Source organism: Caretta caretta, chromosome 7 (genome assembly GCF_965140235.1).
Source record: "Caretta caretta isolate rCarCar2 chromosome 7, rCarCar1.hap1, whole genome shotgun sequence".
NCBI lineage: Eukaryota > Metazoa > Chordata > Testudines > Cheloniidae > Caretta > Caretta caretta.
In genome coordinates, this window is record NC_134212.1 from 39723405 (window position 1) to 39795493 (window position 72089).

A 72089-nucleotide genomic window follows, 5' to 3' on the forward strand; every position below is an offset into this window, starting at 1 on the left:
CCTAAAGTCAATTATATGCCTTAAGAAAATATTTTTTGTTCATACCCCTCTATACTTGCAGGCTTTTTTAACCCATAACTTGAGAGTGAGTTCAAAAGGACTTCTAGATGCCTTTTTACTTTCTTTCTTTCCCATTTAGTATGTGCAAAGATATTTAAAGTGAACGGAGGCGGTCTAGACAACAGAAGCGTTATGTCCCTAAGGTGCAACTATGAATTTCAAATCTGATAGTTGGAGACATCAGAAAACTACTTTGTAGCTTAGTTGGACAGAGCTGTGCAAAATCTTTTTGCATCAAAAATAGTTTTGTAGACTTTAACCTCCAGTATGTTATAAGCCATTAAATTTCACCCACATGGCCGTTTACTCAGACCAGGAATGGAAGAGGACTGTTGCCCATCAGAGCCTCTTTACGGGGGAGGTAGGCTGGGTGTGGAAAGATTGCCTTGTTTGGTTTCCAGTTACCAACTTAGGCTTGTACACCCAGGGTGGGTAGAAGACTTTGTTTTCTTGTTATACTGTGGAACGGGGGAGGAGTAAGAGCCTGCCAAGCACTGAGACAGCTGGGAAACAGAAGCAGAACCATTGCCACACTGCACTGTGTGTGTGGGAGGGTGTGTGACCAAAGGCATAAAGATAATGGGGATAAAAGAAAGGTCCCATGTACTCCTTCTGCTCCCATTTCCCCACTGGGGAAAAGAAGAAAAATAGAGGAGCAGGTTCACATCTCCCCTGACATCTTTCCACCCCCTTGAACACCTACCAAATTTACATCACCCTTTTCAATTTTGCATGTTCTAAGATTGGTAGTGTCTCTTCTATTAACAGCCTTAGACTGAGATTCAGTCTGCAGTCTTACTCTGAATCTATCCACGATAGACCAGATGAGATACGCCTCAGTTCCCACCACAAGATAGGAATGGGTATGCTACCAAGCATACCTCATAGATACACACCATACCATTGCAGGCATTGTGACAGGGAATCAGACACAGAGCATTGGCAAGAATGGCAGATGTCTCCTTAGGTTAGATGATCTTTACTGGCCTTCACCTAGACAGTAGTGGCACACTGATCAATCTCGTCCTGACAGAAATCCCTCCCCTACTACAGTTCAGAGAAAATCTCAGTTGGTGGATCCAGGACTTTCAGATCCAGTTTCCTGTCTGGGGTCTAGAGGCCATTCCCTGACATGCTTTTGGAGGGGTAATACTTGGAGCCAAGGGAGCAACAGCAAACAGATCTGGATCAGGATGAGCAGTCCTCTCCTGATGACACTCTGGGAGTTGCCTCTGCATTACCCCCACATCAGAGCATGTACTTCAGTTCCATGACCTGGTAGATAGAATGACATAGAATTTAAAAATATCTTCTTTCAGTGGAAAAGACCTCCCACCAGGTTTTTAATATTTTGGGCTCTCTTGAAAACAGGAACAACCTATCTCTCTTGGAAGGGGTGCTACAAAGAGTTTGAACACTCCTGCTTCCAGCCCATCTATGGCAAACAAAACTGACCCTGCATGAACTGCATTCTGAAGGATTTTCATTCTTCCCTGCCCACCTGGCTGATAACTGGTGGCAATGGCAGTCCAGAGGTCAAAAGGAGGTGAGATACTTTCCACTCCATGAGAAAGAGAGGGCAGGAAGTTTTTTTTTCTCCTCAGCATCTTTGGTAATCAAAGATCCTAATGCCCAATCTGCAATGTCCAGGTATCAATACCATCTGTGGGGAATGGCATTAGTTGCTAAAATGATGCCTGATGAGCAAAAGAAATTAGCCAAGGCCTTGATAGCAGGAGGACAGTTAGTGGCAAACACGAGCTAAGAGCATCCTTTGATTCCGCTGATATTGCTTCAAGAGCAGTAATGTGATGTCTCAATGTTGTGACTGATATCTGGCACAGATAATTGAGTCTTCCACCAGAAACTAGAACAAGCATGGAAGACCTGCCTTTTGAGGGTGATGGCATGTAGTGTGAGAACTGACAAGTCCTGGAAAAAATGAGAGACCGGGTTAACAGCTAGATCCTTAAGGGTCAACCGACTATCAAGAAGAAAGCCTTCATGAAACACTTCTCGCTAGAGCTAGCATCTTGGTTGGATGCTCAGTTTGGAAGAGCAGTACTCCAGTTGCTATTTAATAGGACTCTGTGTCGCACTTTCCTCAGTTAATGGTAGTGCTTATCAAAGTACCCCATGAGTAGGAATGTGCGGAGGCCACTCAAAGAGGAAAGGAAGGATACACTTCTGTAACTGTAGATCCGTAAGGAACTTGAAAATTCACACTCCCAGTCACATTCCCCTCTGCTTTGGAGTCCTAATTACAAACTCTGACCTGAGAGTGTGGTGGAAGGAAGTACGTCAGCCAGAGCACCATGCCACTTTTATGGCCTCATCCTCAGATGTTCCGGAACAGTGAGGAGGAGAAGCAGGAGGGCACATGATAGTGCTCAAACAGGCAACATAAGAAATGTTGCACCATCAGAACTGCACCATTGGCATATGCCATGAGTGTGAATATGTAGAGTCCATCTCTAAGAATTCTGGTTACAGATGAGTAACCTTCATTTTTCCTGTTTATAAGCTGCAGCTACACAAGGAAAGTATACTAGTCTAGCTATCCTAGCAAACCTTTTCTAGTATAGACTAGCCCTTAGTTCCATAGACAGGACACACCTGAGTGGAACAGTATAGCATCAGGATGATCCTACAGCAAAAAGCTCTTGTCAACACTTTAATTAAACCCTCTTCCTACATGCTCCCTCCTTTGCTGTGAGTAAATTGTTCCAAAGGAAAGCTTGGTTCCTAGGCTTCTGACTTGAGAATTATTGCTCTCAGTAAAAGTTGAGCAAGGGTACTTCAATTTAGTTTTGTTTTGTTTTGAGAAGAGATTTCCGCCCCCCCATCCCTTTACCCTTCCTCCTCCTCACACATGCTTGTTTTTGATACAGGCATTGCGTCTTAGGAAGAGAAAGGTGGCTGGATCTTAATATTTAAACGTGACAGACACTAGTCTGTCTTTTTGGACAACTGCTCTTAGGAAAGATGATGTTTCATACAATCAAAAAATGTTCATTTTAGGCATTTCCCACAAGCTCTCCATGGATGTAGGTTTCAGTGCTAAAATATTAATTTCACTAGAAATCTGCCATGACCCCCACTTCTCTCCCCAAATGAATGAAATTTCTAACATTCTATTTAGTACCAGGGAAGATGGCTATCAATTATAACTGCAGCCTCTTTGGAGGCTTTTTTCTCATTCATTTATTAATATTTCCTGTTAGTTCTAACAGCACATTCTGAAGGAAGTGTGTGTGTGTTACAAGCACAGGGAAGAAAATATCTGATGGATTTCTTTAGTCCAAACATTTATAAACTTATTTCTGAAGATGATTCAAGACTTGTCAGTGCATATGTTAGTTTACAGTTTGGGATGATACCGTTTGGAGGCAAAAGTTATCATCCAAATAGCTTAGGGTCTATATTTAGACATATTAGTCTCCGTTTCTCATAGACTGACAGTTTTCCTTGGTTTTTTATCTTTGTTCTGTGAGCTGGAAAAATAATTCAGCTACCCAGACGAACTGACAGAGGAGTAGCTTCAGAGGACAGAACCACTCTCTTACAAGTATGGAATACTCAAAAATATTGGCAAATTCATTAAGCTCTTGAAAGGAAACAAACAGCTGTAGAAATTGTTAAACCTTTTGATGTGGTTTTATGCAAGTTTTAGTGATGTTTGCAGGATTTATCAAATTGTACTAGTTTTGTTTAAGGTCTACTTATAAAAACCAATGGTTTTAATATGCTATAGTGACATAAAAACCGAGCTAGACAATAGAAAGCCAGTGATTGATAAAGGGGATCCTTACTGGAGCTGAGACAAATTTGGTTTTAGCGTCATTCCACTGTGTAAGGTGGAATTGGTGGCACTCTCACCGACTCCGCTGTGGTTGGAGGACAAACAGCATAAAAGTATCAGATTGTGGTAAGGCTCGGGCAATGTCAGTCTCCCAGGCAGTACGCCCACCCCTTTGCAGAGGACCAACACAAGGCCTCAAAACAGGGCTTAAGAGGGATTTCAAGTGGAGCATAGGCCTTTCAAAATAAGTTCAAGAAAGTACCTGATTTTTTCTCATTTGCTTCCACAGCTCCTCTTGGGAGGTGTTTGCTGCTTACCCACACCCATTACACACCTAATATTTCTTTCCATGAGGCTCATGCTGTCCTGACCCCATGAAGCTCCCTGTTTAACAACGAGAAACTTGTTTTATTGCTGCTACCTCCGCACCCAATTCTGAGGAAGCACCAGGTGTATCCTTCGATGTCACATATTCCTGGGACTGTCTCTGGGTAGAAGGCTGAAGAGAATTCAGAAATATTTTCTGGGAACAGCTCTTTTCCTTTGTCCCTTAGGAAGCTTCAGACTCTCTGGTGGCTCCATGGGGTGCCACAAGACATCCTTTCTACCCGAGCACTGTTATACGGCTACTCTAGGCAGTTGCCATTATAGCTTGCTGCATCCAACTTTTCTTTAGACATAATGGTAGCTGAGTCTTTCAGACTGTGCAACCAGATTAGACCTTGCTTTCAGAACTGGGATGTAGAATCTCACCCACATTGAGTTGGAGGCTGGTTTTGGCGTTTTCAGCAAAATGCCCACCTACATGCTTCTGAGAATCTGCTTTGTTGTCCATTCTTTATCCAAGTAACTGAAGGCACTCATTTCCTTTTTTGTAAAGTTCCTTAAGAACAAAGTTTAGGCGGCATTTGTATAATAAAGCAAATTCTAAAAATAGTGATCTCTAAAGTAAGAAAAAACAAGATTATTAATAAATTAATGCATACAATTTGACTAGAAGCAGTAATGTTTGCTACATGAAACAAACCTGACACAGTGATGTTGCACTCCATATGTTTTATGGAAATATGCTTATGAGTGTGAATATAATGTACCTGGAATATGCTTTATGTAAAAGGTCTCATGTAAGGTGTCATAAAAAGGGTTATAAACTACTGAATATTTTCATCCTATTTGTATGCACGTATCATTCTTGTATCTGAAGCTAGAAATATGAAGTATAACTCTGAGGTCCTATTGTAATTATGCAAAGTGTGGGCCATTAATGGTGGTTTAGAATCTTGATGGCTCCCATTGACTAGGACAATTGGTTGTAAATGGTTTATTTACCTGCAAGCCTTCCTGTGTACATGTGGGCCAACCCAGGAAGAATGGAGACAAGGGGTCTTACAGTGACATGATACTGGAATCCATCTTAAATCTGATACTTTTCCATTGAGGAGGAGGTGGTGGGGATCCAGAGAGATAAGATTCCCTCCTTGTACCAAATCTATAAAAGGGGGTGGAGCAGGACAAAAGAGGGGGCCAGTCATGAGAGAATCCTTGCTTACCACCTGAGATGTCTGCTGGAACTAACAAGGACTTTACCAGGAGAAAGGATTGGGCCCAGACTAGGAAGGAGTATAGTCTGTGAAAGAAGCTTATTGGAACAACTCTGAGGGTGAGATATTGCCTGTAATCAATTTCTTAATGTATTAGGCTTAAACTTGCATGTTTTTGCTTTATTTTGCTTGGTGACTTACTTTGGTCTGTCTGTTATTACTTGAAACCACTTAAATCCTACTTTTTATACTTAATAAAATCACTTCTGTTTGTTAATAAACCCAGAGTAAGTGATTAATACCTGGGGGAGCAAACAGCTGTGCTATCAGTGCTTCTATTAGTGTTTATAGAAGGCGGACAATTTATGAATTTACTCTGTATAAAGCTTATACAAATAGATTTATTTGGGGTTTGGATCCCATTGGGAGCTGGGTGTCTGGGTGCTGGAGCTGGGTGGTCTGCCGAGCTGTTTTCAGTCTGCAGCTTTGGGGGCATGGACCAGACCCTGGGTCTGTGTTGCAGCAGGCTAGCATGTCTGGCTCAACAAGACAGGGTTCTGGAGTCCCAAGCTGGCAGGGAAAATGGGCTCCGGGGTAATTTCAGCACATCAGGTGACAGTCCCAAGGGGGTCTCTGTGACTGAACCCATCGTGCATGTACTCTTTACCCTTTCACTCACAGACACACACCCTGTATGTTACTGTGATGAACTGGGAAAATTTTTAGAAATAAGATATACACCAGAGGTGGGCAAACTACAGCCTGCAGGCCACATCCAGCCCATGGGACCCTCCTGCCCGGCCCCTGAGCTCCTGGCCTGGGAGGCTAGCCCCCAGCCCCTCCCCTGCTGTTCCCCCTCCCCCACAGCCTCAGCTCGCTCCACTGCCAACACAACGCTCTGGGTGGCAGGGCTGCGAGCTCCTGGGGCAGCGCAGCTGCAAAGCCCAGCCTGACCTCATGCTCTGTGCTGCACGGCGGCGTAGCTGGCTCAGCCATGCAGTGCGGCTGTAGCGCTGCCAGTCACCCGTGTGCCAGGCAGTGTGGTCAGGGGGCAGGGAGCGGCGGGGTGTGGGTTTGATAGAGGGCAGGGGAGTTCGGGCAGGTGGTCGGGGGTGGGGGTGTGGATAGCGGTCGGGGTGGTCAGAAGGCAGGGAACAGGGGAGGGTTGACTGGGGGCAGGGGTCCCGGGGACAGTCAGGGGACGGGGGAGCGGGGTTGGATGGGGCTGTTGGGGGCAGTCAGGGGTGGGGTTTCCGGGGGAAGTCACAGGAAGGGGGGCTGGATGGGGTAGGGGTCCCGGGGGGGAGGAGGAGAGGGGCTGGGCTAAACTTAGCTGTCCGCTTCCTGGCTGAGTGACTCAGAATATCCTCCTAAGCTCTCATCCCACATATGTGACAAACTCAAATCAAGGGACACAAAACATTACAGGAAGCAATACAGAACAAGTGGAACCTACTCTGGCTCCCACTGAAGTCAATGGGGGTTTTCCATTTTATTTCAGTGAGTAGTGGGGTCCTTACATTTCATCGATGAAGTTAATTGTTACACTTGGCAGTAGAACACACATAACAGGAACTGGGGAGCTACATTTTCCTGAACAATATCTAGTTTTCCTATTAGATTGAGCTACTTACTGAGTCTTGTAATTTATCTATATGTGTACTGGACCCTGATTTGAAAAATGGGGCACTCACTCCTAATATCCATTAAGTACGTACTATTAAAATGCAGCACATTGCAGCACAATATGCTGATCTCCAATCTGATCCAATCTCCAACAGCAGACTTATAAACTTGCTCGTCACTGCTTCCTCCTGGTTTTCATTGGCTTTCTGAAGTGTGCTGATCCTGTCTCTCTCTCAACTTTTCCTTAAATGCAAATCCAACAATGTCTGGTAGAGACCAGTGTGGCAACAGATGGCCACTACTCCCTGATTTGTGGGAGAAATTTGCTTATCTGTACAAAGATTTAGTTAGTAAAGACACACTGGGAAATTCTTAGAATTTTGTCTACCATTAAATTGTATGGCATGGCTAGCAAGGAGGAACCTAGGAAAAGCCAGCCTGGGTCAGACAAGTGACTATCTAGTCCAGCCTCCTGTCTGACAGTGGCTAGTACCAGATGCTTCAGAGGAAGATATAAGGAACTCCATAATGGACAATTATGGAATAACCTGCTTGTGACATTGCAGCCCATATTAATCATAGTAATATTATTACATGATTATGGCATAAATACGATGCATTTTGTACAAGATAAGTCATGTGAGGTGTCATTGGAAAAGTTATGATTTGCTGAATATGATTATCCTATTTGTATTCATGTATCGTTTTTGTATCTGAAGTTATGAATATTGACTAGGGATCTGTATTTCATATGGGCTTACTCTGGACAACACCCACAGCTAGCCTGTTAGGTACAACAATGAAGAAGCCAGACGGGGCTGGTGACCCATCAGCAAAGACAATGGTCTGTGGAATAGCTTAACCTTCCTGTAGGCATTTTGGCTAGCCTGTAAGCAATGGCTGCTATGACACTACAAGGGCATGTGTCCAGATCACCTGTCTCTGGACTCTATCTTGGATACCAATGTTTTTTCCACAAACTGCGTTGGAGACAGAGTTACCACCATATGCTAAAGTTTTATATAAGGAAGGGAGTGATATCATCTGGTGTTCTTCACTCCCCACATAAGAGGATTCCTGGAAACACCTGAGGAAGAAAGACTGAACTTGGGGAAGTGCTGGACTGAGACTAAAGAGATTTTTAGCCTGTGTTTGAAAACGTGGGAAACCCAAGCTCCAAAGCAAATACAGTTTGTGCCTTAAGAATCTGCAAGCTTGCTTGTACCATCACTCAGGGTGATAGACTGGATATGAATTAGCAGTTTATCTAGTACAGTGGTTCTCAAACTATTTATCATTGTGGGCCACATATGAGAGTGGGCCCAGGCTCTCCTGCCAACCCCTAAAAAGAGTCAGTGATGGAAGTCTATCCCTTGGGGGAAGATTCTGAAGTTATGAGGATCCAAACCACAAGACTCCAACCCAACGGGAAGCCCTGAATCCCTCGCTGAATTCTCAAGACTTGCCCATTATCAGACTCTTTATATGCACCCTGCTAGGGGTGGACTTGAAAGTGTGACCTGTCCAGAGGGCTGAGCCACTGAAAGGACAGATCCATGACAGAGAAGACCTTTAACAATTAAGTGGAATGCCTCAAAGGAAGACAACCTGCCACCCCCCACCTGACCACTGGGTGGCACTGGCGGGGAGTCGTCGTCTTTCATATGGCAACTGGGTGGCGAGTGTTCCCTTTCACAAGGTCAAAAAGGTATTAGATGTAAATCCCATGAAGCAATTAATGCCAAGGAACTAGAGTCCATTAACGAGTAATGAATTAAAAAAATGGATACATGTCTAGTTTATTCTTCCAGCTAAAAATGTGTTTACTAAGCTGAACAAGAATTTTAAACATACAGGTACAACTGAGCAGTCACATCCATACCCCATATCTAGTCTCAAGATATACTTGCACTCTCAACTGTATGCTTTCCATTTAAAGAGAGTCTACGGCTTCACACAGTATATGAATCAACTAAGTCTGTATTTCAGCACTGGAAGTCTCACTCATTTCCAATAAGTTATTAAAGAAAATAATTTAAAACATCCAGCTTGGATTTAATTTGAGTGCTAGATTTGCCATTGTTTAAAATCGAATGCAATAACCATTAATATTCATTGATTACTGCAGGTATAGGTTGAGCCATCTTGGTGGGGCAAATCCCAGCCCTTCTCTTTCTGGGAGCAATGTGGCATATGAGGCAGGAAGGTGGCAGGGATATCATACAATAGCTGAATGCAACAACCTCCATGAAAAAGAAAATGAGTTGGGGAGGAAAAAACTTTTCTTCATAGGTGGGGGGAGCTTAAGACTCCCTGGAGTTGTGCCATCCGTCTGATTATCTGGGGAGTTAGGTGGCCTTCAGATTGAGGGCACGTGTATCTTTAATTCTTTCCAGCTTCTATTCAGTAATGGGAGATCTCACTCCCCTTATTGGGACATTAGGGAAGCAGTTACACCAATTTCATTGCTCCCCAGGTTATCTGGAAAACATGGTAGTTTCAAACACTACCTCTGAGGGACTGAGCATGACACTCTGGCCCCAGAGCAGCTACATGGTGGTGGCAGCTGCTGCGGGAAACTTCAGCCCCAAAAGATTTCATTTCTCTTCAGTGTTGTAGCACCTGACTGATCCAGAAGGCTTCACACCCAGTGCTTAATTTGTAATGGATGAGGCACCAGGGCTCAAGCAATTTTTTTTTACTTTTGTAACTGCTGCAGCAATTCCAGAGGTGCCAGGGCTATGAACTGCCATGCCTAGAGTTGCCAGGGCTCAGCCCTGGCACAAATTAAGGACTGTTCACACCATGGAGGAAAGTCACATGGGTCAGGATTTGTGCCATTATGCTTATTACTGAGCCATATGCTTATGGGAAAGAAACAGAATTTGCCATTATCTGCCTTGGCTTCCATTCTTTTCAGGAAGCAGGCTGTACCCATGGCATCTGAAGGGAAAACATTGTCCTTTAGTTGTGAGTAGTCCATCCTGTTTCTTTTGACCAAACACTGGGGCACAGCTCCCTTGATGTGAATTCTTAGTGGATGGGATGCAGACAACTCCCAGAAGTTAGCAGTGGGGGATATAGGGCTCTTCACTTCTAATTTGAAGATGGCCTAAATCAATAACAACCAGAAATTGTCACTATTTGTTAAAAGGCCTCTCTCTAAAACAAACGAGGGTCTCAGTCCAGTTGCTAGTAGACAGGTGAGCACATCACAAAATCACCTCCACTGCTGGGATTATGTTCTTCTGCCAGGGATAGCCTCTTCTCCTCATCTCCTCTCAGTGCTCATACCTCCTTGTTGCCCTCAGCTTCATGGGCCTTCTCAAGACACTCAGAAGTTGCACCTGCAAGCCCAATTCATAGTCTTTCTTTAGATTGTAAGAAACTACCGTTCACATTATTCCTCCACACATCTTTGGAGACAGTTGTCTGCTCTTCAGGATGCAGATGAGTGAATGCAAGATGCATTGTCAAGTCAGGAATTAATTGGGAGGAGGGGGATGCCACTTAAGTTGATTAGTGCACCATTAGATCCACTGGGGTGGGAGGGATTGTGAGATGTAATGCTATAACTAGAATGTGTGTGAAAGGGATAGTGAAAGATTTCTTCAAAATTCCCTGCTACTTGAAGTCAGCTTCTGAGGAGTGATTTTTTAAATGGACTTTAGTCGTGGGGTTGTAATAAGACATCATAGGCTGGTTATTACAGTCTGTCTTATGGCAGAGTAATGTATCGTGGTGGAAGCAGCCTCATGTAGTATTTACCTTTCTGAGCAGGCTTCTTCACCTAAATTATGGTTTGAAACTCCAAAGCCTTGATTTTTCTGCATACCGCACCTTTATACTTCTAAGCACATTGCCCATTTGGAGAGACAGCAGCTGCTTTTTTCTTCATTTTCTTCTCAGAGTTGAGCCTGTGGTGGAAAAGATGTCACTGTGCTGTCTCAGGGAGTCTTTACATTTGTTCTATTTTTCTTCTTATTTTTCTTCATCCAAAATGAAAGTAATTTTAGACTGAAAGTATGTCTGTGTTTCTGCATACAGAACATTGCTGCTGCATTATCACATATCATTTCAGTCAACAAAGATTGTTGTTCATACTCATAACTTTTAACTGAGACATTTTTGGCTTTACAACCGCTTAAGTAAACTCCATTAATTATGAGTACTTGAAACTAGATCCAAAGTAAAATGTCTCTGATCTTAGTTTTAACTCCAATCAGAAGTACTCACACAATTCTAGTCCTGATTCCCAGTCCATTGAAAAAGCCTTTATATGCTCTCCTTAATTAAACCAGGTTCAAACTTTTAAAAGAATTACTGTGGCATTTTCTCAGATAATCTTTAATGTGCAAAAAAGAGACAACTGGTTCAGGGAAATAAAAATTTTCCCAACAGTGATAATTAGGAAAGAAAAATGTAGTAGGTGCTACAGCTAAGAAATGTTGTTGATCATTCAGCAGTACGCTCTCATTGAGTCCATACTGACTGCTAGGGGCCACTGAGCTGCTGGAGGGACCATTTGTCAGATGGACCCTGACCACTGGTTTCCATTAACCTTACTGCTCTGAAGCGCTCTTCTTACCCAGACACTGCAGTGGCATGTCAGGCAAGCTTTGAGATCATATGCTGTTTATGTGGCAAGCCTTAAAACTGATGTAGCTGGCCAGGAAGCAGCTTTTCCTGAACCAGTTCTGTAGCTTTTCCCACCAATGGCGTTTCCTCCTGCCTTTGTTGGGCCCTCTTTTGTCTGCCTGCATCCTGCTAGTATTCAGAGGCAACTGAGTTTAATGGGTTTTACTATAAAAACTCTTTGTCCAACATCCCTTATTTTAAAAGGGACAAACAAAGCAGATCTATTGAGTCTTTGCTTTACAGTAACAATCTGAACATTTAGGGCTGTTTTTGGAGTCAAATGATGTAAGTTTTGTTCAGGATTGTTTTAAAGTTGTTAGCTTGTTTCTTACACCATTAAAGACACAACCTATAGAACTACGGTTGCACAAGCATTTCTATTTTCAGATGTAATATTCAGTTACTATTAACTCCCTGACTGACATTTGGAAGGTTTTTTCCCAATCCAGGAGTGAATGTTCTCATAAAGTTTGAGACAAAATGGTTCAGCCTTTCATTACAACAAAAAAGGAAAAATTCATCTTAATAAATTTTTTGGTTTTGATTTTTGAACAGCGTTAGCACCTCAGTGGCAGATAGTTGAAATTTGATAAGCATATAGTTCTTAAGTCTCAGCTCTGTCTCTGAAAGTTAGTTTCAGTTTGTCCATGTTAGTGATTTGTTGTACTTCATGCATGCATGCATCCTGGATTTTGTAATGGAATTTCTTACCAGTCTGCTAAAGTCCTTTGTTCCAGTACATGTGTGTAGCTATTTAAAGGCGAGAAATTAGATATATGTCAACACTTACAAGTTTTGCTTCTCAGATGACATTTGGGAGACACTGGCTTTTGTGGGTCAGGAAAGAAGGCCTTTGGTTCCAATTCATTCCATATTTAGAAGGCTATATCCTCTGATGGTGAGCCTTCCAGAACATGAAGTGCAGGCCTTGGGCCCATGGCAGTCTGCCTACTTCCAGGCTGATATCCACCCCACCCTGAGCAATGCTAGCTAGCCTGAAAAGTAATGCATGAGGTCCTCCCTGCCCTTCTCTATCCCTCCTCTTATTTATAGGATACTGGCTTACTTCCAGTCTCACTGTGTTTCAGTTTTTTGTGTGTGGTGGGATGGCTCCTCATGATCTGGATTCTCAGCCATGCGAGAGTGCACTAGGCTCACAAACAGTGGCTACTCATTGACAGGGTTTCCTCTTGGAACCACCTGCAACCTCTGTGTTTTGGAAATCAGAACTTGCTATGGGATCAGTTGATGGTTTAGATTTTTAAGAGCTTTAGTAAAGCCCTTCTCCTCATCCGACAACCAGTGTAACTTCCAGTGGTAGATTCCTAAATCAGGTTTACAAAAAACAAAAACCAGCAACCTGCAGGAGTCTTTCGATGCCTGCCTCGTTCTGGATCAATTAGCTCCTAGTAAATGGTAAAGTAAAAGAAAGAGGCCAGAGGCAAGAGAAGCATTTCTTATCTCCATAGAGGAGCCACTGGATCCATCTGCCTCTGAATACTAGCAGGATGCAGGCAGACAAAAGTGGGCCCAACAAAGGCAGGAGGAAAGGCCATTGGTGGGAAAAGCTACAGAACTGGTTCAGGAAAAGCTGCTTCCTGGCCAGCTACATCAGTTTTAAGGCTTGCCACATAAACAGCATATGATCTCAAAGCTTGCCTGACATGCCACTGAAGTGTCTGGGTAAGAAGAGCACTTCAGAGCAGTAAGGTTAATGGAAACCAGTGGTCAGGGTCTATCTGACAGATGGTCCCTCCAGCAGCTCAGTAGCCCCTACCAGTCAGTACTGACTCAATGAGAACATATTGTTGAATGATCAATAACATTTTTTGGCTATAGCACCTAAATTTTACCTGGAGGTTTCTCACCCCACTTCCCCCCATGCTGTTTGGAAAGACACTGAAAAGCATGGGTGCTGATCAACATTTCAGAAACTTCCCAATGCACAGAATAATCTACTACAGACTTCATGTACTCTATGGGTCCAGACCTGTATAAGCTACAAACCAAAGCTGAATTAATTGAACTATTGTTAGGTGACTGGGAAGATAGGACTGAACAGACCACCCATTGGGCATGGATAGAATTAACCATCTGAAAAAGATGAGACATAATTCATACAGTTTTATCCTAGAGAATTTGGCTTTCACATGAGTTATATTGTAGAGAGCAACATTTATAATGTATAGCAGGCGCAGACCAGGGATGAGGTGAGCTATTGGTTTGGAATAAAAATATGCCTACAACTCCAGTATTTTACTCCTTTTAACTTATGTTCTATTCTGTTAGAGAATGGGTGTGTGGGCCCTGCTCTCCCTGGATGGTGCCTCATTGTAGTTATCACATGGATTTTTTTTTTTAGAAAACTTCAAAATCATGATTTGAATTTCTCATGAAGTGATGATTCAACAAAGGAATGAAAGAAACATGAGTCGATGCAGATATAAATAAAACAGCCTTTGTGTTAAATGTTTTTCTGGGCGCAAGATTTTGTGAAATGACTAATTCATATCTTAAAGTATCTGAGAACAAATAGAAGTCCTGTAACCAAATAAGTATATAGAAACTGAAAAAAATAAGTGTGTGTGGGGGGGAAGGATTAAAAAAACAGAAAGATGAGAAGAAATGAGTAAAAAATCTGAAGGGTCCAAATGCAATTGTAATTTTAGGGAAATTTTTTTCGAAGAACCTAAGCAATTTATAAAAAGAAAAGGAGGACTTGTGACACCTTAGAGACTAACAAATTTATTTGAGCATAAGCTTTCATGAGCTACAGCTCACTTCATCGGATGCATTCGGTGGAAAATACAGTGGGGAGATTTATATACATAGAGAACATGAAACAATGGGTGTTACCATACACATTGTAACGAGAAAAAAGCTAATGCGGTCTTGGGATGCATCAGGCGAGATATTTCCAGTAGAGATAAGGAGACGTTATACAAGGCACTGGTGAGACCTCATGTGTGTGCAGTTCTGTAATACTGTGTGCAGTTCTGGTCTCCCATGTTTGAGAAGGATGAATTCAAACTGGAACAGGTACAGAGAAGGGCTAGTAGGATGATCCGAGGAATGGAAAACTTGTCTTATGAAAGGAGACTCAAGGAGCTTGGCTTGTTTAGAAGGCTGAGGAGAGATATGATTGCTCTCTATAAATATATCAGAGGGATAAATACTGGAGAGGGAGAGGAATTATTTAAGCTCAGTATCAATGTGGACACAAGAAAAAATGGATATAAACTGATCATCGGGAAGATTAGACTTGAAATTAGATGAAGGTTTCTAACCATCAGAGGAGTGAAGTTCTGGAATAGCCTTCCAAGGTAAGCAGTGGGGGCAAAAGACCTATCTGGCTTCAAGATTAAACTCGATAAGTTTATGGCGGAGACGGTATGATGGGATAACATGATTTTGGCAATTAATTGATCTTTAACTATTCATGGTAAATAGGCCCAATGGCCTGTGATAGATGTTAGATGGGGTGGGATCTGAGTTACTACAGAGAATTCTTTCCTGGGTATCTGGCTGGTGAATCTTGCCCACATGCTCAGGGTTCAGCTGTATTGCCATATTTGGGGTCAGGAAGGAATTTTCCTCCCGGGCAGATTGGCAGAGGCCCTGGGGGTTTTTCGCCTTCCTCTGTAACATGGGGCATGGGTCACCTTGAAGTCTTTTTAAACCATGATTTGAGGACTTCAATAGCTCAGACATAGGTGAGAGGTTTATTGCAGGAGTTCGTGGGTGAGATTCTGTGGCCTGCATTGTAAATATAAACACATAGCAACCATATAAGGAAAGTCATTTTTAAATCACTACCTAGCATAAGTGCAACAGGCCAACTCTTCAGGCATTTTGCTTTTCATTATCTTTTTCTTTTTCTTAGTTTCAACTGGTTCATCCATATCTTTGTCATCAAATTCATCTATTTTATCCTTCTTCCTCTCCATCTGATGAATATTGAGTCAACTCTTCATCTGCCATTTTCTTCTCTAATCTTAAATTGTGGTATACAGTCATCAGCTTCCCACCATTGGTCTGTTTCTGGTTTTTGAATGAATGGTTCCCCAAATTGTCCAATTTCATTCCACACATGCAGTGATACATGGAAGTGTTAAAAGAATTTCTGACACTGCAGCTAGAATACAAGGAGGACACAACCCTTTCCACTGTGACAGCTGCTGGGATTGCACTCCACTTTATTATTATTTTTTTGACTAAACAGGCTGCTTCTTGCTTTATAATTTGCTGCCTCTTTCAGAATTGTTTGTATATCATTTAAAATTTGCAACAGTCATTATGAGGTCACAAGCTGCATCAAATTAATCTTCAGAAAGGTCTTGGTCCGGGAAGTATGGCTCAGGAAATTAGGCAGCATTATGATTTTTCTGTGATATTTTATTATGTTTCTCTTCAGCTTTTGTAAGTGGGCTGCATTCAGTATTTTTAATATTCAGGAACTCATTTGTGACATCAGATGATGTCGAACTATCATTTTCCATGTTCTGAATGGACTAAGGTATGGTTCAAACAGTGAAATTAATTTTGCGTTTCACACCCAAAAGACATCATCAAGAATGTCAGTACTGATTATATGGGTGCAACACCTGGCCACCCCTTCTTCAACAGCAGCTGCTTGAAGGGCTTTCTTGCATATTTGAGGATCTTTGAGACGTTTAATAGAAGATGATGCTTAAGACTTACTCAGTATGGATAAAACTGAGTGCTATACTGTCACTGAAAAATGGCTGCTGGTAGGATTTTTGACTCTATGAAATGGTGTGTTGCTGGCAAAAATACCTCTAGCAAATGTTTGGTCAAGTTTTTCTGGTCATGGGACACATTATCCAAAAACCTCATAATACCAATTTGTTGAACATCTGAAGACTTTCCAGACATTATCTGGCTAGTTCATTGACTGGCTTGACAAGCCTCTGCTGGCTTTGTTGGTATAAAATGGCTGTTGCACACCCCTGATATTGAGAGAGAGAACCTGCCTCCAATGTTGTTTATAAGACAAAGCAGAATCTCGGGGTAACCGGAGGTGGTGCATGGTGTCCCCCCCCCCCCCTTTTTTTTTTTAATTCCACTGGGGTCATTCCAGTGTGGTCACTGACCAGAAACCTCAATATGGGGAAAAAATTAGACAATGAGGAGGGTAATTTAAAGAAAGCTTTTATTTTTAATTTAAGAAGAAAGAAGCAGTGTAACTTTTAGGCTTAGACTTCATAAATCAGGGTGACAACAAAGATTGAGCCAAAGATGTGTCAGCAGCAGTGAGACAAAAATAGAGCTAAGCACCATCTCTGCCACTGATCCAGGCTAATGGTGAAATGAAGCACAGAGAAGAAATCTCTAAATACTGCAGAGCTGAAATAATTCAGCCTCGTAACTCCATAGTGCACCCTGCCTAGATCAAGGAAAATGAGACTCCTAACTATAAACCAGGATTTCTTTTCATTTTAGCAGCAAGGATTAGGAAAGCTCTGATAGGAAGGTTTTATCAAAGGTAAATTGAGGGTAGATAAAAGAACAACCCATAGACGCAGAAGTAACTGAACCCATTTCAACACTAGTTTATCTCTGCACAAAGTTAATTATGTACAGTACATCTACATTGCAAATTCAGGTGTGATTAAGCTCATACTACCACGTCTTCATTAGTATTGTCACCTCTGCTAGCTAGATTAAAGCTAGCGTGGTGTATACCTATCTGTGCTACAAACATACTTTGTGGTGTAGCGAAGAGGCTAGTGAAGTGTCAGGGACTATCACACAATACAGTGTGTATCTGCTTTGGAAAAGCAAACCTGGTATTTATAATTTAATGTCCTCTCCATAAATAATAAGAGGTTCCATTGCCATTTTTACAGAGATGTTCATGTGGGTCAGTACTCTCTTACTTCACAATGGAAGCATACATGAGCAATGGATGAAATAGCTGGAAAAATAACAGTACTGGAAGTTCTCACTATTAATATCTTTTGTAAGAAGGAACAGTGTGTTCACAATTGAAGTGTATTCTGAGGATCCGGAAACAATAGAACTGGATAAATAATTCACAGCAAACAATTTCACTTCCGTACTGTCACTTTTTCTGCTTGCATTTCTACAAAATTCCAATTTCTGGCAATTTATGTGCCAAATCTCTTCATTGTACTTAGTCTAGTTGTTGTGAATATTCCAAATTTAAACTCTTGCTTTAGTTGTGATATTGTTTCTTTTGCTTGTCTGGATCAGTGCACAATCATATCTGTTACAAATACCAAAGTTAGCTTTTGGCATAAAGTCTCTTGGGCTCTGCCCTGCTCGGCTTCTAAGTCCTGTCAGTGTATGATAATGGTTTGCTCAGATGTAAAAGTCCTACTTTGCACTGAGTTCATGATGAGTCAGTTGTACAACTGGTGAGAGGGCTTACTCTCATGTCATTATTTCCTTTATTTCTTGGCATGTAATGCAGAAAGAAAGTGGTTAGTCACACTGAATTGTCACCCCAAATCTCTGCTTAGTAGTGAAAAGTTAATAAAATTGAGTTTTCTTTTTATTATGATAAGAGATGATCCATGGACAAAATAACACACTATGGCCAACTCCTGATTTTATCAGGATTCTGGTGATATTTAGTGGCTTTCCTGGAATCAAATGATTGCATGAGAATCTCAACTTTTTGTCCTTAAAGTAAGAGTCTAACCCTCTTGGTTGCAGAGAAAATAGTGAAAAGGCGAACTCGTAAGGGGGTCAGTGTAGCCCAGTGGTTAGAGGACCAGCCTAGCACTCCAGACTCAGACTTGCATTCTATTTCCAGCAGCTCACTTCACTGTTCTGTGACTCCATTTCCCCATCTATAAAATGATGTTACAGATGCCTCATTTATAGAGCGATTTAAGATCTACTGATGAAGAGCAAGCTGTTATTGAAGGCTTAAAACAGCAGTTGAATAAAAAACCTAAAATTTGTTGTTTCTAACGGCTCATGGTTTTACAGGGCCTGACTCCTGTTTTTTGAGTGCTTGGGTCTGGCAATACGGTTGACATTCCTCAAACTTGTCTCACCCAAGTAATAATGATTAGAACTGTGCAAATGCAGTAAAAAATATTCAGTGGATTTTTAAAAAATTGATTCTCTTTGACTGGATACGTGCCTCTCATGTCTGCAGAGTACTGAAAATCTGCAGATATCCACAGATCATGTTTGCAGATCACAGATCGGATACAGGTACAAATTTTGTATCCACACCAGGTTCTACATATCTGGTCTTCGCAGATTCTAGTGAATGAGGTTGTTGGCTGGAATGTCCTTTGAAACAGCAATTTTTTTAAATCAAGTATTGTAGAAAGTGAATTTTAAATTCATAAAGCACTTCCTCTAAAAACTTGATTCTGAGAGTTGTGTTTAGGAAACAGAAACACATGTGATCTATATGTCCAATCAAATCAGCTCAGATTTTCAATATCAAATACTGCCATTAAACTGCTCACCAGTAAGCTAAAGATCAAGAATTATTTGCTGCAATTATTCAATGAGTAATTTCAAATAATAACTAAATGAGAATAAGTGTCTCATTCATTGAAAACTTGCATAGTCCAAAAGGTGAGATTCATCTAATCCATTTGAAATTAATTACAGAATTTTCTCTGCGCTAATAAAAATACTTAGCACTTTTATACTCCCTTACCTGTTAAAATTCTGTACTCCCATTATATAATGAATCTAAATGAAGTCTAAATTATAATCTTTTCAATATCTCTGCAACAAGCCAAGAAGAAATTCTGGGTTGACTGGGTTTGATCGAGGCCATAAAATTTAATGAGGGAGGGAAGGAAGATGTCTTTCATAATGGGATTAGAGAGGCTTTTAAAATACACATTTTTGGCAGAGCAGTTCATGCAGACCATTCTCAGTTGCTCTAGGTAAAATCATGAATGGCAAGAGGTGATCTTCCTAATCTAGGATTTGCACATTTTAAAAAAAATCTGGAAATACTTGAGTCCACTCAGCTATTGGCTGCAGGTATAATATGGTTGCACATGTGGTTCTACTTGTCTATTTCTTATCTTTTTCCTTTTTGGATATTCCCTTGATATGCTTGACTTTCGGTTCCCTCTATGTTGTTGTTGCTATTTATTTATAAACATTACAAAGAAATAAATCTCACAGGCCTTCAGAGAGAACAGTCACACAGATTTTTCTCTTTCATGAAAATATAATCTTGCATTAAGAAGAATAAAATTGGGTTGTGGCTTCTATTGTTTCTATCTATTTCACTAAATAAAGGGGTTTAATTTCTCCTTGCCCGTGGGCCTGAAAGAAGGGTGCTTAGGAAACCCAATTGTCTTTATGGAGGGCTATAGATCAAAGACTTGCTGAAAGGCAGCCGCCATTAATATATTCTAGCATAACCTTACCTAGCTCTGAGAGGTTAATGCTGCTGTATGACAAATCTGTTACAGTCAAGCAAGTTGGGGTTGATCAAGCTGCACTGTGCATGAAGACAGCATTGCTGAATAGATGGCAAAATCTACACCAACCCACAAATGAAGGAAGGTTTCTCTGTGCAGGGAATAGAATATATATGAGCTGCTCTTATGTCAAGCACATGGAATCTGGGAAATAAAAGTGGCTAAAGCTAAGACACAAAGGGTAGGATTAACAAAGGTGCCACTGGCATTCACAGAACCCCTGCTCAGCTTCCTCCTAACCCTGCAGTCATCTTAAGTCCATAGGCACCTAAGTTTCAGTGGGCTGGGTCTGTGGTCAACCAAGTGAGCCCTGACACTGCTCAGCAGCTGGGCATTTAACTTGTACCTAAGCCCCAGCAGGATTTGCACCCACCTATCCTGATTTCAGGGTCTGGTCAGATAGATGTGCTTAGAGCACCCCTAATCCCCCACAAATCATGGCAGTGGTGCCCTTAGAACCAGTGGCTAAAGGTCAGAGCATGCACCCAGGATGTAGGAGATCCACGTTCAAATCCCTCCTGCCTGCTGTGAAGCAGGGATTTGAACTTTAATCTCCCACCTTATAGGTGAGTGGCCCAACCATGGCCTATGAGGTATTCTGGGGCAGTCTCGCCTGGTGAAGCTCTTCCACAGTATGTCAATATTGATTGGGCTATAGAGAGAATGACTCTGTAGCCCATTGGTTAGGGTATTCAGCTGGATAATAGGAGACCCATGTTCTAGTCCCTCTGCTCTAATGACTGTTTATGTATACAGAGTGGTAAACCTTCAACAGGTGGGACCTGCTTCAGAGTACCTCTCAGCCCAGGGATTAGGGAACTCACCATGGGAGATGCATGTGCCTGCTCCACTCAGCCCAGGTAAGTGCACTAACTAGTGGGTTAAAAGTTATAAAGGGGGTGGCACCACTTTCTCCCCCAGTTTATCACAGCGTGCTGGCTTTCATGAATCCCATTCTAAGGAGCCTCTCTCTCCCTAGGCATTATATAAGAAGCCTGTGTCCCTAACGCAGGATAATGACTTCCACTCAGTGGCAGAGCACCAAAAGTTAAGTGTTGCAACACTTAGCATGACAGCACCTTAGTCTTCCTTGTGATTCCCACCCAAAGGTGTTTGGAGCTCCCGCTCCCAGACAAGTCAATGGGAGCTAAGGAACAAACTCCCATTCCTGCCTTTGAAAATCTGCCTCTAAATACTTATATATTTCATGGTACAATATTTAATATTGTGGTGGAGCGATTGCTGACCCATAGTTAAGCCTGTGTTATGTTACATCTGGATTCTAAGACTTCCATTTGCATATTCATTCTGTTAATATTGCTGTATCATTGCTTTTTACACATGTAAATGTGGTGGAAAATTAACCACGCGTTGTGTTTGGATCAGAACAGGCTAAAGGCCCCCTTTATTGATTACAAGCGCAGGGAGGTAACAGCTTGAAGTAGCTGCCCCCCGATGCAAGGCACACACAGCTTTTTAAAGCTTAAAACTACAGACAAATTACACATACTTCCGTATTAATTATCTTATTTGGAATACATTGCAAAATTAACACTGGTCAAAAGCAAAAACAAGCGTCTCCTCCACTAGGCCCCTTCTTAATGACAGCTTTCAGAGTAGCAGCTGTGTTAGTCTGTATTTGCAAAAAGAAAAGGAGTACTTGTGGCACCTTACAGACTAACAAATTTATTTGAGCATAAGCTTTCGTGAGCTACAGCCAATGAAGTAAGCTGTAGCTCACGAAAGCTTATGCTCAAATAAATTTGTTAGTCTCTAAGGTGCCACAAGTCCTCCTTTTCTTTAGGCCCCTTCTGTTATTCACTGTCTGTTCTTTTGCAGTCAGCGACCTTTCTAACACAACTGTTGCGGTTATATATTTCATAAGCTTGACTATTGCAAATTTGTTCTGCCTGGGGACTTTTCCCTGCCCCTTCATGCCCCTTGTGCACCGAAAACCATTGTTCCGTTTTGGGGTCTTTCTTCTGTGACTTCTCCTACCCCTTGACACACATAAGCAAGCAGGAACTCATTTTACAGCCTGCAGGTAAGCTTGACCAAAGTCAGGGCCTTGACCGGAGTTTTATGTCCTGTTGATTTTCCCTCACACTTCCCCCCTTTGAGGCCTTTTTGGCCTCACTTTGTTTTATCATACCTCCATTGTCATTAATTTCCTCTTTCTTCCTCACATACTACCTGCATTTCCTCATCTTCTTTTCCTCCGACCTGCATTTCCTCAAACACATTCATTGCTGCCTCTTGCCTCCTGTTATCATAGAGTTTATTGACAATCATTAGTGCCACTTGTTCCTTTACATTGAGCTTAACAGGTCTAGGACCAGGCAGGCAATGATAAACACATCTACTACAACAGCAATAACATAACCCCATACCAAAAAATAATAAAAACAACAACATTTCTATGGCAATAAAACGGTGGGGTTGAGATTGCTGAATAGTCTTAGTCACAAAACACAAAGCATCATACTTAGTACATAAGGTAGACTCCCTATAGGCTGTATGAAAGGCATTCTTTTCAACTTGATATATATTTTGGAGCATGTGAATCTGTCCCTGTAGGTCAGAAATTTTCTGAACCTCTGGTAGAATTGAAAGCAAATTTTGGAATTGGTCAGGCACTAGGGTAGTCCAACTGAAGGGTATGTTGCCGGCACCCAATGCCGAGAGGCAAGACAACAGTAGGGGCTCGTTACCCGGTGTGTTTCACTCAATAATCACAATGGGGTGGAGAAGCAGAAAAGTTTATTTGCAGCTGCAAACAAGGTACAGGGAGAATAGAATCTCAAATCCTGCACACCAGAGCAGGTCATTACACACACTTTTATATTTCTTAATGCTACTGCACTACACATCAGCCAATTAAAACTTTGCACAAATAGTCTGCCTTCCTTATATGGGTTACAACAATGTTTATTTCCTGCAATCTCTAACAAGCATTCCTAGCAACTTAAACAACCAGCACATTCTGTCTGGCCTTGTAACTATCTCCTATTATCTTTAACTTGGCGTCAGCAAACCTTACACTATAAGGCATTATCTGCGGCTGCAACATTGTTTTAAGAGCAAAAGAGCTTACTCAAACCAGCCAGGCCTGAATTCTATTAAGGGGGGTTAAGAAGAAGCCCTTAGGCCTTCAGCAGGGAGACCTCCTCGACTCTTATGGCCTTCCATCCCCTCGACTTAACTAGTGGCAATGCCCTGCGGTCTCCAACAGGTATTTGAGGTTGAAGGGCCGACTGCAAAATTCTCTCTGCAGGCCAACATATGATATGGCTTCCTGTAGCAGTGGTAAGATTAAAATGTATATTTTGCAAGATGGTGGCCTTAACAAGCACACAGCTGTCATTAGCTTGGAAAAGTAGGTATCCTGTCAGGGTAGTTGCTTGTCCCATACCCTCCCAACAAGCGCCGTCTTAAACTGTGACAACTTTTCCTGGCTTCAGTTTATGTACACACGGAAGCTGTGGGGTTCTAGCTGCCAGAGTGTCCATTGATTTCCTATTCCTATCCAGATAGCGGGCATTATTTCAGGAACACTGACTATAAATTGGTTAGGCATACCAGGTGGTTTAATTTCCCAAATGTCTGGGTGAATTTCCCAATTCCACATGCATCCTCCCCACGGACCCAGCAGGATTCGGTATGTGGAAGCCCACATCCCTCCAACCAGCCCATATGCTTGGAAGGAACACTGTGAATGTCTGCATTTCTAGCCAGAGAATCTTCAAGTATGTCTCCCTGGCCACAGATCAGATGGTACTCCCGAGGTGGCTGTAAGGGCAGAGGGCCAGGCCTGATGCTTGAGGTCTCTCTGAATGTCCTTTAGCTGGTTATTTAGAAAATTTTGGATCTCCGAACAGGTCAGATTCCACTGCAAAGCCTTCCCAGCCCCAGCGATACTAAGCACCATATCTGTTATAAGTGTCTGGGTCATTGCACTAAGGGTGGAAAGAATACATAATTCACCTACTCCCGCTTGTGTCTGGGTTAATTGTGCTCCAGTAATAAGGCCTGTGGCTTTTTCTAAGTGCCCCAATTTTTTTTCTCATGTTCTTGACTCTTATGGATATTCCGGATTGCAGCTACGCTATTTGCACCATCCCATAGATGTCCAGCCAAGTCCCTTTTCTTTCTAGGGGAAACCCAGGCCCTTTGCTGTGCTAACCTGATGGCAGCCCTTTTAGAGCAATTTGGATACATAGAAGTAATTTAAAAACTGGATAAGGGCAATTTGAATTTAATGGTCCCTAATGTGGCATTAATTACAGTCCATTGGTGTCCCAACACACTAACACATCTCTCCCTTGTGAAGTATTATACCACATTTGTTGGCTAAACACCTTCACAAAAAGGCAGAGAGGCATCAACATCAGTGGCATAGGAAGGGGTATATTGCAATAGGGCACAGGATTAATTATTAGTTACAGGAATAATTTTCAGTACAGATAGAATCTCCAGTGGCAGAACAGACTTTTTGGGTATACGTTTGCTTATTTACTAGTGAGGCTACTGATTGGTCAAGATCTAGAAAAATATTACTTTCCCATCCCCACCCTAAATTTGTTAAGGAGAGGCTAAGGAATATTAAAAGTTTTATCTTCAGGTAGTTTTGGCTAGCTTCTGCAAGCTATTCTTCAAGATTTCGTAGTCTTAGTTCACTTAGCTGTCCAGCAATGAGGCAGCAAGGGAGAGGTTACTAGCACAATCACCTTGCTTGGTTGGAGTCTTTATTATGTCCATGGGTGGAGAGGTTGTGCCTTCAAAGGCACGGTGGGTCTGTCAGCGGACACAGGAGAGGCTTTTCACCTTGTCCTTCACTCCTGCTGTCTAGAAGGAGCAACAACGCCAAATGGAAACATAGACCGATCATCAGTCGGAGAGCCATTACAGTGAGAAACATGGGCAGGTAGTCAATTCTCGGCACTTCACAGTGGTGTTGATAATTAACAGGACTTGACGAGGGTCTTTCAGCATGGGGCCAGGGCGGTTCCTTGCTGATGGACCTCTATGTAGATCCAGTCTCCTGGTTTCAGCGAGTGGCAGGTCTGCTGTATATAAAAAGACCTAACACATTTCGTTAGTGCCTGACAATAATTAAGCATTGTGTTGTTTATTAAATGACTGTGCATCTGAGCCAGGACCAGTGGGGCGCAGCCAGCAGTTGTATTGGGTGCCCTGTTAGAAATCTTATGAGGGCTGAGTCTGGTTTTTTGATTGGGAGTGGCCTTCAAAGGGCATTTGGCCATATTGGATCTATGAAGCTGCACATAAATCTTTTATAATCTGTCCAGGTATGCCAAATTGTGATACCAAATCCTTAAGCAAAAGTTTTACAACAGTTTTGGCATCTGCCTTTTACAAGGAAATACTTACTAAAATGAACACATACTCACAATTACAACATTTAAACATTTGAATCAATCTGAATATTTACAAAAGGTCCCTAGGAAGGGGGATGTGCTGCCTGCCTAACCTTGACAGCTTTGCCAACATTATGGTGCTGGCAGGGTACACACTGTTGGCAGTATTGCTTAAAATAGTCCTTTCTTTACAAATATTCCTTTGCTGATTGCAGGCAAAACTGAGGAATTACTTCCCATATTTTCCTGTATTTTGTTTTACAGGCAGGTCAGGTTTTAATGGTGTTTATTTTTATTTAGGTGATTTGCATTAACAGACATTTTTGGTTTGCTTTTGGATTCAAAGTTACCAGCCGACTCTGTCTCAAAAGGACACAATTAACTTTTAACTCCTGTTTTTAAACACACATTGATTTTGAAAAGGAAAACACAACCCATTTTGGCTCCCCTTTGGCTGAGTGCCTGTTGATTACACAGCTTAGTGTGGAGCACTGACTACAGCTTTTATTTGCTATTTGTTACCAAACAGATTTAAATCTTTTTCCATTTTTCTGGCTTTGTCTGCCCTACTGCAGCCACAACTTGAGTCTTTATTTAAAAACAATTAAAATTCTGTAAAGCATTAAGTCACTTTAAGGATTAAATGCTAAATACCAAAATTAAACAGTACTAGTTTCTTTTGTCTGGCAAAAGTATTTCTTGGTCTTACAACCTTAAACAACACCCATTCATTTCAAACTTATAAAACAAAGATTGTATACACCAGGAGTGGTGTTTAGCAAATTTGACTAACTTGTTTATAGTCAAATGATTCCACTTAAATATCCTCTTGCCTGGATTATCTACAGACATTCCCAAAGGAATGGCTGGAAAGAAACCAATAATTTTCTTTTTATAACACCTTCTTTTAACATTTTTACAAAGTTTTTTTTGTTTTTTGTTTTTTTTGTTTGTTTTTTGCTTTATTTCCTTTCAGTAACTACAGAGTTAACTTCTCATTTTTTTTCTTTCAACTTCCTCAAACTGTGGTTGCCTGCTTGTCTGGGCCTGATCTTTTTTTCTTGCTGCATTATTATTATTATCATATTATTATTTTTCATGGGCACAGACATTGTTTTACTACCAATTTAGCAAGGAGAGTGGGCTTTTTGACTAACCCCCCTTTTATTTATTTATACACACCTGTTCACATACACTCACACACTTTTTTTTTTTTTTTACCTCATTTAGGTGCATCTTATTTAATAATAACCTTAATTCTTTATGTCCGGACTTAATACAATTTTTTCTTGAGGCGGTAACAACCCCTCAGCACCGGTGCTTTGTAGGAAAGGATAGTAGCAGGACTACGGACAACGGGAAAGGTAGGGAGTACAGCAGTATTAACAGCACCGTAAATGGGGGAGTTACACTTACTGACCGTAGGAATAATGAGTCCTTGCTGAATGCAGGAGGTAAGAACAGGTTGGATTTTTTCCTTGGCCTGTTTTGATAGAGGGCACTGCTGCACCTCAGGAAGGGGTCTTGCTGGGTTTAGGCAAATCTTAACGGGTTGAGCCGACCCAATGCACCCAACTTGGTTGGCATGATCAGTTCACAAGGCTTACAAGGAGGGAGAGACCTTAGCTAGCAGTTCCTGTTGCAACGAGGAAGGGCTGGGGTCGGTCTTCTCCTGTAAACTGCCAGGACCTCATTGTGAATGGGATCAGGCACGTCCAGATACACACCACAAGGGGTACAGCAGATTATACAATTTAATTTACACAGCAAGTCTTTTCCCAAAAAGGTTAGCTGGTGAACAAGGGCTTAGGAGGAAAGCATGACGGTCAAACAAAGGACCGATGCAAACGGTCAGAGGTGAAGAGACAGGGTGGGGAATAAGAGTATTACCCGTGCATGTGCAGACAGCAAGGTCTCATGACCCGAAGCACCAATGCCCGAGAATTGGCGCAAGGGGAACATTTCCTCAGTACGGGGAGTCACTGTCTGAGGGGTGAACGTAAGGGGCTTTTGTTGCTTAATATTTCTTGCCGGCTTAGTTGGATTTAAATTCTTTGCCAATTTTCTTTTTATCTCTTTTAATTGTGTTGTAAGTTTCTCCTGGGAGTCCTTGAGACTCCTTATTTGAGATTCATGGTGCCAATAGGAACTCCTCATAATATTGTCTGTCACGCCATCCACATGGAAAGAATTTAAAATGGGGAAACTGACGGTCCTGAAATACTGTGAATGGCATTAAAAATTGTAATAAATAAAATCCTTAACTGTGCAATGGAATTTTATTGAAACTTTGTATTCAAAAGACCTAGAATAAACGATCCAGTGACTACTGTGACCACTTTAATTGCCATGGAAGGGAAGTGTTGTTTAATGTTTGTTGAATAGCATTCATCATATGATATGTTTCAACTTTTGTTCTTTGAAGATTGTTTTCCTCACTTTGCTTTAAAATTAATATTTTTGAGAGCAAACATCAGTACTTCTGAGTTGTGTTAAGTGACAATGAAGGCTCTCTGATTAGATTCATTTGAGATGTGCAACCACTACACCACCCTCGTTTGCACTTTGAAGAAGGTACAGTTGAATGTCAGCTGATAACCACACTGAAATACTAAGCAACCACATAGAATAATCGCCTATAAAATGAATGGTAGTCGCAGCTCTGCAGAAAGAATTGGCTTCTGCTTAAATGCAATGGGGCATATCAATCATGTTTGGAGTATGGGGGATGTATTTCATTTTGTCTTTTTTGAAAAGTCCCTTTCTGTGACTGATCACTTTCAAATGTTAGTTAACCTTTCTCTAAGAAATCTCATTTATAGACGATACTGAGTAAGAATTCAGCAGATGCCATGCACTCATGGCAGTTGTATCTCTTCAGTTGGTGATGACTCAACTGGCTCATTATGAAGCAGAAATCTCTTAGGTTGAATTAGAAGTAGTCATCATGCATACGCTGATTTTTATCTTCAAATCAGGCCTTTTAATCAAAGATGAGTAGAAGTGGTGTCTAAAATGAAAAACAACTGGCTTTATAATGAAAAACTCTGGGTTATTCCATGTCTACCTCATTTTTCTTTCAGTAAAAGGGCATCATTTTCTGACTAATTGTTTATTTTGTCTTTATCTGGTTTTGCATGCATTATTTTTAATTCACAATATCTTAGAACTGTTGCCTAAAATAGGGTAGATTAGTCATAACCTCTGGGATTGTTACTTGTGTGACAGTAGTGCCTGGGGACATGAGGACCCCATTACGCTCAAGCTAACAGTATGTCCAATGAAGCCATTGGTGAACAGGATCTATAAAACAAGAAGATGCATTGTTCACCAAGTGTCATTCTTCTAAGGATCTGACTTCACTGCACAGTTAACTTCAGTTATTTACACTTGAGTTACTCATTTCGAGTTAGTCTAGTTTGAGTGAGAGCAGCCACCCTGCTAAATAACACTGGAGCTGCTATGTCCACACTGGTGCTGCACTCACTTGTGTGTGACGCTAGGACTTCTGGGGGCATATCCCATAGTTCCTTGTGCTTCAGGAAGCGCTCTCTGAATTCTTTCCCAGTCAATTGTGGGAGAACTTATCTGTTCTTTCTGGGCACACGGGGGAAATTGTGGGAAAGCATTGGAAGAGCCGGGGCATTTAAGTGATGCTAGCCTGTGTCCACACCAGAGAATGGTCATATTAGCAACTGACTAGTTGTGCTAACTCAGGCTGTAGCATACACCTCCTGACAAGCCAGCCAACTTGAGTTACAAGCATCACCACACTCGCATTAGGGGTTGTTGTGTGTGGATAAGGATCAGGGGCAAAACTCCCGTTGCAGCTTGTGTTAACTTTGCAGTGAAGACAAACCCTAAGCTATCACTTCTACTGTGCTTGGAGAAATAGGTGCCAATGCACAGACTGAGCCAGCTGAGCCACACTCTGAGGAGTAGCTCAAAGTGTGGGGCAGAAGGCATCTCTTCTCAGATCATGGAGTAGCTGCTCAGCTATCCTTGTGCTAGTTCAAGTATGGAATAACCTGTGTGTGGCACCTGTATCCCATAAGTAAAAGGAAACCACTGGTCCTAATTTCAGTGTAGTCCTGACCCAATAAACCTGATCACTGGTGGAATGCAAGGAGTCCTTGCAGAGCTGGGTTGTGTGTACTCTGTGTGAGCACCCCAAATCCTGTTCACCCTCCTCTGCAATGAGACCATGCCCATAAAAAAAGGGACAGGATTTGAGTTGTGTAGCTTATTAGTCAAGTAACAGATATCTCTGTTGTAAAGCGTGTGGTGCAGGCAACAATCTTCCTAAATATATTCTTCACTGAAGTCTTTAAACCTAATGTGGTTATAGGATAAAGGAAAGGTGGGAGGCTGTTTCTAACCATAAAATTTATAATGTTTGATTCTGAATGGCAAATGCTTCCTCTGCAAATAATAGCAGATGTGATTGTAGACCTATGGTTTGCTCATAAATATTTACAGTTCTTGAAAGCATGGATGCTGAAAAAATATTTTTGTTTAAAATAAAACAAATCCTCTTATGCCAGATGGTGCTCCAAGTAGTCACCTGCGGAGCTTCATATAGTGGAAAATCATCAGCTTCAGCAATGTTCCCACTTGAAATACAATTCCGTAAATTTGCCATAGAAATAGTCATGAAAGAGAAGGGGGAAATGTATCAGACCTTATGACTTATGTAGACAGGACAAAATACTAGTGACTATATACACTATGCTGACAGAGAGGGATCAAAAGGCTTGGGTGGAATTTTCCATCTAAAGATTCTGTGGGTTGGATTCTAATCTAAAGCAGAGTAGCAGTGGTAAAATCAGTAGTCTTTCCTACTGTGCTTAATCTCCTGGGTTTTTGAATGGTAGTAAGCACTACATAGGCAGTAAGTTTTTGCAGGATTGGGCCCATAGTCTTTGCTGAGTATTTATGTCTTTGCTTGGTTTGGAATGGGAGGCGGGGGGAAGGTTTTGCATTAACCAAGATATTACGACTTGCAGACTGTATGCTGAGGATATGCAGTAGAAATGTTCTTTAACATTATAGGTGTGTCTTAAAGCAAAGACTGCTGTGCAAGTGTGTGCAGCTAGGTAAGTGTGCAGATATGTGCATGCTTGTTGACTTAAAGAATTCAGTGCCTGGTGAAGCTTACAAACTCCACTGTCAGTTGTAAACTCTCTACTCTGAACCTCTTACACATTCCATTGGTTTTATTCTATGGCATCTGCTTGCAACCGCTCTATGGGATGTGTGCAGAGGCTCACATCAGGGTGCATCAAGGATGAAGGAGACATGGCTGATTGGTAATCTGCAATGCTCTTCTCTACCTGGCATAACTAACCCTATGGGCTATTACTGGTGATGCAATTTAGATCAACCCTTGTGCTGGGGGCTGAACTGGCCCCTGTATATTCCTTGGGATTGGAGCTATACAGCTACCTTTAGCTGTCCACTCATTATCGCCGACCTCCCTGGGTTCTGTGCCAAGCATAGGTCTGCCAAGCTTGAGGCATGTGTACCTTAAAGCCGAGTGGGAGACAACAATTCTATTTTGTGGCAACTTCTGAGGTTTTTGAAGTTTGTTTTTGCTGCGTATTTGAATGAAAACCAAACCTTTCAAACATTTTCACAAAACCAGAGTTCTGTCAATGTTTGTTTCCAGACTGGAGAGAGAGAGTGTGACATTCATGGTGGCCTGGGATGTTAAAGACCCAGGTTCAAAACCCTGCAGCTGTTTTTCATACCAGGTCTCTCTGAATCAGGCAGAGCAGGGATTTGAACCTGGGTCTCTCACATCCCATACCAGAGGGACTGGGGTAAATCAGGGTAATAACTTGTAACCATAAATGTATGTTTAATATCTTTACCAATTTTATCACCCACAACAAAATCAGGGCCCAAGTACTCTGACTCCATGGCTGAGCATTAACCCATACAAGACATGCCATTGCCTTTGATGGGAATCTTGTGAGTAAGTTTCTACCAACTATTCAATTTCAGGACCATTCAGAACTTAAGGCCTTTCCTTTCCTCCTCCTGCTCCTTCTGGCAAAATCAGCACTGTTTTTTCCATCAGTTGGCAATGAGAAGGTCAAACAATTTAAGGCACGCACCATTGTTAATGTGATTAACAGGAAGGAAGTTGGATTTGCAAGGAGGGGCAGAATGAGCTTGGGTGTTGCCTTGTACTCTCACACAATACTCACATCTGCAATGTGCTAGGCTCGGACAGGGTTGGAGCATGTCCTAAATCCAGCTCTCCCAGAGCAATTATGTCCTGTGTAGCCAAATTACTTAGCTTACATCCGGCATCAGTGATATCTAATTGGATACTCTTGTAGTGTAGGGGTCGGGGGAGAGAAAACCTTTTGTAGTGGTAAACACCCATTTTTTCATGCTTTGTGTTTATAAAAAGATCTTCTACACTTTCCACAGTATGCATCCGATGAAGTGAGCTGTAGCTCACGAAAGCTTATGCTCAAATAAATTGGTTAGTCTCTAAGGTACCACAAGTACTCCTGTTCTTTTTGCGAATACAGACTAACACGGCTGTTACTCTGAAACTTGTAGTGCTTTTTAGGCTACCATGGATTTTTCAGTGGCACTAGTCAAAGGTCATTTTATAATTCCTCACAGTGAAACAGCCAGGTCTATAAACAACAGACTCCTTTTGTTGCAGTCTTACAATTATCTCTGATGGGAAATAATTAGTTGGAAATCTTGCTGATCGTAGATAGTACACAACTGTAGTACTCTTTGAAGAATGTGTCACCTTAGACCAGCATTACTCACTGTATACAATTCTTAACAGACAAAGAGGTAAACAAAATATTATTGCTCTCTTGCCCAAAATTAATTGAATATGTATTTACCATTTTACAGTTACATATTCTTAAGACCCTTAAATATAACCTTTTGTACGAGTGAGATTTTAAACTGTTTTCTCTGCAAAGTCTGGGAACAATACCACGCCGTTGTTGATAAATACATTAGTGAAAAGACTGACCACCTGAATCCTTGGGCCAGGTCTTAAGCTGTGATGTGAGTGTGAGTGTTGTCCCGAGGGCCAGCTAACCCTGCTTTCCTTATGGGAAAAAATACCCATGTAAGAACTACATTTTCAAACAAGAAAAACCTGAAAATGTGTTGGAGCTGGCCAGAAAACAGATTTTTCTGCCCGGCAAAAAATTTTGTGTTTTTTTTTTTTCATCTCCAATCAGGACAAAAAAGGCAAACCTCAAAATTGTTCATTTAAATTAAGTTCCAAAAACATCTTAGTTTCAGATCAGTTAAAAAACATTCTGCCAATTTTGACCATTGTAAACAAACAAACAATAATTAATATAAAATCAATTTTGAAATGAAAAATCTTTTTGAAAAAAACAGTTGAAACTTTACAGTCTGAAAATGTCAAAATGGTTTTGACCTTTAGAAATGTTTTCTGTTCTTCAAAAGAAAATTTTGTCAATAGATACAGTTTTGTGAAAATTTGTTTAATTGAAACATTTTCCAATGAAAAACTGTTTCAGTAAAAATCTTTCAACCAGCTGTAGTGCTAATAATGCCAGATACCTGATCTTTTATGATTTTCCAAAATCTCCGCATCACGGGGTAGTATACATATACAGTTGGATTGTAGCCTATGTTACAGACCTGTTTGACTTGAGTTCAGAATGAATTGTTTAAAGTAGCCAGAATGTCTGCATGTACAACAGACCTGTTCAGACACTTTAGAGACCGCTCATTGTATAGCGAAAGGTGTGATGGGTCATCAGTAAAGAATAGCAGTACAAAATAACCATAGCAATTTGATTTTGCGCTGTTTGAGATGAAAGACCCTAACTGAGTGGTTTTTGTTTGTTTGTTTTTTAAAGAATGATGAATGACTTACGGCTCAGGATAATTTGATTTCAATAATATAATAGTAAATCCTGAGAGGTGCTGACCTCCAGGAAATCCCATTAACAGGAGTTGCATGTGTTCTGCATACCTCTCCTGATTTCACCCAGGAAAATTTTATATATAAAAGTCATGAATATGTTTGGCTTAGTGCCATATTGTCTGATTCAGGATGAATTGTGTCATCTGGGCAAAAGGTGAGACTATTATCTAATAATGAATGATGTGCCAAATGTGCCAAGGGTGAGCAGATTTATTGGTTATGATTGATTAAACCTCTTAGAAGAAAAGTCAAGAATAAAACTGTTTTTTCCAATTAAAACAATATTTGAACAGCGTTAACAGGTCCATCAATCATATTAATGTAGCTGTTTTTGGGAGAGGGCATACGGGATTTTAGAGGAAAATATATAATGGAGTTTAGAAATGAATGAGGTTTAACATATCTTGCAGGAGAAGCCGAGCTCTCCCAAGAAAATGTTTTGCCTCGTTTGCCATATCCTTTCTGGTTTTGGCGCAAGAAATGAGAGTAGTAACTGAATCTTGTACAGGCAGAATATATGGTGGACAACACCATCATTCCACCTGTCATTCAGGCCTGTCACCTGGGTATCCTCTTCAACTTGGACTTCTCTCTAGGTCCTCACATCCAGGCTATGTCTAAGTCTTGCAGATACTTTGTGCATGACATTTCTAAGATACAGTCTTTGTTACCCATCTACAGAGCTAAATCTCTTGTCCAGGCTCTCATCTCACATCTCTGTTACTGCAACCTCCTTTTCTCTGGCCTTGACAAATGCAGTTTTGCCTCACTGATATCTATTCACAACAGTCCGTGATATCAGTCTCCATTGCCCGCTTGTTAAACTTTCAAACAAGCACTTTTGTGTTTTCTCCTATGCTGCCCCTCGTGCTTGGGAGAAGATGCCTGTCAAATTAACTTTTTATCCTCCTTTAAAAGCCTCCTTAAAACCCATATGCCATGAGGTCTACAAAATACTTGACTTTGATTAGGCTGCTGAAATGCTGAGACCGCTACCTATCATGCTGCCCAATACAGTTTCATTGTTTCCTTATACTTCCCCATCCCTCCAATTTGTCTTTATCCATCTGTTGTCTCTTGCCTTATACTTAAATAGGAAGTTCTTCGGGGCAGGGACTGTCTTTTTGTTCTGTGTTTATACAGCATCTAGCACAATGGGGTCCTGGTCCATGACTAGGGCCCACAAGTGCTATGACACAAATAAATAATGTTTTTTGAGTGAGCTGAAATATCATGTCTTTGCATCATAAAATCATTGGAAAAAGGCATCGTATTTTTAATGGTAGGTACTAACGGAGATTGGGACCCTGTTGTGCTAGGTGTTGTACAAGCACAGAGCAGTAGACAGTCCCTGGTCTGAAGAGCTTAAACATCTTAGTAGTTTTTGGTCTACAACATGGCTATGGTTAAAGGTCAGAAAACATGACTTGTGAGGAAAGATTGAAAAAAAACGGGGTTTGTTTAGTTTGGAGAAGAGAAGAGGGGGGTGGGGCAGGGGTGGAATTAACAATCTTCAAGTATGTAAAAGGTTGTTATAAAGAGGAGGGTGATAAATTGTTCTACTTAACTGCCATGGACAGGACAAGAAATGATGAGCTTAACTGGCAGCAAGGGAAATTTTAGGTTAGTTTAGGAAGTCTTTTCCTAAAGTCTGTAAGGGTAGATGAGCACTGGAACAAATTACCTTGGGAGGTTGTGGGATCTTTGTCTAACCTGTTTTTAAAAAACCTCTAATGACAAATACCTGCCAATGATGGTCTAGCTCTGTGATACTCGGACCTCAGTGGTTCAGAAGCTAAATTAGTGATCAACATTACCCATAAGAGCTGCAGTAGTGTGAATTTATTGTTTCATTTACTGTAGTACTGTATATTCATATTTAAACAGGATGACCAGGGAAATATTTAGTTTTATATATATAATTCTCACAGCAAAGTGACTGACCAAGTATTATTATTCTGTCAACTACAATTGATTAATAACATAGTTATTAACATTGGTTAATAACTTAGTTCACTAATTAAATCACCCAACGTTTTAATATAATGTGCTGCAAAGAGCCACAGGAGACACATTAAAGAGCCACTTGTGGCTCATGACCTTCAGTCTGAGTATCACTGGTCTAGATAATACTTAGTCCTGTGTCAGTTCAGGGGATTGAACTAGATGACCTATAAACACCTCTTCAGTCCTACATGTCTATGATTTCTATGAATGTGTTACATGAATGTCAATAAATGTCTGTCACATAAGGCATAGTTTTCGGGGGCATTGATCTCTGGAATGTCCTTTTGACTTCAGATGGAGCTGAAAGTACTTGACATCTCTGAAGATTAGAACTGCATTTCACCAAGGGCTGAAGATGGTCAGAAAACAATTAGCTCTAATGTGAACTCGTACCTCTACCCAGACCTTAATTAAACTTTTTACAAGAGATGGGACAAACTCTCTTTTCTTTTTCTTTAAAGAGGAGAGGTGGGAAAAGGCAAAAAAATTTTACAGTTCAAAGGAACTTCCATCTGATGTTTTACAAAGCATTAGTTAGCTATGGCCATATCTACACCACAAACTTTGGTCAATGCAAGTTACTCTGGCATAAAAGCCGCTGCAGTTATATTGCTTGTGAGTGTACATGCTTGGCTCTTCGTGTTTGGTGCTGTGCATCTTCACGAGGAGTTCTTGTGTCAATTCACAGGGTGGTGAACTATGGGTAGGTATCCCACTGTCCAGTGTGCTGTCTTTTGGGAAGTTTTGGCAGTGCATGATGGGGCAGAAATGAATTGCATAGGGGTGCAACCCATGCAGGCCCTCCTCACGGTCTGCCATCTCTGACAATCATGGAGTCTGCACAGCTCTTCACTATTGCCATAAGCATTGCATGCGCAGGCTGCACGATCCTGTGGTATTTACAGAGCCATAAGAAGACTCATATCAGCAAGAAACATGATGATTTTTTGGAGGACAGATTACCATGGGATATAGGACCACTTCCAGGCCTGAGAAACGACCACTGACTAGTCAGAAATCATTTTGTAGTTGGAAAATTTACTGTGATGGTCATTGTCATGCAAGTGTGCAGGACCATAAATAGTTTCCTGCAGTGCAGGACTATGACTCTCGGCAATGTGCAGGACATAGTGGGTGGATTTGCAGAAGAGGGGTTCCTGAATTGCGATGGAGCAATAGACACCACACACATCCTATTTTGGCATCAGACCACCTTGCCACAGGGTACATCAACAGAAACGGCTATGGTTATGCAAGTGTTGGTGGATCACTGGGGATGCTTCACTGACTTCAATGTGGGCTGCTCAAGGAAGGTGTATGATGCTCATGTTTTTAAGAATACAGGATTGTTCAGAAAGCCGTGAGCAGGAATTTTCTTTCCTGACTGGCAGATTACCACAGGTGGTGATGAAATGCCAATAATGATCCTTGGAGATCTAAACTATGCCTTGCTCCCCTGGCTCATGAAGCTGTACACCAGCCACCTTGACAGCACCAAGGAAAGGTTTAATTACCAGCTCAGCAGGTGCAGAATGACAGGTGAATTCACTTTTGGTAGATTGAAGAGACGCTGGTGGTGTTCACTCACAAGTTTGGATCTCAGTGGAAAAAGCATCCCAATGGTATAGTTGCCTGCTATATAATATCTGTGAAGGAAAGGGGAAAAGTTGCCACTGGGGTGAAGGTAGAGTAGCTGTATGCTGAGTTTGAACAGCCAGATACAAGGGCTATTAGAAGAGGTCAGCACGAAGCTATATAGATCAGAGAGGCTTTGAAAGACCACTTTAACAATGAGCCACAGTAATGCATTGTGGTGTACTTTGCTCTTTCTGGCCCTGCTGTTTTGGGGCTGTTAGGAATTGTGTGGTGCTTGGTGTACATCTATGCATATAACACTATCAATACAGCTATTAATTTTGCAGGGCTTGCTGTACATTTATGATTATCACTCTGTGTTTGCTACTGATTCTATGAGTTGTCACACACAGTAATAAGTGGGTGCTTTCAGAACTCCTGGGCACTCTGCAACATATTGTGAACTGATAAAGATGAATTAGTTTCCAAATAATAGAATTTTATTCAGTAACAAAATCAGTGCAAAGAAAAATCTGTGCAGTTTAAAAGCAAATACATTAAATACTTTTAATAAATTAATGGAACAGAACTTAACAAGGGGAAAACATTCATGTCCATTTCACCTACACATACACTGACCTGTGAAAACCACAGTTGCTGTATGTGAAGCTGTGGCTGTCCTTAATATTCCCTGGGGTGAAGGATGTGGCCCCTGAGCCACATGAAATACGAAGGGAAGATGGTGCAGGAATGTGCTGTAATGAAGTTCTTCCGGGCTTGCCTCCCTTCACAATCCATTAACTGTTGAACCTGTGGGTCCACAAGAGTCTGAAGCATCTGTGTTTGCTGCCAGAGACAATCCATTATGTCCTGGTGCATCTTCATCTCCTTTTCCTGTTGGGACTCCTGGGCCTTTCTCCTGTCTGCTCTTTCCTTGAGAACATAAGAATGGCCATACTGGATCAGACCAATGGTCCACTAGCCCAGTATCCTGTCTCCTGACAGTGGCTAATGTCAGATGCTTCAGAGGGAATGAACAGAACAGGGCAACTATTGAGTGATCCATCCCCTGTGCAGTCCCAGGACCTGGTAGTCTGAAGCTTAGGGACATCCAGAGCGTGGGGTTGAGTCTCTGGCCACCTTGGCTAATAACCATTGATGGAGCTATCCTCCGTGAACTTATCTAATCCTTTTTTGAACCCGTTTATACTTTTGGCCTTCACAACATCCCGTGGCAATGTGTTTCACAGGTTGGCTTTGTGAAGAAGTACTTCTTTTGGTTTTTTAAACCTGCTGATTATTAATTTCATTGGGTGACCCCTAGTTCTTGTGTTATGTGAAGGCATAAATAACACTTCCTTATTCGCTTTCTCCACACCAGTCATGATTTTATAGACCTCCACTGTATCTTCCTTAGTCATCTCTTTTCCAAGCTGAACAGTCCCGTTCTTTTTAATCTCTCTTCATATTTTCCATACCCCGAGTCACTTTTGTTGCCCTTCTCTGAACGTTTTCAAATTTGAATACCTTTTTGAGATGGGGTGATCAGAACTGCATGCAGTTCTGAAGGTGTAGACAATACCATGGATTTATATAGTGGTATTATGATATATTCTGTCCTATTATCTATCCCTTTCCTAATGATTCCTAACATTCTGTTTGCTTTTTTGACTGCTGCTTCACGCTGAGCAGAAGTTTTCAGAGAACTGTCCATGATGACTTCAGGATCTCTTTCTTGAGTGGTAACAGCTAATTTTGATCCCATCATTTTATATGTATAGTTGGGATTATGTTTTCCAAAGTGCATTTCTTTGCATTTATCAACATTGAATTTCATCTGCCATTTTGTACCCAGTCACCCAGTTTTGTGAGATCCCCTGGTAACTCTTAGTTTTAGACTTAACTGACTGTTGTCTTGAGTGATTTTGTATCATCCACAAACTTTGCCACCCTACTGTTTACCCCTTTGTCCAGATCATTTACGAATATGTTGAACAGCACTGGCCCCAGTACAGATCCCTGTATTTCTCTACACTGTGAAAACTGACCATTTATTCCTATCCTTTGTTTCCGGTCTTTTAGCTGGTTACTGATCCATGGGAGGACCTTCCCTCTTATCCCATGACTGCTTAGTTTCCTTAAAAGCCTTTGGTGAGGGACCTTCTCAAAGGCTTTCTGAAAGTCCAAGTACATTGTATCATTTGGATCACCCTTGTCCACATGTAAGTTTGACCCTCTCAAAGTAGTCTAATAGATTGGTAAGACATGATTTCCCTTTACAAAAGCCATGTTGACTCTTCCCCAACAAATCGTGTTCATCTGTGTTTAATAATTTTGTTCTTTACTATAGTTACACCCAATTTGCCTGGTGCTGAAGTTAGGCTTACCGGTCTATAATTGTCATGATCACCTCTGGAGCCTTTTAAAAAAATTGGCATCATATTAGCTATCTGCCAGTCAACTGGTACAGGGTGATTTAAGTACCACAGTTAGTAGTTCTGCAATTTCATATCTGAGCTCCTTCAGAACTCTTGGGTGAATACCATCTGGTCCTGGTGACTTATAACTGTTTAATTTATCAATTTTTGTTCCAAAACCACCTCTATTTACACCTCAATCTGGGACAGTTCCTCAGTTTTTTTATCTAAAAAGAATGGCTCAGGTGTGGGAATCGCCCCCACATCCTCTGCAGTGAAGACTGATGCAAAGAATTTGTTTAGCTTCTCTGCAATGACCTTATCTTTTTTGAGTGATCTTTTAGCACCTTGATTATCCAGTGGTTCCACTGATTGATTGTTTGGCAGGATTCCTGCTTCTGATATGCGTAAAACAAATTTTGCTTTTAGTTTTTGTGTGTGTTTTGCTAGTTAATCTTCAAATTCTTTTTGGCATGCCTAATTATACTTTCACACTTGCCTTGCCAGATTTTATGCGTGTTCCATTATCCTCAGTAGGATTTGATTTCCAATTTTTAAAGGATGTCTCTAATCCAGGGGTTCTCAAAATGGGGGTCAGGGCCCCTAAGGGTCGCAAGGTTATTACGGGGGGGGGGGGGTCAAGAGCTGTCAGCTTTCACCCCAAACCCCGCCTTCACCTCCAGCATTTATAATAGTTTTTAATTTATAAGGGTGGGTCGCACTCAGAGTCTTGCTATGTGAAAGGAGTCACCAGTACAGAACTTTGAGAACCACTGCTCTAACCACCTCTTTTACTCCAAAAAAAGAAAAGGAGTACTTGTGGCACCTTACAGACTAACCAATTTATTTGTCTCTAAGGTGCCACAAGTACTCCTTTTTGCGAATACAGACTAACACGGCTGCTACTCTGAAACCTCTTCTACTCTGTCTAGCCATGGTGGCATTTTTTTGTCCTCTTATTATTATTTTTTTAATTTGGGGTATACATTTAATTTGAGCCTCTATTATGCAGGGATGGCAGGTTTGTATAATTTTTGGCAGTGCCCAGAATGAGTCCAAGTCCCGCCCCCACCCCCACCACACCTGTCTTGTAAGGTGATATATATTTTTTAAAATGTGAGGACTCTGGGGTGGGGCTGTGGGAGGGGCTCGGACAAAGGGTGGGGGTGAGGGCTGTGGCTTGAGGTTGGGGATGAGGGGTTCACGGTGCAGGAGGGTGCTCAGGGCAGGGGCAGAGGGTTGGGGTATGGCGGGGGTGAGGGTTCTGGCTGGAGATGCAGGCTTGGGGGTGGGGCAGGGCTGGGGATGAGGAGTTTGGGGTCCAGGCAGGCTGCCCTTGGCTGGAGCCAGACAAGAGGTCTCCCCCCAGCCCTTTCCCACCGCCGGTAGCAGTGAGCTCTGGGGGAGGAGCCCCTGTCTCCTCCCTGGCAGCACACTCACCTCACACCACTGTCACTGCACATGCTCCTAGGGCCCCTCTCAGGTCCAGGAAACCCCCTCGCCTCTCCTGTGGTGGGTGCAGAGCTGGGGGGGGGGGCTGCCACCACGTGTGCACCTCCTCAGCTGCTGCTGCCTCTCACTGTAGCCTCACGGGGGATGGGGCTGCCCCTTGCCCAGCATGGGGGCCCCCTGTGCTGGTGGAGGGTCCCACTGGAAAAGGGAAGGGTCTGTCCGTCCGAGGCAGAAGGTCAGGGTCAGCCTGGATCAGCCTTCCCTGGCACTAATGACTGGGGGGGGGGGGGGGCGCTAGGACCCTGTTGTTGCAGTTGATGCTAAGAGCCAGCAGAGCAGAGTGCAGCACAGAGCTGCAGGGGGCAGTTGCCTGCTGCCTAGGGTGCAGGCAGGGATGCTCGGGGGAGGCGTGCATTGGCGGCAGGCAGGCTGAGAGAGAAACCCGGCCCCGAATATTGGTGGAGCCGGGACCTCAGGCCCTGAATATTGCTGGAGCATGGGCACCATGGGCCCATATAACTTGCCAGCCCGCTTATGGTGTTTTAAAAAAGTTTCCATGCAACTTGCAGGCATGTCACTTTTGTGACTGTTCCTTTTAATTTCCATTCAACTAGTTACCTTGTTTTAGTGTTGTTCCCCCATTTGAAGTTAAACACTACTGTGGTGGCTTTTTTGGCATTCCTCCCCTCCTCCCACCCACCCCCGCCATTCCCCAGATGTTAAATTTAATTATATTATGGCCTCTACATTCAGCTCTTGGACCAGATCCTGTGTGCCACTGAACGGGAGAGGCAATTCTTGATTTAGTCTTGTGGGTTCCAGGACTAGCTGCTTCAAGAAGTCATTAATAGTGTCTAGAAACTTTCTCTCTGCATCCAGGCCTTAGATGACACGTTCCCAGTCAATATAAGGATAATTGAAATCCCCCATTATTATTGAGTTTTCTACTTCTATAGCTTCTCATCTCCCTGAGCATTTCAGAATCACCATCACTCTCCTGGTCAGGTGGTCAGTAGTATATTCCTATTGCTATACTCTTATTATTAGAGCATGGAATTTCTATCCATAGATACTGTATGATACAGTTTGATTCATTTAAGTTTTTTACTGTATTTGTTTCTATGCTTTTTTTCACATATAGTGCCACTCCCCCACCAACATGACCTACTCTGTCATTCATATGTATTTTGTACCCTGGTATTTCTGTATCGCATGGATTATCATCCTTCTCCAGCCTGTCTTCAGTTTTCACCTACAAGGACCTTTGCTCACGCTCTGATGCAGCACTGGATTGCAGGATCTCACTGAACATGTCAGGCCAAGTCCATTTCTTTCTCCTCCTTATCCGGCTCAGGCATTCCACAGGTGTGGAGGGGGAACCCCTCAAGGCTGCAACAGCAACATCTGCAGATAAAACACAGTCAATTTGTGCCATTTGTCAATATAGTCACAACAAAGGGAAAGTTAAGTTTCAGAACTCCCTTCCCTTGCTCCCCTAAGTTTTAAACAAGACATACTTATTGATACTTCTGCTTCAGAGTGCTTGTGCACAGCACCACTCACAGCACCAGCCATAGTGAGTATGGCCTGTGGGGGTGAGAGAAATTAGAGGGAATTGCTCGGTTGAATCATATAGGGCAAGGGTAGTCAATAGGTGAGCTACGGACCAAATCTGGACTGCCAGATGCTTTTGAACATGTCCCAAAATCTTGCCTATACCTTGACAAAGCAATGTGGACCTTGACAAAAAATAATTGACTACTCCTGATATAGAGGAATAGCACTGAATAGTGGCACCACTTTCCACAGGCAATTTTAGCTGGTATCTCACTCCTGAGGGTAACAAAGGCACAGAGAGCAAAGCTCTCAAGGAGAAGCTGCCAGGGTCCCATATGCTGCTAGCATGTGTACTGCAGTGGTGCCTGCTACAGTTATCACTGACTGGCATGGGAAAGCATCCTACCATGGAGGAAGAAATAAGGCTGATATACCTAGAAACCTTTGAGCAAGGATTGCAGAATACTTCCATGAAAGTTTCATTGAGAGATCTCAGGAGGATTTAATGGATATCGCTGTGTATATAAACAAACTGCTCTGCATGCCTGTCCCCACATCTGCTTGCCTAACTCTGCAGGGGAATAAAAAGCAGATAACTACTCTACCTCTCTTTGGGTAATTGTATTTCCCATTACAATGGTATACTGGTGGCGCCCCAAACTTAACAGGCCACAGGGATCGACTTTTCATTGATTTACTCATACTAGAGGAGGTAGTAGTATAAGACTTACCGAAGGTTCCTTCCCCTGCATCAAGCTTGCCTGTGTTTGAGTGCCAGGACTGACTGGACTGTGGTGGAGTGTCAAACAGGTCCTGGCTTGTGTAATAGCTGGACCCCCTGCTTGCATGTGCTTCGTCCTCCTCCTCTTCCTCATTGTTCACACAAGGGCCTAGGGTGACCAGGTGTCTGGTTTTCTACTGGAACACCCGGTCGAAAAGGGACCCTGGTGGCTCTGGTCAGCCCCGCCAGCCAGACTGTTAAAAGTCCAGTCGGCAGAGTTGCAGAGCCAAGTCAGGCTAGTCCCTATCTATTCCAGGGCACTGTGCTGCGCCCCGGAAGCAGCCAGCAGGTCCAGCTCCTAGGTGGGGGGCCACGGGGCTCCGTGTGCTGCCCCAGCCCTGAGCACTGGCTCCGCACTCCCATTGGCTGGTTCCTGGTCAATGGGAGCTGCGGGGCGGTGCTTGTGGGTGAGAGCAGTGCGTGCTGTGGAGCTTCCTTCCCCCCGCACTCCCTCGCCTACAAGTAGGACCTGCTGGCTGCTTCCGGGGCATAGCACAGAGCCAGGACAACCAGGCAGTGTCACTGACTGGGAGCCACCCAAGGTAAACCCATGCCCGAACCCTGAGCTCCTCCAAACCCAGAGCCCCCTCCTGCACCCCAAACCCCTCATCTGCACCCCCAGCCCAGAGCCCATACCCTCTCCTACACCCCAGCACCTCCCCAAACCCAGAGCCCCCTCTTGCATCCCAAACGCCTCATCCCCAGTCCCAGCCCAGAGCCCGCACCCCCAGCCAGAGCCCTCATCCCCTCCTGTACCCCAACTACCTGCCCCAGCCCAGAGCCCCCTCCCGTACCCTGAACCCCTCATTTCTGGCCCCACCCCAGAGCCTGCACCCCCATTTAGAGCCCGCACCCCCTCCCACACCCCAGCCCGCTGCCCCAGCCCAGTGAAAGTGAGTGAGGGTGGGGGAAAGTGAGCCACCAAGGAAGAGGGAATGTAGTGAGTGGAGGGCCTCGGGGAAGAGGTGGGGCTCGGGTGTTCAGTTTTGTGCCAATAGAAAGTTGGCAGCCCTACCAGGGCCTTGTGACTCAGGCTCCTAGCAGATATCCACAGCACGGTGGTGGTAGGATCTCTGCCAACTATGGCATGCAGGTCTTTTTAAAAGTGGCCGGTCTGCAGCTTAGCACCAGATTGACTGTTCACCTCCCTGGCCTTCTGATATGCCTGACACTGTTCTTCACTTTCATGAGGCACTGCTGCTGGTTCCTGTTGTATCCCTTTTCCTGCATTCCCTGTGCAGTCTGCTCACAGATGTCCAGCTTTCTGTGGCTGGGCCATAGTTGTGCTTGCACAGCCTCTTCTCCCCACAGCCCAGGAGCTCTATATCGCCTGTCTACTGCAAGCCAGAGCATGTAGCCAGCATGGTCAGCTGGGCAGTTGTACACAAGATAGAGAGCTGCTAGGTGTGTCAGGAAAAGGCATATAAAAAATTCACAGAGCTTTAAAGAGGCGGGGGACTTCCAGTCCCCATGACTCCTGAGCAGTGGAGTTTACAATTGTGACCAGAGCTATCTATGTTGGGCATTGTGGGACAGCTGCTGGAGAACTGCTTAGGTCAACATAAGTAATACTGGGTCAACATAAGTAATACAGTGTCTACACTTGCACTGTGTTGACCTCAGTACACCAATCTTGGCTCAACACCGCAGAGGGAGGTGGTGTTACTGTGTCACTGTAATAGGGCACTTACATCGGTGGGAGACAAATTTTAAGTGTAGACACATGCAAAACTAGGTTAGCGCAAGGTGGCTTACATTGACCTCACTTGTAGTTTAGACCAGGCTTGAGATTCAACACATCTCTCTGGTAGGTTGGTATGTATTTTCATCCCCATATAAATGGGAAAACAAAGGCACAAAGAAGCTATGTAACTTGCCCAGGAAGAGCTAGGAACAGAACTTATTCCTGTGCCCTAACCACAAGACTCTCCTTCCTGTAACTACCATTTTATTCTCCGTTCGCTCCTGAGAGACTAGCTAATCTTTAAAGAGACATAGCTATTCACAGAGCTGCTGCAATAGCTATGAAGTTACTACCTTCTTATGTAATGTCTTTGACCTAAGGGATCTCAAAGTACTTTAAAAGCCTATTTTACCTACAGTATTAGAAATGCTTCACTCACCACATAGTTACTACATAGACACTTCTGGAGCTGAATATTAGGATAAGCAAAGATAGTCTTCCCAGTCATGAGTCACCATTTCCAAACCTGAGCATTCACTAAACTCTAGTGAGAGTATGCTTTGTGGTGCAAACACTTGAAACTTGGCTCCTGAAACTGCGCAGGAAATCTTAGATTGGTAGGATTGGATTATCAGAAATGGAAAATGGTGAGGGCACTTGGCCATCAAATTCAATGCCTCCAGATTTCACGAAGTGTTGATTTGATCTTAACATTCAGGACTCAGTTCTATGTCTCTCTGGAAAAATAGCAACTCCATCAGCACAGTGCCCCCAACCTCATGCTAATCCTTAGATATAATACTGACTCAGAGGGAAGAATGGCAATTACTGAATTCCCATCACTAGTTTCTACTATCTACTATCTTAATTACAGAAAGACTGACTCATTACATTTTCCTTGCTATCCCAAGGTTCTCATAAAATATTTCTCTTAGAAAGAGACGTAGGTCACAAACTTTGGATTTGAATCTCAGTTTCCTAAAGTTCAGGCCAATATTTTATTTTCCCTTTTATAGTAACTTAGTTGTAAATACTGTATCTCCTTTTACTCTCTCTCTCTCTCTCAATCTACTATTGAAAATAGACCTAACTCCTCCACATTGTGCATACACAAGTAAACCGTGACTGAAGCTGGCTTCACGACTCACCAGAGTTGGCAACGTGAGTGAGTTATGGCTTCAGAACTTAATCACAAAACCTCAAAACGTTTTTAAAAAAATTTGGCCCATGTCTATTTAGCAAGGCACTTGAGGCCAGATTTTCTAGGATATTTAGGTGCCTAAAGACGCAAATAGGTGCTTAGTGGGATTTTCAGCAGCATGCCCTGGGACTAAGGCACCTAACCTGTTGAAGCACTTTTAAAAATTCCACTAAGTTCCTATTTGCATCTTTAGGTATGTAAAAACCTTTGAAAATCTGGCCCTTGTGGCCTATTCCAAAGCCACTGATTTGACGTTGTAGCCCATAGGACTAGCTTGCCTATATTATATTATATTATTTATTTATTTAGCAGTAATGCAAGGAATCAAGGCCTGTATCTTGTAAGACATTAGCTTCAGTAGTTAGCATGAGGCTTGAGGCACAGATAAATGATCCAACAGTCACCCCTAAGTTTTGAGGAACTGGAAATAGAGTGTAAGGGGGAAATTTGGCTATAACAACACCAGTGAATCACAGAAACATGAGCTAACATCAGCTTTTGGAAACTTTTGGAAAGAACATCCAACCACAAGAGTTCCATGGCAACAAATTGATGTATATGATAATTTGAGATCATTAATATACTCACCTATAAGAGAAGGGCACCTCAACATTAATAGATTGAGGAAATACAAATAAGGAAGAAAAGAAATACCCTTACTGAATATGCATTAAATATAGTGGTGTCAGTGTTACAAAAGTTACATCCCAGCCTGTGGGCTGTAGGAGAGAGAGATGTAGCCCTTGGGAGCTGCCAGAATGATGGACACTGGTGGGGATGAGGAAGATAATGGCTAATATTTCAGGTTGTTCTGCAGGAGATGGTGTGAGTATATGGATGTTCCGATGTACATTTTGTAGTCTCTCTATTTACCTTGCTAGGTTAGAGTGTTTGTCACTTTGCTAAATGTATTAATAAACTATATGTAAATATAGAAGTGTGATAATGTGAGCGTTGCAAATGTGCACATCAGGGTTCCCGACTATACAGTAATTTTAATAATACGGGGCCTGATCTTGGGACAAGAACCAGTCTACCCTCAAAGTGATAACTGGGAATTCTTAAGTAATCAATATAATAAATAATCTGTAGATCAGGCTACAATGTCAGTGGGAGTCTTACGGTTGATTTTAACTGGTGCTGGATCAGGCCTTTGATTGTGTGGGATACTTATTTTGAAAGCTGATCATATAGGACTTCATTTTCAAAGTTGATTTCAGAAACTTTGTCCACAAGTTAGATATAAGCAAAGCATTGTTCATACAACCTGAATTTGCAAGTGCATGAAACAATGTGTTCACAAATTCGAAGTTATAATGTGGTTTCTGATTATTTAAAAAAGAAAAATGCCCATTTTATAAATATAGAAACAAAGTCCAATGATACTGTGACAGACTGACAATATTCTGGACAAACCTTATGGAATTAAGATAAACTTTATTTAAATTAATCCTATTGAATGAAGTTTAATACTTTATGGAGTCCATTGTATTAAAAATACGATTGTTTATGTGTTATCGTAGGATTGTATTTAACTTTTCTAGGGATGTGACTAAAGAAAGTGTTAGGAATGGTTTGGGACAATATGTGTGAAGTGGGTTTCCGAGGAGGTACTTGGGAGGCCTTTGGAACCTATGTGTGGGGAACGGAAGGGAGTGATCCATTGTTGACGAATTACCTACTCCTAGAAACTCCAGCTCAAAGACCCCTGAACCGTATAAAGGAAGGACTAATCTTTTCATGAGGGTGCTAGTTCTGAGCTGAGGCTGTTATGAACTTATGACCATAGAAGAGATCCCTGCTCCTAAGTCAGAGTTGGGATGATGAATTATAAACTTGTAGGTCCTTTCATTGTTTTAATTAGGGCTGTCAATGAATTGCAGTTAACTCATGCGATTAACTCAAAAAAAATTGAGATAAAAAATTAATCACAGTTTTAATTGCACTATTAAACAATAGAATACCAATTGAAATTTATTAAATATTTTGGATTTTTTCTACATTTTCAAATATTTCAATTACAATGCAGAATACAAAGTGTACAGTACTCACTTTATATTATTTTTCTTACACATATTTGCACTGTAAAAATGATAAACAAAAGAAATAGTGACAGGTTTCAGAGGAACAGCCGTGTTAGTCTGTATTCGCAAAAAGAAAAGGAGTACTTGTGGCACCTTAGAGACTAACCAATTTATTTGAGCATGAGCTTTCGTGAGCTGTAGCTCACGAAAGCTCATGCTCAAATAAATTGGTTAGTCTCTAAGGTGCCAAAAGAAATAGTATTTTTCAGTTCACCTCATTCAAGTACCATAGTGCAATCTCTCTATTATGAAAGGTTTCAGAGTAGCAGCCGGGTTAGTCTGTATTCGCAAAAAGAAAAGGAGTACTTGTGGCACCTTAGAGACTAACCAATTTATTTGAGCATGAGCTTTCGTGAGCTACAGCTCACTTCATCATGCTCAAATAAATTGGTTAGTCTCTAAGGTGCCACAAGTCCTCCTTTTCTATTATGAAAGCGCAGCTTACAAATGTAGATTTTTGTTGTTACATAACTTCATTCAAAAACAAAACAATGTAAAACTTTAGAGCCTACAAGTCCACTCAGTCCTACTTCTTGTTCAGCGAATTGCTCAGACAAACAATATAATATTGTTTTTATTACATTTATAGGAGATAATGCTGCCCGCTTCTTATTTACAGCGTCACCTGAAAGTGAGAACAGACGTTCACATGGCACTTTTGTAGCTGGAATTGCAAGGTATTTATGTGCCAGATATGCTAAATGTTCTTATTCCCCTTCATCCTTTGGCCACCCCATTCCAGAGGATATGCTTCCATGCTGTTGTGCTAGTTAAAAAAATAATGGGTTTAATTACATTTGTGACTGAACTCCTTGGGGGAGAATTGTCTGTCTCCTGTTCTGTTTTACCTGCATTCTGCCATATATATCATGTGATAGCCATCTCGGATGATGACCCAGCATGTTGTTCGTTTTAAGAACACTTTCACGCTGCAGATTTCACAAAACGCAAAGAAGGTACCAATGTGAGATTTCTAAAGATAGCTATAGCACTTGACCCAAGATTTAAGAATCTGAAGTGTCTTCTAAAATCTGATTGGGATGGGGGGTAGAGCATGTTCTCAGAAGTCTTTAAAAGAGCAACACTCAGATGTGGAAACTACAGAACTTGAACCACCAAAAAAGAAAGTCAACCTTCGGCTGGTGGCAGCTGACTCGGATGATGAAAATGAACGTGCATTGCTTTGGATCGTTATCGAGCAGAACCCATCATCAGCATGGATGCATGTCCTCTGGAATGGTGGTTGAAGCATGAAGGGACATATGAATCTTTAGCGCATGTGGCACGTAAATATCTTGCAATGCTGGCTACAACAGTGCCATGTGAATGCTTATTCTTACTTTCAGGTGACATTGTAAACAAGAAGCGCACAGCATTATCTCCTGCAAATGTAAACAAACTTGTTTGTTTGAGCGATTGGCTGAACAAGAAGTAGGACTGAGTGGACTTGTAGGCTCTAAAGTTTTATAATTTTATATTTGAATGCAGTTATTTTTTTGTAGATAATTCTACATTTGTAAGTTCGACTTTCATGATAAAGAGATTGCACTACAGTACTTGTCTTAAGTGAATTGAAAAATACTATTTCTTCTTTTTACAGCGCAAATATTTATAATAATAAATATAAAGTGAGCCCTATATACTTTGTATTCTGTATTGTAATTGAAATCAATATATTTGAAAATGTGGAAAACATCCAAAAATATTCATGTAAATAGTATTCTATTTAGTGTTTAACAGCACACTTAATCGTAATTAATTTTTTTTAATTGCTTGACAGCCCTAGTTTTAACATATCTCCTCTGTAAGGCTTTTTACCTTAAAAATAAAATATGCTTGCATAAAAAGAGCTGTATGGTAACTAACTGTGGATAGTTACACGGTTAACACTTTGAAGGGAAAGTAAGCAGGCCTGCTTAGGCAGAGCCTCTTGGTGGGAATAACACAGCGAAGCCAGAAAACTGTTCAGAAAACTGGAGATATCCTAGTCAGAAGGGAAAGATGCTGGGTCTCCACTCAAGAGAGGTGATGCTCAGGGGAGCAAGGAGCTGGCAGCCCGAGAGTGGGTGTCCTTGCTGTATCATAGAGGGGAATACAGATGCAGTTGTCTTGAACTGTGACAGACCCAGCCTCTGATTGTAAGTGTCTCTACAACTGGGCTTTTCTTGTAGCTGATTGTGGGACCTGCTTTTTGTGCAAACAATCAGCTATATGTAGATACCAGTCTAGCAAATAGGTGATATGGGTGTTGTGTGGGTTTACAAGCAGCAGCTTTGCATTCACAAATGAGAGTGCAAGGAAGATAGCAGCTTCAGCCTGGCTGAAAATGTGAATAAATGAAGACACAGAGTGTGTTAGAATGAGTCTTTCAGTAGGCCAATATTTCTATAGGCTTTCCATTACTCAGCCCAGTGTGATGCAAATGATAGACCATTATATTACACACACGGAATGGGAGTTTGAGGATCTTTCTAGGGATTCTGTAATTGTTTTAAAAATAAACTAAGTAACTCTGAGCTGGTCTACTGTGAAAAATCTAGTGCTCAGTGGTCCTCAAAATTTCTCATTGCTCACCAGTTGTGCAGGTGCCTAGTGCCTACACATTAGGTTCTCTTTCCATGCCTGGGGTTTGTGGTTCTTTTAGCTGTTCAAGGGACCAAAGATCTCTCTAGGATGCTCTCAATTTCACTTTCCCTCAAAGGCCCTATTGTGCTGACTCATATAAAAGGCATAAAGTAGTGGGGGGCAACCTGTGGCCCATGGGCCACAAGCGGCATGTCAGGGTAATCCTCTAGCAGGCCGCCAGACAGTTCGTTTACATTTGCACAGCTGCCCGCAGCTCCCACTAGCTGCACAGTCGAAGTAAACAAACTGTCTCATAGCCCACCAGCGGATTATCCTGACAGACCGCAGGTTGCCCACCACTGGCCTAGATGTATGAGACCTATGGATAAAGAAAGAAAACGAAAACATCCTCTGCCCACACCACCACAACAGGAGGAAATAAAGCTAAAACTCTATTGTAAAAATCCTGGAAAAGTCACATAAAAACTTGGTTCATGGGAAATGCCTAATTGATCAAATTAGGGTAGATAGACAAATTTTGTGGGCAAAGAACTGGACGTTCACCAGTTACTTAATGCTGGTTACAGCCTTTGAAGATACAGCACTCTTTTCAGTGGTGTGAAAATGAAAGTCCAATTTTTAAGTTGCAGAACTTGACTATATTATTCTTTACTTTATACCTGCGAGAATCTTGTCTTCATGCCAGGAGAGCAGGGTATTGTAGGCTAGACCTAGTAGGCAGATCATAAAGGAGAATTTTGCTCCTCATGTTTAAAGTATGGTTCTATTCTGAAAGTGGCTATGTAAAAATGGCACCTCCTTATTTTAAAGATCTTGTCTGTGTGTCTTTAGGGTCATAAGCGCATGTCATTGTTGACAAAACTATATTGCTACTGCTTTTATTTCTCCCCTAAAGAGGTAGATTGAAAAATCTTGAAGAGAGTGTTACAAGAAGTTAGTTTGGAGAACTTTAGCTTCTGTCCTACTGGCTGAGAAGTTTGTCCAATATAAGATATTACCTCAGCCACTTTCTCTCAAATATCCTGGGACTCTCACAGCTACATAAACGTTGCAAGCTACTGGCTGATTAGCAGTCATGAAACCACTATCTATATTAAGCCAGTTTTCATGATTTAACCTTTTTAAAAACCATTTTACCTTTCATGCAGCAGATAAAGCAGTGATTATTTGGCCTTTGAAGCATGGGGAGAGGCCACCTCTTGTTTTGAGTTGGAAGAGGCATGCTGGAAAGACATGTTTAAGCGTGCCTCATTCTTAAATTTGTTCTTCTGGCCTCCATTTTTTGTAGGCACGTGTGATTTCAGACAATGCTGCCTTAGTTTCCTGTTTAAAAAACACCAGCCTTGTATGTGTAAAAACATAAAATGTGAAAGTGATGAATGAGTTCCAGGCTTAGGGAATAGTCACATCTTCCTGGTAAATGGTGATACTAACGTATGGATCTACAAAATAAAGCATTCCCATGTAAACTGAAACTTACACCTTGGATTTTCCCCTTGTAGTGATCTTCACTTGTGGGCCAGTAGGCCTAGTGGTCAGGCCACAACCAGTCTCTCTCTGAGCCTGGAGACAGCTCTTCCAGGCAGACTGAGGTCCCGGTGGCCAAGCCACAGTTTGTTGCCCCCATGGAGTCCTCTGGGATCTCTCAGGGGGCTGGGAGAAGAGGAAAGGATAGGGGGACCCCGGGCCTCCCTCTCTACCGGATCCTGGCCCAGAGCCCTAGGAGAGAGAAACGAGGGGTGATAGAGTCCTTTCTGGCTGCCACTGCAGATCAGCCTTCCTGGACTGCTTCCTACTTTCCCTGTTTCCCTTCAATTTGGGGCTTAGCCCCAGCCTCCTGCTTACACAGTCTCAATTGTGTGGGGCTTCAGCTGGCAGGGGGAATGCTTCCCAGCTCACCCTCAAGGTATGTCTACCCTGCAATTAGACATCCACGGCTGGCCCATACCAGCTGACTCCAGCTCACAGGCTCAGGCTAAGTGGCTGTTTAATTATGGTGTAGACATTTGGGTTCAACTTTCAAGGTCCTTGAGCCTGGGCATCAGCCCAAGCCCGAATGTCTACACTGCAGTTAAACAGCCCTGCAGCTCAAACCCTGCGAGCCGGAGTCAGTTGGCATGGGCTAGCAGTGGGCTTTAACTGCAGTATAAATGTACACTCAGAGTCCATTTGTTCGTCCCCACGCCTTAGTCAGAGGGAAGCAGGGGTCCTGACCAAGTCTTACTGCCCAGTCCTTCCCCTGCAGATTGCTCTGTCTCAGCGGCTGCAGCTTGCCTGCCTTCATGCAGCCAGTCTCTCCTCCACACGCCCTCTCTGCTGCATTCTCAGAGCTCCCTTTTAAGCAGGTCCTCCATAGGGAGCATGCCTGGAAGCTGCAGAGGGGCAGGGCCCTCACAGCCTAATACTGTTCCACCATTCCTTTTACCTTAGTGTGGGTCTGTAACCCCCATCCCACCGATTGATGCAAAGAAATCTGATTAGAGCTGTAGCCCTCCATATTCATGGTCAGATGGAGAAATGTTTGGTTATTAACATTTTATCCTCCATCAGCTTCCTATTCATAAAGAAGAGTGTACTGAAGGAGGAATTGGGAGCAGAGAACTAATGGGGATTAGAGTCAGAAATGCATATGTATGAAATGTCTGATATTGCTAACCTTCACCATAATCATCATTTTCCAAAGAGATGTGATCTTTCTTACTGTGTTACATCCTACTGGTTGTTTCTCTACATTTACTCTGGCTTTAGATGTGTGCTGCCCTCTTCATTTTTCCCTTTGGGAAGACTTATCCTCCCTGTTACTATCAAGCATTTATATTTGTTCTTCTTTCATCTGTTTGGTCAGGATCATCTTTGAGAGCTGCATTAATTTTAACTGGCATTCCAGCTGGGTCACTTTGCAAGATCTGTATATTTAATCTCATGCAAAAGAAGAGAACAACATCAAAATTCTGGAATCTGATTCCAAAGTGGTGGTAATAAATTTAAATTGGCTATCTGAGCTCTTGCACTTAGAAGCTGCATTTTGGTGAGGTGTCTTTGCTACAAGAAAAATCTCAGGACTCTGCGCAATCTGTTGAAAAATATACATTAAAAATTACAGACAATAATTAGGTGTGACAAAAAAAGCAACCTAGACAGAAGGATAAGAGGAGTAGGGATTCAAAATATTAATTAGTAGGTGAAATGAGGTGTATACTTATGGGAGATAGGAAAGTGATTCCTAGTGATTAAACTATTCAGTGCCATAGCCTGTTAGACATTTATTCATTTAACTCTGCAGATGGGTGGACGAATTGCCCAGATACCTGAAGCTCTCCATTTATTCAGTTTATGGATATCCCATGGGTGGTGGTGGTGCCAGGTATCTCACAAATGTGTCTTACCTTAGAACTAGATGCAACAGCATGCACATGCAGTCCTTGGCTTCTGTACTGAGGCTATTAACCAAGGTACTTGTGTTGCAAGTATTCTTTTGATGTTGGCACTTGTCCATTAGGAAGTAGAAGGAGACCCTCAAGTAGCTGTCAGGTACAGTAACCGTCTGAGCCAAGTTCTCTGCTGGTATAAATGGGTGAACTGAGAGCTGGGCAGAGGGGGACAATTCTGTTTTGTGAAAGATTTTGAGATGTTAAAATTTGGTTTCATTTTTAATTGAAAACAAAACCCGAAAACTTCAAAATTCTCTGAAGAGAAATTCCATTTTTGGGACCAATCAAAACATTTCATTTTATATTTTATATATAATAAAATTCTTAAAATTGTTTCAAAATGAAAAACGGAAACGTTCCAAAAGTGTTGACATGGGATATTTTCAACATTGTTAGAATGCTTCCTGTTTTCTTTTCCTCCAAAACAAAATTTCAGCAAAATCAACACTACTTCATGGAGTATTTTGATTTCAATAGACTGCATTTTCCAATGGAGCATATTTGTGTCAAATTTTTTCTGAGTCGCTCTAGTGACGCTCTCTTAAAGACAATGGAGCTGGGCAAAAAAATTGGTCTTCTTGCTCTTACCTGGGCAAAATACAAACCAGAAGCTTGGAGGTGCAAGATTCAGATCTCTTACCAATCCTGAGCCATCTGCTTCCCTTCCCATATATGTGCATTTGTATATAGCCTGCCAGGGGTACTTGAATTCTGCAATGGGATTGATTTCAGAAAGCATGCAGCACAAAACACCTGCAATACAAATAGTTCTGACCAGAATGCTTGTGCTCTCCTATGGACGAGAGCGTCCCTTCCACACATGCACAAAAAGCCCCTTTTGGGGTTGCACTTCCCCTGCCAGTACAGCAGCAAGGGCAAGACTGCTTCTATGGAAATAGGTGTACCTATTGTTCCCCGGGGGCACGTATCTACTGGTATTTTGGGCAGAAACAGCTTCACTGAATAAAGGTGATGGAGTACAAGGGCTGCTGGTCTCTGTGGTATTATCCTGTGCTCAACCTGTGGATATCCTGCAAGTATCTTAAGAGTCAATGCTGGGAGGTCCCCTCGTTTAGAGGCTGCTGCTGAGCTACTGATGTAGTGCTCACTAATAGTAGCATGGCCCCAGCAATAGCTATACCATTATGTGACTGGGAGGCCTTGGCCCCTGCCAACTCTTTGATCCCCAGGACCTTTTCCACCTTTGGGAATGCATCTTGGAAAACTCTGTGGGATGAACGTCATGGTGTTTTCTGGTCCCCTTCTGTGGGTTTTCCTAGGGGGAGAACGATCTGACCCATAATTCAGTTTTCACATCAAACCAGAACTCCGGATGTATCTAGACTGGTAGTGTTGTACAAACTATATATAAAAGAACACAATCACCTGTGCAGTGAAGGTTGGCCATCTTACATGAAGACAGAGTCCTTTATGTAATGCTTTTTTCTTTCTTAGATTTATTTAAAGAGGAGTTAAAATTGCCCAATGTGTGCATAATATATAATCTCAGTGATGTCTGGGAAAGGCAGTTATGGGTTATAAAACAGATGTTATTTTAAAAGCCAGCAAGGGACTGAAACATCAGTTGCGTAATGAGGCAATTGCAGTTCTAACATTTCAAAGCACACAATTGTTACATCTCCAGTAGTGACTGTCCAAACAAACCAAAGTGTCTTGATAACATAAGATCAATAAAGGTGCAGTGAATCATTGTAACTTGCAGAAATTTAATTCCTTAAATCAAAGCTATAAATTATATAAGCCACAGCAACTGCCTATGCTTAGATATACTCCCCTCATAATTAAGGTCATTAATGCATTTTAGACCAAGAATTTAAACCTTTTTCCAAGCTCTCTTGGAGCCGTGGTTGTGCAGAAATATTGGGGTTGCTCCCTCCTTTTTTTTTTTAAATAAAGGAAAAGGACACCCTTTTCTGAGCTTGTGCGTAAGCTTTGAGAATTGACATATTTTACAGAAATGTGTGCAGACTACATGTAGGGGTGCATTGGTTTGGGTATTTATGCATCCAATCTCCTTTCTTCCCATCTCTGAATATGCTGCCACAAAGTGGCAGTCTTTTCAAATTTCATAAGTTAAGCAGCATTGGGCTGCATCTGTTCTAGGTTGGGTAATATCTAAGGAACACCTTACCCGTATTGCACTCTTCATTCTATTGGTACTAAACCAATACTCCAGCACAGGATCACAGAGTTGCCAACTCTTGCAATTGTATTTCAAGTCTCACGATATTTTGTGTATTTCTTAAAGCCTTAGCTCTAGCAGTAATGTGATTATGGGAGAAAATGAACTTTTACTTAAAAACAAGTTTTCTGGCCCTCATTGTTATGGAGAAAAGCTTTAAACCATCCATTCTGAAAGCTCAAAAACAAGAAGGCAAATAGAAAGAACCCAACATTTTTTTTTGTTTTTTTTTTTTAAAAATCTCATGAGACTTGTTTAAAAATGAGGATTATGGGGGCCTGGCTCATGGTTTTTGAATGCTTGGCATTCGCAATACTGAGATTACAGGGCTCTGTGCTGTTGGAGATAACGTTTTTCAGATGATATGTATGAGAGAGACCCTCACCATTTGAGGGTCGTATGTACACCCCACTTTTTAAAAGAACAAAGATGGTGGCCTCACTGAGTTCTGGTCAAATGCTAACATTTAACTTTGGATTCTGCCTAACTAAAAATCACACTCTTCCAGTTGGTGTAAAGGTCTGCTTCACTTCGTATCCGGAACTATGTAATGTTGTTGTGTTCTGCTGGATGTCATGCGTCTCCCCAGGAAGTGCTGCAGATAGGGACGAAATCCAAATCACTCCTCAACAACCGCAGTGAAAGGGAAAAAGTATTTCCTCCGTTGTCCCATTACAAGAGATACAATAATGAGGCCAAATTCTGTCGTCGTTGTTCACATTTGAATAGTAGCTTATTCGGTGAGTAGTCCCATTCAGAAACAATAGGATGGTGGCACTGGCTACTGTTCAATGTGAATAATAATGGCAAAATCTGGCCCTTGACATGGAAAATTTCAAAGAAGATTTAGGGAACAAAAACCTTCCTGTGCTGGTGTCTCACTTTGTAGCCATAAACTCTCTGTATTTCTTTCAGTTCTTAATGGGGAATGACATGGAAAAGTGAGAATTGAGCCCACTATCTTCTCTCGAACCAGGTAGCTAACAGTGTTTCATTGTCATTTTCCTGTTTCATTTGTGTTCATGGCTCTACCCAACTAAACAAGGAGCTGAAAATCTTTCTCTGTTCTGGTGTTTGTTTTGCAAGCCATCTTGTTTCTCAAATTGTCTTTCTTTCTATTTTCATCAGTTACAGCACATTGTAATCTTTTATTCCTCAAATCCATTTAGGATTTGCTTTATCTTTATGCCATTTCTTGAATTTCCTACCTTTCTACAAACTATTCCTTGACTGCTCAGTAATCCTCTTCCCTGTGGGGGTTGGCTGAGAACTGAATACGAAGAATGTTGCTTTTGTTGTTTTCCTGCCTAAATACATTTGTTTATAAGATTTCTTCCACGTTTTGTGCAGACCTCTCCAGATATAAAAGGGAAATATAATGTAACTGGGTTTTACCCTTGAGTGAATTATGTACTCATTGAATTACTCTTGTTTAACTGAATTACTTACTTAATTGGCCTGTAAACTGGATATGTTCAGACAGTTAGATGAGCAATGTACTGATATAAGCCCTGTGGCTTGAGTCTCTGGAGGGTAAAGAGCTCTCTGCTCCCATCTGTTGGTGAACAGGGGAAGTACAGCTCCAGTTTGATTCATTTGCAGAAGTTTTCTACCCAGAATTCCTCCAGTGATGATTTGGGAACCACCATAAGTGTACACAAACTCAGAATTGGGTTGGGTAATGGAACTGAACTGAGAGAAGTGAAGGGTTCCTACTTTGTGGTAAGGGCTTGCTATTTACAATGTGAAATTGTGCATGGGGTTTAGTGGAAGTGAAATGATGAAGTGGTAAAGTTACATTTGCCTACTGGGCATTCACACCAGCAGGTGGGGAACTAAGTTAACAGACTACTGCCGAGGTTACTGTGGGGGAGTCTTTTACTTATTGGTCACATAAGTGTGTGATTGCTGTGTTTTCCCCAAGTTGATGCTATGTTTCCTTTTTCCCTCTTGTTTCATACACTGACCCAGTACTTGCAGTCTCAATAGTACGGAAACCCAGTCTTCTGGATGACAAACTAGCGAGACTAATCGAGTAGGCAATAAATTAACCAAAGGAGAGATTGTAAACAGTGGTAGTGCTCAGATATATAATTGACTTAGAGTTATTTGAGGTCTGGAAATCAGGCTTTAGTGAGAGTTAAGAAGCTCAAGTTATTTTGTTCAAGAAGAAGGTTAAGAGGTAACTTGATCATTGTCTAAAGGTATCTACATGGGAAAAAATTTTTTGACAGAGGAATTTTTAATCAAGCAGACAAAGACATGACATAAGATTTAGTGGCTGGAAACTAAAGCTAGGCAAAATTCTAACTAGAAATATGGTGTAATATTTTTACAGTGAGGGTAATTAAGCATTGGAACAACCTACCTAAAACTGTGCTAGATTCTCCATCAAGTGAAGTCTTTTTATCAAAGATAACATATTTGAAAGATATATGTCACAAGGTAACTACTTCTGTATTCCCCTACCATGGTCCCTCAAAGGCACTTCCTTAAGTTTTCTGGCTCTCAGCCATTGTCTGTCTTGGGTGGAGATCTGTGTCTTTCTCCTTTCTGATTGGGGGTTTTAAGGCTGCACAGTGCCCTGCCTACACTGTTATATCCTCAACAAGCTAGTCTGCCGAAAGGCCAGCACCTGTGCTTTGCTTTCTCTTTCCGAGGGCTATGAACAGGGTATTGCCAGCAGTTACAAGTTACCACACACCTCTTTCTAAGCAAGTGTGTTTATTCTTGAGGTAAAAACATTATAGAGAAAACATATAAAAACAACAAAAGTTCCTATACAATGCAAAAACTTTACAAGAGCTCACCCATCAGTCTCATTGGGCTTTAGGAAATCAAAGTCTTTCCAACTTTTCAAGGATCAGGCCTGCCTTGAACAGAAGGTCCTGCCCATTTCTGGATCAGAAAGAAGGCCCTGTGTCAATTCAGACTCATCCTTCTATACCAGAAGATCTTTTTTGTCTCCCGGTCTCTGGAAAACCCAGCTTGAACCAGTATATGCAAATCACGCCAGGGGTAGTACCTCTCTAGAATTGTTTAGTCATAGTGACTCACCTTAATCATTCCCCATTGGTTTTAGTTCATGCAGGAGCTGTAGCAACCCTCCCCCATGGAGTAGAATATAATCATACATATGCCATTCATAAATTTAATCCAGTGTTTCCCCAAAGATATTGCATGGGATTGCAATATCTGTCACCATATGTTGTAGCTAAACCAAGATTTATGGGCTTGATTATTGCATGAAATTCCATGGCATATGTTTTGTAGCAGGTCAGTCTAGGTTATCTGAAAGGTCTCTCCTGGCTCTAAAATCTGTAATTGCCTCTGGGAATGGCCTCTAAAGCAGAGTCTATAGAGACATAAGAAAGGAAAACTAGTCAGGTTTGAGAAGTACCATTTCTGTGGTTATATGTTCATAAAATGCTAACACTGTCTTTTTAACATGTCTCACTGTCACACATTTCCATGTTTCACTCACTTTTCCATCGACTGCCACTAGCCTTTCATGCACAAAGTCAAAGTGCCCTGTGATGTGTGGTTACTGTCAAGTACTATAAAGAGTTGAAAAGCGAAGTGAAAGAGTCTGCCTTTTTTTGTTAATGAGCACAGAGTTATTTTACAAGCATATCGTCAGGCAACTCTCATTGTTTTCTGAGCATTGCCACAGAGGGACATTGCCACAAATGAGCTCTTTTAATTGTTTCATCTCTAAGTGCTACATTAGAGAGTTGAAAGCCTATTAGACTTTCATTAAATTCTCTTTCTAAAGGTTACATGTCACTCCATTAAAAGGAATGAAGTAGAATGAGAGTAGGTGAAATCCAGTTTGTGTTCCCTATAAAACATCTCTTTCTAGGCATTTGTATCCCACTCTGAGCTGGTATCCAGCATAGATAATTGAGATGAAGCATTGTATATGCTTGATATAGATAAAGGAAAGGGAAACACAACTGCCAGAAGTCCCTGATGTAGATGCAGGTGTTGGACCCGGTGTCCCATATCTGTTCTGTATTTTGGCTAATTGCAGTCTCACTTTTCAAACTCAGAGCCACAGCTGGTCAAGATCTTAAACTGTCAAATTCTTTAGGGCCTTCTCGAAAGTCCACTGAAGTTGTTGGACAGACTGGATCAGGTCCTCAATGAATAATATTTAACTATAAGAACTGCCGGTTGACAGTAGCTAGCTAGGCACGTGCCTAAATGAGACTACAGCCTACTGTGCAAAATATGTTCATTTTATCATTTCCTTGTCCTCCCACAATGTTCACTCAGCTTGTCTGTTTGTCCACCTGTCTTGTCTTATAAACCTAGATTATTAGTTCCTTAGGAGACAGGCTCTTAGCATGTACTGCTGTGAGCATAATGGGGCCCTGATCCTGGACTGGGGACCTCAGGTGCTGCTGTAAGACAGATAGTAATAAAGCTGTTCAAAAACTGACGAATATATTAATCAAATAAACTGTTCAATGATAAACTGGAACAACAGCTATAAGTATTAAACCGCCTCTAATGGGAAGCCAAATTCTGCATTTACATGTTCAAACAGCAATGAGAACACAGCACAGTTGTTTAGATGCTTACGTAGAGATTTGGACTTTCTGTAAATCTGCATCTCTTTGAAAAGTGGACTTTCTAGAGCAAAAAAAAGATGGTCTTGTGTGTAAGATGAGGAGGCTCTGGAGACTGATTCACAGCACAATTGAGATATGTGGGAGTCTCTGTACCCCATCTGTAAATAGAATAATAGAATATCAAGGTTAGAAGGGACCTCAGGAGGTCATCTAGTCCAACCCCCTGCTCAAAGCAGGACCAATCTCCAATTTTTGCCCAACATCCCTAAATGGCCCCCTCAGGGACTGAACTCACAACCCTGGGTTTATCAGGCCAATGCTCAAACCACTGAACTATCCCTCCCTCTGTCCCATTAGGGATAAGGGTAAGAGTGTTGTAAGGATAAATTGATAAATACTTGTGAGGTATACTGGTATTACAGTGATGAACACCATAAAAAGCAAAGAAATACTATAGAAATACAGATTCTTAATTTATTCAACTAGGTTTAACTGTATGCTCATTTTAACTTTCAGTGGTCTCTTTTGAGTTGCCTGAAATAACCTATCACTATTCAGTTTTCTTCTTTGTCCTTTTTTTCCATAAAGGAATAGAGATTATTAGTAAAGGCTCTCAAGAGAAGGATTTAGAGTAACACACATGTTTGTCTGCTAGCCTGAAAAGAGACATGCAAGTTTCCCTAACGTGCATTGTTAACAAATACCATTTAACAGTTTGGTGGAGCAGAAGTATCTTTTTAAAATGTTTTGCTTTTGTGTACAGAAGAGTACACTTACAAGATTTCCCTGTCACCCTTTCCATAGGCATTCTTCAAAATAGACTGCACAGTATGCAAATGTACATAGGTTTGTGCACCTTGCTTGCCTTTTCTGTACTCAGAAAGCATAATAGAAGCCTCTTCTGATAGAAAACAAAATGAAATCCTCTACAAAAGTTATTTTTAAATAGTCCATATAAGTGTCTTCTGAATGTTATTGTCTAGAACAATGCATAAAGCAATGAAGTATGTCAAAAGATCCTTCATTCACATGTTTCGTTCCTCCCAACCCAAACAGATTTATCATCTTCACACACTCTTAGATTAACTATCTGCATCATTGATCCTTCTCTAATCCTTTCCTTTCATTCCTCCTGAACTTGATACCCCATTCTGGGCCCACTCGAAAGTCTGTTCTACTCCCAGGTGACTCGCCCTATCCTATACATTGCATAGTGTTAGTATGACAGTCAGTCTCTGGATTGTGTGCTTCATACTGTACCTTAGGAAAGATTAGGCACTTTGGAGATTTAAAGAAAGGAGCTTGGCCAACATAGGTTGACAGATATGCTGATCTGTTGCACTGTATATATGGGCTATTGATGAAAGAAAGCAGGCCTGCTAGGAGCTTGGACTGAGTAGAATGAGTATATCCCAAACATCTGAAAAAGCTTTCATTTGGGATACTTCTGTCTGTCTTCCCTTTTTTTCCAAACCAGTTCATCCCTCTCTAGTCATTTAAAAAAACCTTCACATTTCCGAGAGAATTTACTCTGACTCCAATGCATACCCCCCAACCCAGTGTTAATCTAACAGTGATTTACAGTTTATTGCATTTTAAAAAAAACCTCTTCCATTCTCAACTTGGTTCCAGAATATGTGCCCTTGAATTCTCTCTTTTCCTACACTCTTTCTAACATCATGCACTTGTTCATTACTATTAGGTCATCTTTTTAATGTATCCAATGCTTTGGCTGAGATTCTCTTTTTAAATCTGATATTTACAGCTTCATACATTTGTTTTGGGGGGGAAATGATATAAAGCAAGAGTGACATCCTGTGGCCAGAGAGATTAGTGAAGATGGCATAATATGCTATGATAGACGGAATTAGATTTTCATTTTATTATGGTACCCCTAGTTTTGTGACATCAAACTATAGCTGAGGAATGCACACCTATGTCTAAAATGCACAGTAGCAAGAGGTCTCATGAAAAGAATAGAAATGTATTCATTACCTATAGTGAGCCTTTAGTATTCTCTTCTCAGCTATGTGCCTATAGTTACATCTATGGAGGGAAGAATACTTCAGCACATCCAGATTTACACTGTTGCCCAAGAATGCCATTTTAGGAGTACAACTTTTTATTACATTTGTTGCAATAATAAAGGAACATGACACCATCCAAGTTGATAACAATATCCCCATATCTATAAGTTGAGTCAGCATTTTTATTACAGGATATGAAACTTCAGTGATTTCAAGGATTATCCCCAAAAGACTGATACAGTAAACTAGAAGACATTTATTCATGCACTATTATTAATTCTCAGACCCTCCAAAATAATCTGATGATCTCTTTCAGTTGTCATAGTATTGGAAACATAGCAAACTGCCTGAGTTAAATGTTGCTGTTCAAAAGTGTGTTATGTTCCAACATTCAGTGTGTAATGGACTTTATTGGACAGAATAGGACCTGTAAGAGCATCTATAGTTGCAATGCACTTCCTAAATCAATCACATATTCCATCCAAACCAATGCTGACATGTTAGAGATTAGATGTGCCCAAACTGAGACAAAACCAATTCTGGCACTGTAGCAGCATTAACCCCAAAACGTTAAACAGAATTAGTGCTTTGATATTTATTCTAACCTCCAGCATAAACTTTTCTGAGAACTTGTCCATCCTCTACAAAACAGATACCCCTACCAGGAGCCATGCTGGCCTGAGAGCTGAGGTTTGATGAAGTCCTTTTCTTCTCATGGTCTTCCCTCAGTGATGCTGGAAAGGCAGGGCAAGTCCCACTTACTCTTCTTCCTTCTTGAAGGAATTTTTAGTGCTAAAGGTGATTAAAGTGTGGGGCATTTTAGAAATGCACCTAATTAACAATCTCCTCTCCCTAAACTACTGCAAACTCGTTGATAATGGGGAGACATTGCAAAACGTCTACAGCACATTTGTGCAGATCCCTGAGATTTTAGATAGGATTCCTCCTCCTCCTCCTATTCCTGCTCAAAGCCACTAGGAGCTTTCTAAACCAAGAAGAAATTGTGAAGGGGCTGACTGGATTCCTTCAGTAGAACATAGTGGGCAAAGAAATCCAGAATGTACTCCAGTTTCACAAAGCCTCCAAGCAGAAGAAAGAATCTGGATACAAATGTGGTTGAAGAGGGTTTAGCTAATACCATACATAGTTTCCAAAATTATGCTGGACACAGGGGTGAAAGTAAAATTGAGCTTTTACCGGTAGGGGGTGGAAGGGGCAGGGCCTTGGGCAGAAGGGGCGGGGTCAGCAAGCCCATCTGCGCTGCCTGGCCCGCGCCACCCAGGGCTCCAGCGGTGATTTAAAGAAAACACAGGGCTCTGGCTGAGGCAACAGCAGCCGGAGACCCAGGCCCTTTTAAATTGCGGCCCCGGGGCAGCTACTTCTTTTGCCCTCTCCCCCGCCCGTCGGCTTTAACGTTGCTGCCCCTTTTGCACACACCCCCCCCCATTGGCAGCCCTGCCGGTAGGGACCCAGCAGGGCTGCCGACAGGGGGCGCAAAAGGGGAGCGACATTAAAGTGTGGCTGCAGCAGCACTTTAAAGTCAGCAGTACGGGCCGGTACCGGCAGCCACCTTTTATCGGTATGCTGTACTGGCCCCTGCCCCCTTACTTTCACCCCTGGGTGGACAAGGGAGTTGTTACAAAGACTGGGTGAATTGTTTGGGTGGAAATTCTAAATGTACCCAAATGTTCAAGTCTGAATTCTCAGATGTGAGTACAGTGCATCAGCCAAGACTCTTGCAAAGCATGAGTGGCAGTAGGCGGCCAGCTACTTTCCATGGCAAGACGAGGGCAGCTTGTATTCTCTGAGCTTATCCCCAGAGCACAACAGCAGGAGAGGGCCTGCCATATGGAGAAGCAAATGATCATGGATATATAGTGGCTGGGAGCCCATGCCCAAAGAGCAACAGGAGTTCAATTTCAGGTACTGCTAATATGCATGCTCACCAAGCTTTGTGATTAACAGAAGCTGAAATTCCATTGTGCCTCCTCAGCCATAGATTAAATCTTTAGCTGCAGGGGGCTCACCTGAGTACAACTGAGGAGAAGGTAGCTTTAAGTTATCTTTCCGCCTCCCCCATTCTTGGGGCTGCCAGGATCCCAAACAGCCCCCAAGGTAACTTTGATCAGTCTATGGATTGTTCTAAATTATATCACTGGCAGCAGGGTGCTTTCCAGCCCCTTGGCAAACAATTGTGCTCATATTCTCCAGTACTTTTATATCTTTTCATAGACTCAAGCCAAATGTTGAGGTTCCAGGTTAGAGGGGATTGTACAAACAGTCTCTTGGTCTTAGCTGAGTGAAGCCAAAACCACAAGCTGAAAATTCATAAATGTAGCCTGGTTTGGGGGCCAGAACTGTGAATCTTTGACAATTTCCATCTGTACCATCAAAACTGTTTTTAAATCCAGAAGGGACTGTTATTATCTAGTCTGACTTCCTGCATAACACAGGCCATAGAACCTCACTCAATTCCCATATCAAGCCCCCACTTTTTCCCGAGCTATTACATATCTTTCAGAAAGACATTCAGTCTTGATTTTAAGACTTCAGGTGGTGGAGAATCCAGCATGTCCCTAGGTATGTTGTTCCAATGGTTAATTACAATTCCCCTTCACTTACAATTCCCCACTTATTTCTCGTCTGAATTTGCTTTGCTTCAACTTCCAACCTTTGGATCTTGGTATGCCTGTTTCTGCGACAGTAAAGAGCTTCTACTGTCAGACTGCTAAATCGGTCAAAGCTAGATCAAACCATAGCTGAAGTTTACTTTTCTGGCATAAAGTTGGTTGCATAAATTTGCTCGCAGTACTTAGGAACCATGACACTTCTGCCAAAATGGCCTAAGGTTGGGGTTTGTAAAGAAAAAAACCCTCCAAGTCTACAATTGCATATAACGGTAAGCTTTGAAATGAAATATATAATCAATAACTATTAGAACTGCGTGGAGGATCGAGCTTGTATTTTGCAGTGGATTTTGAGATTCCAAAATTAGGCTTTGTTCCAAATCAGAGTGAAAACAGAAAATGTCAATTCGCCACAAAGGATAGCCCTGAAAAAAAAATTCAGATAATTTGAAACGTCATTTTGATAACATCAAAATATTTTGTTTAAATTTAAACTTTTTTTATTTGGTACTTATTCTATCACCTATAACACAAAATAAAAAAATCAAAATGAAAAGTTGTTTTAAAATGAATAATTGAAACATTTTGTCCCCAAAATGTCAAAAATAGGACACTTCAACATTGTCAGAATCTTTTTTCCCTTTTTAAAAATGAAATTCTGGCAAAATTGACCCCAGTTTTGCCAGGTGCTTTCATTTCTATGAACTGCGTATTCTGACAGACTACAGTTCCATCGAAGTTCCTCCAGCCAGCTGTAGTAAGTATCATAAAAATGAAAATGGAGAACTAGAGCAGAGAGAGTGTGGCTGATACCGTGCCTATGCCAGGAGGAGTGAGATAAAGGATCAAAACATTGGGATAAACTGTCTGCATCGGAGTTCTAGCAATGATAAATTTTGCTCATTTTGCCTGAATGTGCTGCTGGTATTTATCACTTCATGCAGGCAACCCATTTGGTAGAAGCAAACCTGAAAGGAAGAAACATGCCTCTCCCACTGGAAGGCTCTATTGGGGTGAGACAGCTGATCTACATAGGGCATATCTAAAGGAAGATCAGAGCCTAGCCATGAGGGAAAGAACTCTGCTGTTCTGGCTGCCTCTGTGAGGCGATGAAAGTACCTCAGTGAAATAAGCTCTTCCCTGCAGATCAGTGAAAGCCTGGACTAAAGCTCGGTGTCCTTCTATTTTTCCCAGCTCCTGCCTGCCCATAAGGAACAGGATTTTGTCGGTCATACTGAACACATCCTGTACAGTAATGTAATGTACCTCTTAGCTGCCTGAGAACACAGGAGAGACCGTTTGGCCTGGGAAGCCAGCTTCACAGCAATTGTTACACACTCCTCCAGAGTGCCACCTGATGTCCTGGGATACCACTGAGCCCGCCGGTTCCACCAGCCTGGGCTCCCATACACTGTCCTGCTGAGCCAGGCCCTCAACTCCCTCAAGCCTCCACCAGCACACACACAGGTAGGGACACACCCAGCTGCAGAAAGACACAGACATTGAAATCAGCACTGCATGGGAAGGCTTCAGCTAAGGAATTGTCCAGCACTCAAGTGCACACCCCCTGTGGAGTGTAAACCCAAAATTGTATCAACTTGTGCTGCATAGAGAACTGTACAGCTTAAACTCATACAATTCACTTCCTCCCTCAATGCGGAGGAAGATATGCACGGCTTATTGCCTCCCCAGTTATGAATTCCACAAATTGGTTTTAGAGAAAACAAAAACAAGTTTAGTAACTACAAAAGATAGATTATAAGGGATAGCAAATAGACCAAAGCAGATTACCCAGCAAATAAAACAAAAACATAATATGAGATTAAGATACTAAAAAATTTGTTACAAGTAATAGTTTCTTACCCTAAATGTTGTTTTAGGCAGTTTGCAGAGGTTCTTGCAGGCAAGCTGCTCTTGATTGCAGCTTAAAACTCCAGGTATTTTTTTCACAGGCCAGGCACCTTCCCAGCCTGGGCTCAGTCCTTCCCCCAACCCCCCACTTTGTCTTTGTTTCTTAGATGTTAGCTGTCACAGCAGTCATCCAGGGAGGGGATTCAGCGAACAACAAATGCTCATTATGTCAGTCCCTGCCTTAAATAGGTTTTACATAGAGCGGGAATCCTTTGTTTTCCAGTGTAGTTCCTCCGCCCCCCACAGTGGAAAAATACTGGCATTCTACGATGGAGTCCAGTACCAGGTGACATGATCACATGACCCTGCAGTGTCAAAGCAGCCATGAGTCAAAGGTCGTTTGTAGAATCCCAGGAAGGTAGGAGATTAGCATTTTCAAAGTCCTGTTGTTCTCCCAAATGGTCCATTGACTTGTTCCTTGCTAGCCAGCCAGATTTATTGCATTCTGTCTGGTGGGTGTTCTCCAAGTGCAAACACTTTTGTAGTACAGATGTTGTGATAAATGAAGGGCTGGGGGAAGCTCCCTTTTATGGACACCCAGACAGCCAGTTAGCTATAAAGTCTCTCTTGGTTGCTCCTTGCTTTACCTGTAGAGGGTTAAAAAGTCCCCCAAGTAAAGAAAAGGGAGTGTGTACCTGACCAAAAGAGCCAATGGGAAGGCTAGAATTTTTTAAATTGGGAAAAAACCTTTCCCTTTGTCTCTCTGTTGTTCTCTCTGGGCTGAAGAGACACGGGCAGCTGGAATGCTGTGTAAAGTTTGACCAGGTATGAAAATCATCGTCCATACCTAGAAGAATTCATTAGGACAGAAAATGTTTAGATAGACGCAATTAGGTTTATTTCTTTTATTTTCTGTAAGGCTTGTGGACTCCTCTGATGTTTTTGTTTGCTTGTAACCTTTAAACTGAACCCCCAAGAAAGCTATTTTGGGTGCTTAATTTTTGGAATTGCTTTTTTAAAATCTAGCAAAAGCCTAAGTTCCAGATGTATTTTCTTTCTTTTTGTTTTTAATAAAATTTACCTCTTTTAAGAACTTGATTGGTTTTGTGTCTTAAAAGATCTGTGCATATGTTTTTCAATTAGCTGGTGGCAACAGCTGGGTTTCCCTTTTGTTTGTTTTCTTTCCTGTCTTCCCTGAGGGATGGGTGGAAAAGCTGAGGGGCCTCAAGGAAAACTTCCCAAGTGAGTTTTTCCAGGATTTGCAAGAGGCAGTTTTTCACTTGGGTGGTGGCAGTGTTTACCAAGCCAAGGTCAGAGAAAAGCTGTAACCTTGGGGGTTTAATACAAGCCTGGAGTGGCAAGTATTATTTTTTTTAAATCCTTGCAGGCCCCCACCTTCTGCATTCCAAGTGCCAGAGTGTGGAATCGGCCCTGACAGATGTATAGTCAATATTCCTAACTTTAGATACAAAAATGATACATGCATACAAATAGGATAATCATGTTTAGCAAATCATAACCTTTCCAATGATATCTCACGTACCTTATGTCGCACAAAACATATCATAGTAATGCTATAATCATATTATAACAATATTTCTATGAAGAATATGGGTGTAATGTTACAACATTATCTTCCTGTTTTTTCTCCATGTCCTCATACCCATTTGGAAGGAAGGTGGAACATGCCCTGTTCTGCTAAGGGCTGGACAGGAACCTCATTTTTTCCATTAGGACATTCTGACATAGCACTGCAACGGCATATAGTGTTGAGCAAGATCCATTAAATAGCTCCAGCATAACACAAGCTCACTCTCAAACAAGCACAGTAGCCACGCTGTCTGGAGCAGTAGTTTTCAAGTCTGCAATTGCATAACTTCTAGTAATGCTGCAGAATCGGAACAGCATGCTGTTGAGGGTTGGTGTGGGAGGAGTGGAGTGGAGTGGAGGAGAAGGTGCCATCAAAAATTCTCACCTCAGCAGTCTCTGCACGCCAGCCTAGAAGGGGGAGTTGTGGGGAGTGCTTCTTTCCCAAGTCAGGGAAAGGAGAGGGAGTTCTCCCTTATTCTAACCACAACTCACTTTGTAAAAAGAAAAGGAGTACTTGTGGCACCTTAGAGACTAACCAATTTATTTGAGCATGAGCTTTCGTGAGCTACAGCTCACTTCATCGGATGCATACCGTGGAAACTGCAGCAGACTTTATATATACACAGAGAATATGAAACAATACCTTCTCCCACCCCACTGTCCTGCTGGTAATAGCTTATCTAAAGTGATCATCAGGTGGGCCATTTCCAGCACAAATCCAGGTTTTCTCACCCTCCACCCCCCCACACAAATTCACTCTCCTGCTGGTGCTAGCCCATCCAAAGTGACAACTCTTTACATAATCAAGTCGGGCTATTTCCTGCATAAATCCAGGTTTTCTCACATCCTCCCCACCCCCATACACACACAAACTCACTCTCCTGCTGGTAATAGCTCATCTAAACTGACCACTCTCCAAGTTTAAATCCAAGTTAAACCAGAACATCTGGGGGGGGGGGGTAGGAAAAAACAAGAGGAAACAGGCTACCTTGCATAATGACTTAGCCACTCCCAGTCTCTATTTAAGCCTAAATTAATAGTATCCAATTTGCAAATGAATTCCAATTCAGCAGTTTCTCGCTGGAGTCTGGATTTGAAGTTTTTTTGTTTTAAGATAGCGACCTTCATGTCTGTGATTGCGTGACCAGAGAGATTGAAGTGTTCTCCGACTGGTTTATGAATGTTATAATTCTTGACATCTGATTTGTGTCCATATAGCAACAAAGCCCGTTGCCAATTGTGCCCACATATCTATTCAGGGGACACCATCACAGGGCCTAATAACATCAGCCACACTATCAGAGGCTCGTTCACCTGCACATCCACCAATGTGATATATGCCATCATGTGCCAGCAATGCCCCTCTGCCATGTACATTGGTCAAACTGGACAGTCTCTACGTAAAAGAATAAATGGACACAAATCAGATGTCAAGAATTATAACATTCATAAACCAGTCGGAGAACACTTCAATCTCTCTGGTCACGCAATCACAGACATGAAGGTTGCTATCTTAAAACAAAAAAACTTCAAATCCAGACTCCAGCGAGAAACTGCTGAATTGGAATTCATTTGCAAATTGGATACTATTAATTTAGGCTTAAATAGAGACTGGGAGTGGCTAAGTCATTATGCAAGGTAGCCTGTTTCCTCTTGTTTTTTCCTACCCCCCCCCCCAGATGTTCTGGTTTAACTTGGATTTAAACTTGGAGAGTGGTCAGTTTAGATGAGCTATTACCAGCAGGAGAGTGAGTTTGTGTGTGTATGGGGGTGGGGGGGATGTGAGAAAACCTGGATTTATGCAGGAAATAGCCCGACTTGATTATGTAAAGAGTTGTCACTTTGGATGGGCTAGCACCAGCAGGAGAGTGAATTTGTGTGGGGGGGTGGAGGGTGAGAAAACCTGGATTTGTGCTGGAAATGGCCCACCTGATGATCACTTTAGATAAGCTATTACCAGCAGGACAGTGGGGTGGGAGAAGGTATTGTTTCATATTCTCTGTGTATATATAAAGTCTGCTGCAGTTTCCACGGTATGCATCCGATGAAGTGAGCTGTAGCTCACGAAAGCTCATGCTCAAATAAATTGGTTAGTCTCTAAGGTGCCACAAGTACTCCTTTTCTTTTTGCGAATACAGACTAACACGGCTGTTACTCTGAAACTCACTTTGTGTATCTCTCGCATTGAGCCATAAACTGGAGTGAGAGGAGAACCATGACCTTTAAGTCCATTGACTTTAGCAGATTTAACCCTGATTTACGCAAATGTAGCCAAGAAGAGAAAGATCTACAGAGCTGTCAGCAGGCACTGGCACTGGTGTTGGGGATGTGAGGGAAAAAGAGCAGGTGAAGAGAGGGTAATGTAGGATGAGGAACCCCAAACTATTAGCCTTTTTGATAGCCTATCATTAAATGTTTCTGGTGAAGTAGTTTTCTAGAAGTCCCAGAGTGCTAGGCACTACCTTCCCACAAGACAGCCAATGGCCCGAAGACCTTTAGGTTGTGTATTATAATGTAATAAAAGGGCAGTTCTTTCTCAGGCTTGGTATCTCAGTTAAAAAAATGCTGAAACTGTTCAACAGTTAAAGAAAAGGTAGAGGGAATGCAAAAATAACCTCACCAAATTGCAAATCAACAATGTTAAAGTTCTGTAAGGTACATTCCTTATCTGGGAATTTGGGTTTACTAGACCTGGTTGCAATTTTTCAAATGCATCATCTCCCGCCCCTTTTAAAAACCCTCAAATTTTTCTCAAAAAATTGTCAACATTTGAAATTATTTTGCAACAAAATTTAATTTGTTTCAACTTTGGAAATCAAAAGCATTGAAAACAGTAAAGCATTTTGTTTACTGAAACCTGGATTTTAAGTTAAGACACTTCAATAAATGTTTTAAATATAAATGTAGAAAAAATAGTGGGAGAAAAAGCCACAAAAAGGTCCACTCTGAATACCTCTGATTGAGAACTTCAGTATTTTGAATTTTTTCAT